A 72,089-nucleotide genomic window follows, 5' to 3' on the forward strand; every position below is an offset into this window, starting at 1 on the left:
CTCATCACCAAGATGCCCATGCATTCACTGTTTCCTTTAACCTAAAAAAACTCACCTAATTCCAAGTCTGCCTAACTGTTTAACCTCACCCCATTGTTTTAAGAGATTTCAGGAAGGAAAGAGAAAAATTCCCCCTGTCCCCATCTTCCCACCATTACCTTCATTCTTGCCTAAAAAATCCAATGATACAAGACTTCAGAGAAATAAAAAAAATTATCTCATCAAGAAAAGATTAGGAATCCTTAATCCATATTCCTTGCTGACATTCATAATGCAATCTGGGGCAAAACGTCTGATAAATCAGAGGTTACTCGATGTCCTAATAAATCACCTTCAAATGACAGACCCCGTCCAAGAGAGAAGAGGCAGCTCTGTATAGCAGCTATGTCGGGCATACTAAATGTTTCCTGTACCAAACCCTGCCTTACTTAGATCTCTAGTGTCTGACATTCAGTATCCTTATATTTAATGTATACCTACATTTTATGAGATCTCTCATGAGCAACATGTCAATGAGTTTTGGGGTTTTAAAAATCTAGTCTGACCATCCTTATCTTTAAATTGGAGTATTTTTAGCATGTTTACTTGAAATGTAATTACTCATATATTTGCGTTTAAACTACCATATTACTGTTTACTTTCTACTGCTTCCATCTGGTATGTGTTCTTTTCTTCTCTCTCTTTCCTCCCCCCACCCTCCTACCTTGGCTTCTTTAGATTTATAGAATGTGTTCTTTTTTAGGCTGTTTTTCTCTTATTTTCTTTGTACTAGTCCTACTTGGGGTGTGTATCTGTGACTTGAAGGTTTTTGTCACTTCTGGAAAATTCCACACCATTTATCTCTTTATATATAATCTGTCATATTCTCTTGCTCTCCATCTCACCCTTTCTTTTCTTGAAAATATTAAGCATGGCTATTTTAAAGTCTCGCAGGGTCTCATAACTCCATATCTGGATCTCCTGTGGGTCTGGTTCTTCAGTCTCTTCTCTGTTTTGGTCTGAAGTCACAAATTTGTGTTTTCCTCATATTATGTGGAAAAATGTAGAGAAAACTTGAAGCTCTGCAATACAGCATCTTCCTATTAAGGAGTTTTAAATTTGCTTCTGGATCTAGGTTAAGAGTGTTTGCAATTCCAGATCACCACATTTCAATCAAGGGCTGACAAGATCCAAAACCTATCTACTTCCAATCTACCCTTACTCCTAGGGAGTACACCTTTGAGGTTTGAACACAAAACCTGATGAATTTGGCAGAGCTCCTCCCTTGGTGAACCTTTAACTCTGGTGTTTGTTGCACTAGCCCTGTAAGACTATTAATGCCCTGCTTAAGCCTCTCAGCCTTTGAATTTTCTCCTGTAGAAATCTCTTCAAGAAAGCAGCCCCCAAAGCCAGGATTGCCTCTTTGGGTTTTGTTCTTCTCCCAGATCTTTGATCGCTAAGTTGTCACTGTCTTACTACCTTGTTAAGCCTTAGAACAGTTGTTTTCCATAATTGATCCAGCTTTTCCACTATTCCCAGTGGAAAGATTGGCCCAAATGACCTGATTCACCATTACCAGAAATGAACTCCAAAGTGCCTAGAATCTAACCAATGGAAAAATGTCTTTGGCTAAAGGCTTTGCTCCCACTTAAAACCTAAACACCAACAAAGAATATATTAAGCCTATCACGCATTTACATTTTCAAGGAAATATATTATGGGGTTGAAGGGTAGGGTTGGGGGTAGAGAACACAAGAGGAAATGTCGGGTTCTTTAAATTACAGTTTAGCTGGTGGGAATGATTTTTTCAGAGCCCCTTGATATACAGGTAACGGGGACAAACCAGTGTAACACACTAATTGACACACACATATTTTTCATGGTAGAACTTTGTAGATGCTGCTGTCTGGATGGTTCTTTGTTAAGAGTGCCTCACTGGAAAGAACAGTATAAGGACAATAATCCTTCTATCTGTGGCTGCCAATGGCAAGGTCAATCATCATTTGTACTGTTTCCCCTTAGCATGAAAAATCTGTTCAACCTTAGCCTGATAAGCAACTCTGATGCCTTTCCTCAGGGAAGCAGTGGCTGCTTATTGTAAAATGATTCTCTGGGTATTCCATAAAATTTATGCTCCCAGCTGAGGGTTGGGATGGCTATTTATTTAAATATTTATTCCTAAGAATTTTGTGTGTGTGTGTGTGTTTAAAGCACTAAGCTGGGTGATATAAAAGGTAAAAAAGATGAATCTTATTCCTACCTTTTCATAACATGATTCCAGTTACCATGGTTTTAAGAGTTTTATTGTATGCATTTTTTTATTGTAAGTCATTTCAAGTCCTTTTTGAAAGCAGTCAAAGCATAAATAATTAATAAGTCTATGAACAAATCTTTATCCCTGTTCTCAAGGAGTTTATGATCCAGAACTAACTCAGCTTACTGCAGAGTTAATCAGGATTGGGTTGCCCTTGAATGAGAGGTCATTGAGTTACTTCAGAGCACACAGGGATGTTTTTTTGAAGCAGACACTGAGTTCTCTTCCCAACAACCAATGCTCATCCTTCCTTTAAAAAACAAAAACAAAAACAAAAACAAAAACAAAAAACAAAAAAAAAACACACACACAAAAACAAAACACAACCCAATTCTGTTCATGTATTTACCTTCCTTACCCATTGTGAGGAGCCTCAGGGAAAGCTGACCAACCATCCCTCCCCCCACTACAGCTCTAGGAAAGTATGGATCCACCTAAAGTTAATTCTCTTCCCCTGGCCAGAAATTAGGGCAGTGATAGGCACATGGCCCAGTTCTGGCCATTGAGATGAGAGCAGGTCTCCAAGCAGTTCTTAGGACAAAGCCACAAAAAGAGACTTTCTCTCTCCTTTCTCTGAACATTTCCACATTTAACTATGGCACCTACACCTGCAACAGGCATCTTGCAACAAGGCTGAGGATGTAACCAACATAAAGAACAGGAGACTCTAGGGATGGAAAAGACATAGCACCTTGATGATACCATTGAGCCAGTGGGTTTAAAGTGTAACTACTCACTATAGCCAAGATTTTCAAGGAGAGAATATAAAAAGTAAAAGTCCTTTAAAAATGACAAAAAATAAAACTTGTAAAAATTAGATGGAGCAGTTTCTGTAATGTCCTTTAATATTCCAAGAAAAAAATAATAGGATGAGCGATATGATCTCTGATAACTATATCTATCAGGTTCAACTATAATACTCCCCAAAGATTTTAAAGGCAATTACTTCAAACAATCTCTTCATCACAATTAGTACGTTTCTATCCACTGTTCTTGACCAAATGGCTAAGATCTCAACTTTAGCACTATTGACATTTGGGCCTAATGTGGTGGGGGCAGGACTTGTCCTATGTTGGATGTATATCAGCATCGCTGGTACCTACCCACTAGATGCCAGGGGTATCCCTCATTCCTTGGTTGTGACAACTAAAAATGCCTCCAGATAGTGCCAAATATCCCCTAGAAGGGATGGGGCAAAATCACTTCCAGTTGAGAACAACGACCTAGATAAAGTGACTATTTTACCCACCTCAATCTAGTATGAAAGAAAATATGCACTTCTTTTAAAAATACACTTATTTGGGGGCACCTGGGTGGCTCAGCGGGTTAAAGCCTCTGCCTTCAGCTCAGGTCATGGTCTTGGGGTGCTGGGATCGAGCCCCGCATCAGGCTCTCTGCTCAGCGGGGAGCCTGCTTCCTCCTCTCTTTCTGCCTGACTCTCTGCCTACTTGTGATCTCTGTCTGTCAAATAAATAAATAAATAAATCTTAAAAAAAAAACAACTTATTTTGTTCTTAAAAAAATTAACATTTTGAATACTAGATGTTCAAAATGTAATGCAGAAAGTCATTTATATAGCCCAACCCCTAACAGTTGAGTAGTATAAGCCTCAATATTTTTTCCATTCATATGTTTTCATATAGAGATAATTTTATAAATATAAATGGAATTGAAATATAGGATATTACACAATACAAATCCTATAAAAATTACAATATAAATCCTACAAAAATAGGATTAAAATATATTTTCTATTTCAAATTTTTTATTTCTTACTTATAAATGTGTATAATGCATCTTTTCACACTTACATAGATTTATACATATTATATATGTATATTTCCAAGCCTTATCCTTTATAATAGCTCAGTGGTATTATATTGCATAAATGGCCCATAATTTATCTACAAAACTCCATAAAAAATAAACACTGGATTTATTTCAAATTATCTGCCATTATTAACAATGCAATGAGCATACTTATATGTAAACTTTGCATACCCATGCATTTCTTTAGGATAAATTACTTGAAGTGGAATTAATGGATCAAAGGTTATAAAACCTTTTTTTGAAAGTATAAGTGTACCTCCAAATGTAGAATAAAAAATACAAGGATATTGCACAGCATTCAACTATGCTAATTTATGTATGAGAACAATCAAACCTAGGGAGTTTGGGGGTAAACTACTTCAGGTCATCCTACAGTGGGGAAAGAGGGCAAAGCCAAGACTAGAACCTGGGCATCCTGACTTCTGACTCCCATTCTCATATATTAAATAGGAAGAAGCATGTGGAATCCCAATTTACAGTGCTATAAGTTTTAAAGATTTTAGAGAAAGCTGTTCTCCATTTGGCTGGCTTATAAAAAAATAAACAAGAGTTGAATTTTATAGGAAGCAGTGATTCTCAACAGGGAGTTAGCTTGTCACCCACCCCACTCCCAGGGGACATTTGGCAATGTTTAGAGATATATTTTGGTTATCATAACTGGGTAGGTACTATTAGTATGAAGTAGACAGAAGTCAGAGATGCTAATTTCCTATAATGCAAGAACAGTCACCATAAACAATTACAGGGCTCAAAACACCAATAGTGCTGAGAATGAGAAACCCTACACAGAGAAAAAAAATTTTAGATATACAGAAGTAAACAGTTTTCCAATGTTTGGTCCAGGAAAACAACTAAGGATCCTGCCATGTCTCTTCCTTACCTCATTCTACCCATATTAATGAATACAAAGAACTAGATGGCAGTTACCAGATTTGGGAGATAATCATTAACTACATTCTTCTCTCCACGAAGAATTTGGCTCCATTTGATAAGATACAGGAATGGAACAAATGATAATGAAAATGACAGCACTGGACTTTCAGAGAAGGTGGCAGAGTAGGAGGATCCTCAGCTCACCTTGTCCCATGGATATACCAAGATAATACCCACAAAGTGTAAATAACCCAGAAAAAAATTCAAAGACGGGCAGACTCCTTAGAGTTAAATGAAGAGGACAGGCCACATCGAAGAGGGCAGGAAGGGCAGAGACATGAAGCCAAACTGATCCACAGGATTGTCTGCAGGAGGGAGAGATACTGCAAGCACAGAGAGGGGAGAGGACAAGGCCCCATGTCGGGTACCCCAAGTATAGGGGACGCACTTGGGAAGATGAATCCCCATAACATTTGGCTTTGAAAACCAGAGGGACTTGAAAATTAATGTGGCTTAACACTTGGAACTTTAAAAATCAGTGGGTTTTGCTTTGAGTGAGCTAAGAGGGTGAGAGTAAGGGGAGTCCCCACCCTTAAAGAGATAGCACAATAAACAGCTCCACTGAGATAGAGCAGTTTGGAAAAATGCCTGGGGTATCCAAGAAAAAGATTTATTTACTAATCTCAGAGCATGTGCTGGAAGGGCAAGAACCTTGAGGGTACTTCTCCAAGAACAAAAGAGCTGGCAGTCTCCATTTCCATCCCCTGCTCCCTGAACTAGATATATAGATACTTGCAGGAACTAGTGCAGTGAGCACCTTGTCTAGCCTTCCAACAGTGTGTGCTATCCCCAGGCACTTCTGCAAAAACACTGCCTCCATCTTGGCCAGGACAGGAATTTTCCTGGTTGGCCGCAGGTCTCCCGCAGTGGACCAGCATCAACCTTGCTGTACCATGTGCCTTATCCCTGTGTTCTCTTACAGACGTGACCTGTTGTATGTGCCCTGGGCAAAAGCCTATCCACAGGGGGGCCACAAGGCTAGCGAGGTACAAGCAGCATTGACAGGGCCAGCACCCTTCCAAAGTGACTCCTGCACCAGAAAGAGGGGAAAATAACTACACATACCAGTCCAATTTGTCCCAGCTAGGGGCTGGGAGCAAATATCTGGTCTCACTGCTGGTCCCACCCACCAATCAAAGCTTCTCAGGGACAACACAGGGAAAGTGCCCTGCAGTTCACAGTGCAGTTCACATCTCCGGCAAACACCTGGCCTGGCTCACCTTAAGCTTAAGACAGCCCCAGACCAGTAATATTAACACCACAGGAAGCAAACCCTGTCCACAACAAAGAGAGCCATTGCAGAAGACTGGACTGAAGGCAAACACAGTTCAGCCACAACAAGAGGACACATACAATACACATAGGAGACACCCCCTGAAGCTCAGGCTCTGGTGAACAAAGGCATTGTATTGTAGAACACTACAGGACCTCTTTTTCATGGTCATTACTTTCAAGATCAGAAGACAGAGCTGACTTTGATAACACATACAGAGACACCAAGAGTTAGACAAAACAAGGAGATAGAGGAATGTGTCCCAAATGAAAGAACATGACAAAATCACAGCAAGAGAGCTAAGTGAAATGGAGATAAATAATATGCCTGATAGAGAACTGAAAGTAATGGACATAAAGATACTCTCTGGATTTGAGAAAAGAGTGGAGGATGTCAATGAGATCCTCAACAAAGAGATAGAAAACATAAAAAAAAAAAAAAGAACCAATCACAGAGGAAGAATAACTGAAATTAAAAATATACTAGGTGGAATAAATAGTAGACTAGAAGAAGTAGGAGAATGGATTAGCAAGCTGGAGGACAGAGAATGGAAAGCAGTCAAGCTGAACAGGAGACTAAAAAAATGAAAATAGACTAAAGGAACTCAGTGACTCCAAAATAACATTTGTATTCTAAGGACCTCAGAAGGAAAAGAAAGAGAAAAGGGGGCAGAAAATTTATTTGAAGGAATAGAAGAAAACCTCCCAAATCTGAGGAAGGAGACAAATCCAGAACCAGGAGGCAGAGAGCCCACAACAAAATCAACCCAAGGAGGTCAACACCAAGACAAACGGAATTAAAATGGCAAAATTAGTGATAAAGAGAGAATTTTAAACAGAAGCAAGAGAAAACAGTACATATAAGGGAAACACCATAAGGCTAAAGGCCAAAAGGGTGTGGTACAATATAGTCAAAGTGCTGAGGAACTTCTGGGTGGCTCAGACAGTTAAGTATCTGCCTTCAACTCAGATCATGATCCCAGAGTCCTGGGATCAAGCCCTGCATCAGGCTCTCTGATCAGTGGTTAGTCTGCTTCTCTCTGCCCTTCTGCCCCTCTCCTTCTGCCTCTCTACCTCAAATAAATAAAATCTTTAAAAAGTGCTGAAGGAAAAAAATGTGCAACCAGTACTCTATCCACCAAAGTTATCATTCAGAATAGAAGGAGAGAGAGAGAGAGTTTCCCAGACAAATGAAAGTTAAAGGAATTTATCACCACAAAATCTAGCCCTACAAGAAATGTTAAAGGGAACTGTGAGTGGAAAGGAAAGAGAGGAAAGTGGAAAGGAAAGACAGTAGGCAGGAGTAAGAAAAGTAGGAAGCCTAAAAGCAGTAAAATTAAGTGTATCTACAAAAATCAGTCAAGGGATTCACAAAATTTAAAAATGTAAAGTATGACACCATATACCTAAGATGTGGGGAGAAGAGGAATAAAAATTCAGTGCTTGTAGGATGGGTTCAAACTTAAGTGACCATCAATTCAAACCTAATGTTAACTACAAATCAAAAACCAGTAATAAATGAGGAAAAAATAAAGAGAAAGAAATCCAAGTATATCACTAAATGCCATCAAATCATGACAGAAAAGAACTGAGAAACTCCAAAAACAATGATAAAACAAATAACAAAATGGCAATAAGTACATAACTATCAATAATTGCTTTAAGGGGCTCCTGGGTGGCTCAGTGGGTTAAAGCCTCTACCTTCGGCTCGGGTCATGATCCCGGGGTCCTGGGCTCAAGCCCCTCATCAGACTCCCTGCTCAGCAGGGAGCCTGTTTCCTCCTCTCTCTCTGCCTGCCTCTCTGCCTACTTGTGATCTCTGTCTGTCAAATAAATAAATAAAATCTTTAAAAAAAATAATTGCTTTGAATATAAAAAATAATAATAATTGCTTTGAATATAAATGGACTAAATTCTCCCATCAAAAGACAGACAGAATATCCAAAAAGCTAGACCCCTCGATGTGCTGCCTACTAGAGACTCATTTCAGATCTAAAGACATGCAGACTGAAAGTGAAGGGATAGGAAAGCTTTATCATGCAAATGAAAGTGGAAAGGCTGGGGTAACAATACTTATGTCAGACAAAATAGAGCTTATTTTTTTTTAAGATTTTATTTATTTATTTGACAGAAAGAGATCACAAGTAGGCAGAGTAGCAGACAGAGAGAGAAGGGGAAGCAGATAGCCCAATGCGGGGCTTGATCCCAGGACCCTGAGATCATGATCTGAGCTGAAGACAGAGGCTTAACCCACTGAGCCACCCTGGTGCCCCACAAAATAGAGTTTAAAACAAAAGACTGTAACAAGAGATGAAGAGGACAATATATGATCACAAAGGGAACAACCTAACTAGAAGATATAAACATTGTAAATATTTATGTACCTAACATTGGAGCACCAAACACATAAAGCACCTAATAACAAAGTAATCAACAGTAATATATGATAATAGTAGGGGACTTTAACACTCCACTTACATCAATGGACCATCCAAACAGAAAATCAACAGGGAAATGATGGGTTTGAATGACACATTGGACCAGATGGATCTAACAGGTATATTCAGAATATTCCATCCTAAAACAGAATACACATTCTTTTCCAAGTACACATGGAATGTTCTCCAGAATAGATCACAAGTTAAGCCACAAAACAGGTCTCAACGAATTAAAAAAGATTGAAGCCCTACCATGCATCTTTTCCAACCATAATGCTATGAAACTAGAAATTAGCCACAAGAAAAAATCTGGAAAGAACCCAAATACATGAAGGTTAAATAACATGCTACTACATAATGAACGGGCCAACCAAGAAATCAAAGAGGAAATAAAAAAATACATAGAGATAATTGAAAATTACAACACAGCAATCCAAAATTGTTGGGATGGTACAGAAGCTGCTCTAAGAGGAAAGTTTATAGCAATAAAGGCCTACCTCAAGAAGAAAAATCTGAAATAGACAACCTAACCTTATACCTAAAGAAGACAGAAAAAGAACAAAACTCAAAAGCAACAGAAAGAAGAAATAAAGATTAGAGCAGAATAAATGAAATAGAAACTAAAAAAAAACAATATAACAGATCAAAGAAACTAGGAGCGGATTCTTTGGGGGAAAAAAATCAACAAAACCGATAAACCTTTAGTCAGACTCATTTAAAAAAAAGGTGGGGGGGGGGCCTGGGTGGCTCAGTGGGTTAAAGCCTCTGCCTTCGGCTCAGGTCATGATCCCAGGGTCCTGGGATCGAGCCCTGCATTGGGCTCTCTGCTCAGCAGGGAGCCTGCTTCCTCCTCTCTCTCTCTGCCTGCCTCTCTGCCTACTTGTGATCTCTGTCTGTCAAATAAATAAATAAAATCTTAAAAAAAAAAAAAGAGGGGACTCAGAAAATCAGAAATGAAGAAATAACAACCAACACCATGAAATACAAAGAATTATAGAGAATATCATGGAAAAGTATATGCCAACAAATTGGACAACCTAGAAGAACATCCCAAAACTGAACCAGAAATAGAAAATTTGAATAGACTTATTACCAGCAATGAAATTTATTCAGTAACCAAAAACCTCAAAAATCATGGGGCACATGGGTGGCTCAGATGCTGGTCTGCCTTCTGCTCAGGTCATGATCTCAGAGTCCTGGGATGGAGTCCCACATCGGACTCCTTATCATTGGGGAGTCTGCTTCTCCCTCTCCCTCTGCTCATGCTCTCTCTTGCTCTCTCAAATAAATAAATAAATCTTTGAAACAAAAACAAAAACAAACCAAAAAAACTCAAAAGTCAAACAAAAGCCCGGGACTAGAGGGCTTCACAGGTGAATTATACCAAATATTTAAAGAGTTAGTACCTATTCTTCTCAAACTATTGCAAAAAAAAAAAAAAAAAAATAGGAGAGGAAGGAAAGCTTCCAAATTCATTCTATGAGGGCAGCATTACCCTGATACCAAAACCAGATAAAGACATGAAAGAGAGAGAGAACGAACTACAGGCAAGAGCTCTGATGAATGTATATGCAAAAATCCTCAACAAAACATTAGCAAATCAATCATTCACCCTGATCAAGTAAGATCATTTATTTCTGAGAAGGGTGGCTCGATATTCTCAAATCAACCAACATAACACATATCATATCATCATATCAACAAGAAAAAGGATAAAAACATGACTTCAGTAGATGTAGAAAAAGCATTTTACAAAGTACAACATGATAAAAACTCTCAAGAAAGCAGGTTTAGAGGGTATATATCTCAACATAATAAAGGCCTTATATGAAAAACCCACAGCTAACATCATGCTCAGTGGTGAAAAACTGAGAGCTTTTCCCCTAAGGTCAGGAACAAAACAAGGATGTCCACTCACCACTTTTATTCATTACAGTGCTGGAAGTCCTCACCACAGCAATCAGACAACAAAAAGAAAAGGAATCTAGACCAGTAAAGCACTGTGTGTTGTATAAGACTGATGAATCACAGACCTGTACCCCTGAAACAATACGTTATAGGTTAAAAAAAAAAGAAAAGATATAAATTTACTAAGAAAAAATTAGGATAAACAATAAATCATTTCATAAGTTAAAAAACAAAACAAAATAAAACAAACCCGGGACGCCTGAGTGGCTCAGTTGGTTAAGCGTCTGCCTTCGGACCAGGTCATGACTCCATCTCCTTGCTCAACTGGGAGCCTGCCTCGCACCCTCTGCCTGCTGCTCCTCCTGCTTATGTGCTTGCTCTCTTGCTCTCTCTCTCTTTGGCAAATAAATAAATAAAATAAAATCTTAAAAAACAAACAAACAAACAAAAAATCCTTGCCTGCATGACAAAAAAAGTACAATTTAAATGACTGCCTTAAGTTAGTATTAATATTATGTATTAATACTGGTTCTTCAATTATAATCAATGTACCACATTAACGCAAATAGGGGAAACTTGGGGAGTAGAGGGAGACAGGCCATAGGTAACTCTAAACTTTCTGTTCAATTTTTCTGTTAATATAAAACTGCTTTAAAAATAAAGTCTATTAAAATCTTAAAAAAAAAAAAACAAGTAAAACTTTCCTATTTGCACATGGCCTGATACTATATATAGAAAACTCTAAAGGCTCCAACAAAAAACTACTAGAACTGACAAATAAATTCAGTAAGTTTGAAGGATTATAAAAATCAATGTACAGAAATCCATTACATTCCTGTACACTAATGATAGGGTAGAAGAGAAATTTAAAAAACAATCCCATTTATAATTACACCGAAAATAATAGAATACCTAAGGATAAACTTAACCAAGGAGGCAAAAGACCAGTACTCTGACAACTATAATACACTGATGAAAGAAATTAAAGATGACACAAACAAATGGGAAGATACTCCATGCTCATGGATTGGAAAAATATTGTTAAAATGTCCATACTACCCGAAGTAATCTGTAGATTTAATGCAATCTCTATTAGAATAGCATCAGCATTTTTCACAGAACTGGAACAAATAATCCTAAAATTTGTACTGAATCACAAAGACCCTGAATAGCCAAAGGAATCTTGGGGTGGTGGGGCGGGGGGGAACAAAACAGGAGTTATCACAATCTTAGATTTCAAGATATACTACAAAGCTATAGTAATCAAAACAGTGTAGAAGTGGCACAAAAACAGACACATAGATCAGTGGTCCAAATAGTCCAGGAATAAACCCACAATTACATGGTCTTTATTTGACAAAGGAGGCAAGAATATGCAATGGGAAAAAGACAATCTCTTCAACAAATGGTGTTGAGAAAACTAGACAGCTACAAGCAAAAGATAAAATTGGGCCACTTTCTTATACAATACACAAAAATAATTTCTAAATGGATTAAAGACCTAAATGTGAGACCTGAGACCATAAAAATCCTTGAAGAGAGCAAAGCAAGTAATTTCTTTGACATTGGCTGTAGCAATATTTTCTATATAGGTCTACTCAGGTAAGGCAAACAAAAGCAAAAATAAATTATTGGACCTACATCAAAATAAAAAGCTTCTGAACAGCAAAGGAAGAAACCAACAAAACTAAAAAAATAACCTACTGAATGGGAAAAGATAATTGCAGAGGACATATTTGATAAAGGGTTAGTATCCAAAATATATTAAGAACTTACACAACATCAAAAAAATCCAAATAAAAATGGGCAAAAGACATGAATAGACATTTCTACATAGACATACAGATAGTCAATAGGCACATGAAAAGATACTTAACATCACTTATCATCAGGGAAATGCCAATCAAAACTATGATGAGATATCTATCACTTCACACCTCTCTGAGTGGCTAAAATAACCACAAGAAAAAAGTGCTGGCAAGGATGTGGAGAAAAAAGAGCCTTTATGCATTGTTGATGGGAATGAAGACTTGTGTAGCCACTGTAAAAAGCAATATGAAGGTTCCTCAAGAAATTAAAAATAGAATTACCATATGAGTCAGTAATTTCTCTACTGGGTATTTATTCAAAAGAATTCAAAACACTAATTTGAAAAGATGCATGCACCCCTATGTTTACTACAGTATTTACAATAGCCACATTATGGGAGTAACCCAAGTGTCCATCAATAGATGACTGGATAAAGATATGATTGGTGTCTGTGATGGAATATTGCTCAGCTATAAAAAAGGATGAAATCTTGCTATTTGCAACAACATGGATAGATGTAAAGGGTATAAAGCTAAGTGAACTAAGTCAGAGAAAGACAAATCCCATGTGGTTTTCACTCTTGTGGAACTCAGAAACAGAACAAAGAAAAAAAAAGAGACAAATCATGAAACAGACTTTTACTTACAGAGAACTGATGGTTACTAGAGGTGGGTGGTGCGATTTGTGAAATAGGTGAAGGGGATTAAGAATACACTTATACTGGGCACTAAGTAATGCTCAGAATTGTTGAATCACTATATTGTATGCCTGAAACTAATATAACAGTATATGTTAACTATACTGGAATTAAAATTTTAAATAAATCAGTGATAGAAAAGGAAAAGATGAAAAAGAAAATGACAGCATCATTCCTGATAAGGCTAAAGAGTGGATTGACCTATGGCCAGAATTGACTTTCCTAATCTCTCTAAAGTATCCTTTGCCCCACCAAAGGAAGATTCACCTACCCCTTGTGGTACAGGGAAGTTACCCAGAAAGCTCATCAGAGGTGAGAGCAAAGAAGTACTGCTGAGAACAGGTCATTCTAATAGACACCTGGGCAAGGCTGAGCTCTCCATGTTCAATCCCTTCATTTTCTACACTCATGGATTTTCTGTCCCCCACATTTTCTCTGAGAAATATAATGAGGGCTTAGGAAAATCCATGTATGTTCCTCCCATTCTTTTCCACATTCCATGTTGGGCAATGGTAGTTCCTATCAATGAAAACTTGAGAAAGGGGACAGCCCTTTCTCTAGAACAGTGAAAATGGGTGGGGGGGGGGATCAAATTTAAAAGCATCAGTTTTTAAAAACCTTGGTGAGTCACATATCCATGAATACTAATATTCAGAAACTCCCCAAAATGAAGGGTCTCCATTGAAAAGATATCAGCCTCACTCGTGATTTCGGAGCACCTGCTCTGAGCCTTCACAGAGTTGATCCACCATCAAAGGAAACAATTGCTGGGCTCAGGCATGAGTTAAGCAACTCAAAGTACTTTTTTGAGTCCTATTGCAACTTCCCAGCCAAACAAAGTAAAGCCCTTTAGGAGGGCAGGTACAAAATCAATACTGAAGAGAACATTCAACATGTGCATAGAAAACTGCTGTCCAGGAAATGTTAAGGGACATTTGCATGGCCAACCATCCTTGATCTGAAGCACACAGGAAGTAAACAGATCCTACAGAACTGAGAGCACTCAGTCACACAAACTAGGTTTGGTATTTTCTCACATGAATCTCTCGCAGAGATAAAGAAAAGTGAAGTAACACTGACTTAAGCAGATTTAATAGATGCATTAAAATAACACCCTCTGCATTCTCAGTCTCTTTAACTGAAACTTTTAAAAAATAGATTTTACCAAGAAAATTAAGAGGATAATATAATGGACCATCTGTGCACATACCAACTAACTTGAAAAATAAAATATTATAGACACATAAGAAGCCTCCCTCATTTGCATTACCCTCTCTGCCTCCCCCCACCCAACAGCTAAATACTCTCCTGAATTTGCTGTTTATCGTTTTGATATATGACACTTTTCCCCCACATCCATAAATGTACAAAGTACTGTTGTAATAGTTTTTAAAAATATATATGGGGCGCCTGGGTGGCTCAGTGGGTTAAAGCCTCTGCCTTTGGCTCAGGTCATGATCCCAGGGTCTTGAGATCGAGCCCCGCATCGGGCTCTCTGCTCAGCAGGGAGCCTGCTTCCTCCTCTCTCTCTGCCTGCTTCTCTGCCTACTTGTGATCTCCGTCTGTCAAATAAATAAAATCTTTAAAAAAATAAAATAAAAATATATAAATAGCACCCTACTGTGAATATCATTTTTGCAAGTTTTTTTTATTTTTTCTCAAAGTATTTCCCAGATTTAGTAAGCAATGAGTAGTGATTTAAGACTTTTAAGCAGAGGAATGACAAAATTTTTCCTCTTGTTTTGATTTAAACCATCAGTCTTGGGAACAATCGGGTAGATGACTAATAATCAGTCTAAGGCCTCACACCAAGGTTATCAGGTTTACTAATAATGAGCTACAACTGATATTCTTTGAACAATGGGGGGGAGAAAACCTATTCCTTCTTCTGTACATTTTGCATAACATTTCTCCTTTCATAAATACCACCCCACCCTCCCACACTCCTCCATCCTTTCTAACTTCCACCATCCCTCTAAGACAAAGAGAAATATGTAGATACCAAAATATCTTACAGTAGGAAGGAAGTTGATGAGGATGTGATTCTTCATGCTTGATCCTAGAAAAATGGGAGTCATCTTTGAAGAGTTATGATGGAATGGATACGAAGGAGGCCAAGTCCCCAAGTCATTCAAAAGCAGTCCCAGTTGGTTACAGTCACGGTTCATAGAGCCTGTCCGCCTACATTGTAAGCCCAGTGAAGGCAGGGGTATGTTTCTATCTCTCTGTATCCAGTGTTCGACATATGCCTTATACAAAGCTAGTTCACAGTGAATATTTCTTGATGAATTTGAAAATGGTGATAATGACTCACACCAAAAAAAAAAAAAAAAGGCAATATTAACTCAATTTAACTCAATTACAGGGTTTAAATGATCAAGATTATGGACTTGTTGCATTTCTATGTAAGTTCTCTTATTCTTAATATTTTCATCACAAACATCCCATTTAGTGTTTTCTCAATCTCATTAGGAAAAAGGGAAAACTTACCATCTTCGAATACTAATTATCCTGACATTTTGATATCCGAGGCTAAATGTATCATCAATGAGCTTTAACCTTATCAGTTCAAGCCCTGCACCACTGTGCTGACAAGAGGGCCAGCCAGTGCCCAGAGGGTATGCTGTCATGGCTTCAAATCTAGATCTTCTTCAAGGAACCATCAAACCTTGCTTCATGTAGGCCAGTGAAGGAAAAATAAAATGTACGTATCTGAAAGCCAATACGTTAACTCCCAGGAAGAAATATATCTACGCAGGAGAACAGACTATGAGAGCTACCAAGCTTGGGCATCCTCTTCCTCACAAAGTGTTGGAGATGTGCTGATGGCATTTGTTTTCCAGGTCACCTGTGTGTGTGTGCCTCTTTGCAGATTTGCAAAGGTTGTATCAATCTCAGTCAGCAGGAGTATCCTGTTTGACCTTAAACTAAGCTTACCATTCTCAAAGATCTATTTTACATTCTGTGGGCTTCTAAGTAGAAGTAGAATCCCTGCTTTCAATCCCCTTTGAGTCCTAGTTTTTCCTTCTATTAGTCTTTATTCTTAGAAACATAGCTGATTAGACCTGGATCCCAAAAGCAAAACTTAAAGATACTGAGCACTGTGCATATAAGTGTTGAGCTTAGGACCATAAAACCCAAAGAGGCTCTTTCTATATCTAAATAGTTTGAACTAGATCTACTGGATTCAATCTGTATTTATAGGCATCTAAAGATTAACTAAAATATTACTATCTCATGAGACACAACTCTTCAAAGACTTACATTGTTGTCAGCAAAGCTCTCAATTCTGAAAATCATGTATTAACTCAGGCTGAATTGAAGATACAGACAAGGAAATAGATGAATATTACACATGCTGAAAGACAATAAAAGGACAACGACAATGCTTTATGACATTGTTATTAATACTTTTGTGTGGTTTTTAAAAAATTGATTTTTTTTAAAGATTTAATTTATTTATTTGACAGAGAGAGAGAGAGAGAGGTCACAAGTAGGCAGAGAGGCAGGCAGAGAGAGAGAGGGAAGCAGGCTCTCCACTGAGCAGAGAGCCCGACACAGGGCTCGATCCCAGGACCCTGAGATCATGACCCGAGCCGAAGGCAGCGGCTTAACCTGCTGAGCCACCCAGGCGCCCCAAAAAATTGATTTTTAGGACAAATCTCACAGTAATATTTAAATTGGCTTTGTATGGCCAAAATAGTCAAGCTACCAGAGAATACCTTGTCAGGATATTAAAACATTTGAATCAAACAATGAATGAAGAACACCTGAACAAACTATCAATTATTTTAAAACCACTGATATGATCAAAATTTATATCAAAATCAAAAACACTGAATCTGTCATATGAAGGTCAAGTATGCTCCAGCTTAAACTGACCGTACACATCTAACCCAGCATAAGGTTCCCCATAATGCCTAGTAATTAAATATGTATGGATTTTACTGACTCTCAAAACCCATAAAAGAGAACTGGAATCCAGCCAGATTGTTAGAAAGCCCATCATATGTTGACTTTAAAGCCACTTAAAGAATTTGAAAAATCCCGAAGAAATTCTTAGAAAAGGAGTTAAAGCAATTACAAGTTTGGGCCGATGTTAAAAGCCAATCTTTCAATAATTCCCTTGTGAATTTAATAAAACCTGAGATGATACAAAGCAAAATTCTTTGGGACAAGATCCAAAGGATTAAGATAAGGTGTCCATTTTCCATCTAGTAAAATGATAGGTTTGTGTTCTAAACAAAAAACAAAAAACATCATGTTGGGGCACCTGGGTGGCTCAGTTGGTTAAGGGTCTGCCTTCAGCTCAGGTCATGATCCTGGAGTCCTGGGATCATCCCACTAAAGCAGGAAGGCTTCTTCTCCTTTTCCCTCTGCCCTGTCTCCCTTGTGCTCTTTGGTTCTATCTGTCAAATAAATAAAATCTTTTAAAAATGCAACATATTCTCATTTGAAGATCTCCCCCCTTTCTAACATCAAAGCCAGAATATAAGCTTGTGCATTTACTTCAGAGGTCGGGAGTCCAGTAGCCATCCTCACGTTGAATGCTGAAACCAAGCCATTAGAAGAATCGGAGGCAGAGAAGGTCAAAATAGCTCCAAACATTGACCCTGCATTGGCCAGTGAGTATGAAAGAAGGGCTAAAGCAGCTAAATGGATGTCCATCTCCTCAAACCAGAAGAAAAAAAATCCTACACATTATGACAAATAGAACAAACTCTTAGTAATCTTTTGAATAATCTTTACCCAATTTGTCTCCAATTATTAGCCAGCAATGGAGTTCATCTCATCCAACATTCAAGCAGCTACACAAAAGAACAGCAAAGCATTTCTAAAGCAGTGTGGGATAGGATCCAAAACACAGCTCCAGGGCTATCCTGGATTTTCTGCCACTTACAAGTCTTTTGACTACAAACAAGTTCATCAGCCTGAGTCTGTTTCTTCTTGCAGGGCTATGGCCAAGATCTCAAGAAAAGATGAGCTATTGTCATTTCATGGGATACTATAAGATAGCCTAGGGCAGTAGAAGGAGCACAGAATGTTCAGGGTCTCTATCTCACGTTGGCCAATAAGTACTACATTACTTAGGAACAATACTGAACATGCCCAGGTTTTATTTTCCTCATCTGTAAAATGGGGACAAGGACATCTATCTTGCTTTTCAAGAGACTTCTTTGAAATGAGTTTTGCAAAGGCAGGGACTGGAACATAGTAAGTACTCAGTAAGAGAGTAGTCATTGTTGCTGTTGTTTAAGTATTATCATCCTTATGCTGGTTGATTGCTGGGGGGAGGCTATGGGATGGACTGAATAATAAGGCAAAGGAGGAAAGGAGATGAGAAGTGGAGCTACTTTGAGAGAAAGAAAGGGAAGTTGTAGCATTGGTGGAAGAGGAATAGGTAAGAAAAATAGGAGTAAAAGCTTTAGAAAGTCAACCTAAGAAGTCCCTTCTAGGAGAAAGCCAATAACCAAGTGAAAATAGGTTGAGGGAAGGAGAAGCAGAGATCAAGGGGATGGCTGTGCTGGAGTTGTTCTAGCAAAACCATCAGGCAAATGCCTAAGAATAAAGTGTTCCCCTGGTTAGCAGGACTGCTGGTAAGCACTACAATAAATAGGATTGGCAGGGATTTCTTGAGAAAAGCATGTCATCACTACAGCCACTGGGAAGCTCCAGGAAAGGTATGATTGATGTTGGTCTACAGGCATCTGAGAACTACTTTGATTACACCGAGAAAAGAGAACAAATATACACAAATTCACTCTCCTGCTGCCTCCTAGTTTAAGGGAAAGGAAAGAGGGTTACAGGGAAAAGAGCATGTCAATTTCAGTTGATTTGTACATAGTACTGAATAGCAGAAGTACTATGGAGCAGGGACACAAAGTTTCCATCAGCCTTCAGGACTTTAAGTACCAAAACATTAGGTTCTCCTTAGTCCACAGACACTATACATGTTTCAGGGGAAATTTTTTAGAAGGAATTCATTGGTATGCAAAACAAGCTTGCCAAACCACAACTAACCAACCAGTTTACTTAAAGAAATCAAAGTTTCTTAGTAAATACCACACCAGGATCCTACTTTCCAGCACACAGTGGAAGGTTTCCCTATTTCTGTACCTTGGACTGAAGGTGCCTCTCACAATCTCTATCTTATCATCGAGAATGTAGACTCCAGGGCAGTTGGGTGGCTCAGAGAGTTAACCTCTGCTTTTGGCTCAGGTCATGATTCCAGGGTCCTGGGATCCAGGGCCTCCTCAAGCTCAGCACTAAGCAGGGAGTCTGCTTTTTCCTCTCCCTTTCTTTCTGCCTTTCCCGTTGCTTCTTCTCTCTCTCTCTCTCTCTCTCAAATAAATAAAATCTTTAGAAAAGAAATGTAGATTTGTCACCTCTTCTCCTCCCTTACCAAAGGCATCCTGATTTTAGCTTACAGAACTTTTTATCAGCCAGGAAGCTGAAGCATACTCACAATAAAATGGCCATAAATCTAATAACCTCAGCTTCTGAGGAATCAGAACACCTGATATTAACAGGGCCTCCTGCCTCTCCTAACCTCTCCACCAAGGGAAGAGGGGTTTCTTGAAATTGTGAAAATTCTACCAGGTTATACTAATACAGGGTATGCATTCCTAGCAAAGACACTTCAGCCCCAAACAAGACGAGCAGAACCAACCCTAACATGGGGAGACAACACTCAGAGACCCAGCTTGAATGGGACAGAAACACTGAGTGGGAGAAAATCCATTGCTAGGATGTGAGGGGCTTCCATCAAGCAAAGGGTAGAAGAGGTAGCATTTATTCTTACCCATCAGCTTTCCAACAGTCTTCATCAATACACATTCCTCAAATGCCTACACAGAACAGGGTTCGGTAAGCAAACAAGGCTTACTTATTTTCAATTAGGTCTCAAAGTATTAAAATTAAAGAACAAATCCTTTTTAATCTTCATGAAAGGAAAATGCTCACAAAAATAAAAGTGAACTCAAAAAAGTCCTATTACTCTGGTCTCTGAGCTGCTTAGTTACTAACTTTAAATAACTTATCACTGGCCCTTTTGCAGAACTGAGTAGCCACAAATCTTTTATTGAATTATCATTCTTTGATAACACAATTCTTCAGGCAGATTTACTTACACCCCCCAAACTATTTAGCATCAAAAACTAAAAGCAACAAATGTTTACAATCCTGTATAATTTAGTATTTGACCTGGGAAGACAGGGGGATTCGAGTGTTATTCGTCTAATACTACAGCTGCCCTGTGTCCATACTGCTCTAAACGTACCCAACTTGTCTGTTACCTTTCTGATAAACCAGCAGCAAGACCTCAAGCACTATGAGTGAGGAATAGGGGGGAATAGGTGCCAAACAGTTTAGGATTGGTTTCTCTCCTCCTCACCCCTTCCCCTTTCTTCATCCACAAGCCAAGAAGGGAAACAAATAAGGAGAGGGAAGGAATAGAATGACAACAGGATTAATCCTGGGGAAAGTAAGGAGAGGTTCACAAGTGGTAGAGTCCTACTTAAACACCTGAATACCTACTTAAACACCTGAACACCATTCCCAGGTGTCACTGAAATCAGCCAGTACAATTACTGTATGATCACCTGGAGACACAAGGGAGACATTCTCACATATGGACCAGAAACCTGCCTCCACTGCATCTTTTTTTTTTTTTTAAGCTACTTTTTTTTTTTCAAGATTTTATTTATTTATTTGACAGACAGAGATCGCAAGTAGGCAGAGAGGCAGGCAGAGAGAGAGAGAGAGGAGGAAGCAGGCTCCCTGCGGAGCAGATAGCCCAATGCGGGACTCGATCCCAGGACCCTGGGATCATGACCTGAGCCGAAGGCAGAGGCTTTAACCCACAGAGCCACCCAGGCGCCCCTCCACTGCATCTTAAAAGCATATCTAGTCTTCATTGTGAAAATATGACTCACAATGTATGATACCGGGTGACATAACCTACGACAGACCATCCAGGAATGATGTTTAGGTGGTGTCAGTGAAGCAGCTACTAAGTAAATATTCCTGATGTCTGATTCTTTGCAAGATACATTAAAACACAAACTGTTTCATTATAAAACAAAACATGGCACACCAACAAAACGGTTTCTCTACTAATATGGTCATAACCTTATTTTAGATGAAAGGGTGGTGAACACCAACTGCAACTGGGCTTCGCAAGTTAAAAAGATTCAGAGACTCTTTCCTGCTTTGTCAAAGATTAATTGATCAATTGATTAATTGATATAATCATGGGTTTATTTCTATACTGTTCTACTGATATGTGTTTATATACACTGCTTGATTACTACAACTTTGTAATGTAATTTGAAGTCTGGAATTGTGATACCTCCAGCTTTGCTTTGCCTTTCCAAAATTTCTTTGGCTATTTGGGGTCTTCTGTGGTTCCATACAAAAAAGATTGTTTTTTCTAGATCTGTGAAAAATGCTGTTGGCACTCTGGATTGCATTAAATCTGTAGATTACTTTGGGCAGTATGGACATTTTGACAATATTTGTTCTTTCAATCCACGAACATGGAATATCATTCCATTTGTATGTGTCATCTTCAATTTCTTTCATCAATGTTTTATAGATTTCACAGACGAGGTCTTTCATGTCCTTGGTTATTATTTTTGGTATAATAGTACATGGGATTGTTTTCTTAATTTCTCTACTACTTCATTATAAGTTACGGGAATGCAACTGATTTCTACACACTGATTTTGTATCCTGTGACTTTATTGAATTTGTTTATCAGTACCAGGTGATATACAGAATTATTAAATCACTCTATTATGAAACTGAAACCAATGTAACACTCTATGTTAACTTTTCTAAAATTTAAAACTAAAAAACAAACAAACAAACAAAATGGTTCAGAGAGACAGTTTGCTTTACTTTCTATAACTCACCTGAGGGCTCTTCACCAACTTTTGAAGCCTGATCCTCAAAGGGAAGATAATTATTGGTTTTTTACATGGGTGGTGATCAATAAAATAGTTACCTTAGTTTGTTCACTTAAAGCTATGCGTTCTCAACTTGCTACTTTCTACCACTTTTGGTGTTTAGGTCTCCAAGTGTGTAGCATGAGCCCCATGAACAGCATGATGATATCCAAATGTAGGACTTGTGCATTTAGGGTCAAACAGACAGTGTAGGAGTCTATAATAAATACTGGTTCCTAAAATTTAAAATAAAGTCATCCCTGGAGAATGAAACTACTAAGATTCAACACATGACTCAAAAGTGGTTTGCAAACATACTGCTGATGAAGAATTGGGAAACACTCCAGATCAGTGTAGCTTGCCAGCAATTAATGAAAGTTATAAAGGAATCCTTTGTCCCAAAACCTATCTGAGGAAAGACTGTGTTAAAGAAGTTGAGTAGTATGCACAGAGGTTTCCCAAGTATCTGCTGGTAGATACTTCCTAGTTAAGAGTAATGCCTTATTTCTTATAGAACAGGCATGGTTCATAATTCATCATGCTGTTCTAAAATCTGGATAGCATATTTTTCAGGACAATTTTCTTGCTTTTGCTCTGACTCCATGATTTGAAAACAACTTTATGATCATTAATTTGTTGTGCCAAATAACACATCAAGAAGATATTCTGGATACTAAACACATTATTAGTCTAGTCATGAGAAAGGCATTTACCCCAGTGTAAGTCAATAAATCAACCTCTTAGCTTATCATGTATTTCTTGGGGGTTTAGTGTCTGTGTCAGTATCTAAAAAGCCTCAGGATCACTGAAAGAATTGAATCCAGAAAGCTGTCTCTTGCCTTTAATCCACAGCATCCCTACCAAGAAATATCTACTGAACCTTACTTGATCTTTGCCTACTTCACTCAGAAGTATCTTTTTTAAAGCAGAAAAGACAAAATGTTCTAAGTACTCTTCAGTCTTACTCCAACAGCGTTGTGTGCTTTCAACAGATCAAATGTATCTCCCCACTGTCATGCTTACGTTTTGTGTTTCTGGTAAATAGTAGTTCCGAAGGAAGATGTTAGAACAACAAAGATTTATTTTATTGTGAAGCCTCGATAAGTGTACTTTGAACATGTAAATTCGATAACTTCTCATTCTAGCACCCAAAGGAAATATATCTGATCTGCCTCATTGCGATCAAATGCCCTACAGCACACCAAAAACCTATTTAGGAAGAACAAGACACTCCAGATACTTGTGGCACAAGGCGGAAGATCCTCGCCATGTGCACATGTGAGATCTCAGGCCCTTGAAAATGGGAAATTACATAGTTTCTTTGTGAAAAAAAGTCATTATTTCCTTCACTGGGATGCTCTACAGTAGAGAAAAGGGAATCCTTGTGCTCTGATGGTGGGAATGGAAATTGGTGCAGCCATTGTGGAAAACAGTATAGACGTTCTTCAAAAAATTAAAAATAGAATTATATGGTCCAGTAATTCCAACATTGGGTATATATCCAGAAAAACAAAAACAGTAATCTGAAAAGATATATGCACCCCTATGTTCATTACTGTTATTTACAAATAGCCAAGATATGTGCGTGCACATATACACTCTCTCTCAAACACACACATGCACCCCACAGAATACAATTCAGCCATAAAAAAGAGGGAAATCTTGACATTTGTGACTGGATGGACCTTGAGAGTATTGTGCTAAGTGAAATAAATCCAAGAAAGATAAACACCTTAAGATTTCACTTACCTAAAGAAAAGGGGAGCTGTGAAGTGCAAAATAGGTGAAGGGGATTAAGAAGTTACAAACTCCTAGTTATAAAATAAGTCAGGAGAGTAATGTACAGTATGCAGAATACAGTCAATAATATTGTATTAACGTGACAGATAACTAGACTCATTGCGATCATTTCACAATGTACATAAACACCAAATCACTATGTTCCACACCTAAAAATAAAATACTGTATGTCATTTATACCTAGTTTTTAAAAAGTATAACCACAGGGGCCTGTGTGGCCTACTCAGTTAAGCATCTGCCTTTGGCTCAGGTCATGATCTCAGGGTCCTGGGATTAAGGACAATATCGGGCTCCCTGCTCAGTGGGGAGCCTCCTTCTCCCTCTCCCTCTGACCCTCCTCCCTACTTGTGCTTGCTTGTGTGCTCTCTCTCAAATAAATAAATAAAATCTTTAAAAGTATATATGTAATCAATACTAGCCACCTTTTTCCATTTTCCTTGGAGACCTAAGTCCTTCATAAAATACTCCATTCACCACCATGTATTTAAAATATGTATCTGGGGGCGCCTGGGTGGCTCAGTGGGTTAAAGCCTCTGCCTTCGGCTCAGGTCATGATCTCAAGGTCCTGGGATCGAGCCCCACATCGGGCTCTCTGCTCAGCAGGGAGCCTGCTTCCTACTCTCTCTCTCTGCCTGCCTCTCTGCCTACTTGTGATTTCTCTCTGTCGAATAAATAAATAAAATCTTTAAAAAATATTTAAAAAAAAAAAATAAATAAATAAAATAAAATATGTATCTGAACAAGTATCTAAATGGGTTAAAGCTGCTTTATTTGTCAATGTAGATGAGGCTTAAAATTTGGCTCGGGCTTAGACCTGGAAGTAATTTAGAAAGTACACTTGAAAAGACAGTTTTACACTCTGGAAAACAGCATCAAGTTTCCTCAAGAAGTTGAAAATAGAGCTACCCTATGACCCAGCAATTGCACTACTGGGAATTTATCCTAAAGATACAAATGTAGTGATCCAAAGGGGCACGTGTACCCAAATGTTTATAGCAGCAATGTCCACAATAGCCAAACTATGGAAAGAACCTAGATGTCCATCAACAGATGAATGGATAAAGAAGATGTGGTATATATATACAATGGAATACTATGCAGCCATCAAAAGAAATGAAATCTTGCCATTTGCAATGACACAGATGGAACTAGAGGGTATTATGCTTAGTGAAATAAGTCAATCGGAGAAAGACAACTATCATATGATCTCCCTGATATGAGGAAGTGGAGATGCAACATGGGGGTTTGGGGGGTAGGAAAAGAATAAATGAAACAAGATGGAATTGGGAGGGAGACAAACCATAAGAGACTCTTAATCTCACAAAACAAACTGAGGGTTGCTGGGGGGAGGGGGGTCGGGAGAGGGTGGTGGGGTTATGGACATTGGGGAGGGTATGTGCTATGGTGAGGGCTGTGAAATCTGTAAACCTGGTGATTCACAGACCTGTACCCCTGGGGCTAATAATACATTATATGTTTATTTTTAAAAAATTAAATAATAAAAAAAATTTTTTTAAAAGATGGTTTTACTTAAAAAAGAAAATACATATTGTAGCTAGAACTTAACCTGGTGTCACACAGTGCCTGGGAGCTTTTGACATGTTCACAATTCTCCCAACTATTCTGCAAGATAATTACTATCCAGCTTTTACTAATGGAGAAACTGAGGCTTAGAAAGGTTAACTGAATTTCCCAAGGTCACACAGCCAGACAGTAAGAGAGATCTACCTGATGTCTGAAGGTGTTTTCCTTGAAATACACTGAGCACCTCTCTGAACATCTTTGCTCAGTTCTGGATCAATGAACACCTTTAAACAACAGGCTCTCTTTGCCTCAGTTTTTTCCTCTATACAATAAAGGCAAAACACTAAGTAATTGTGAGTTTCCTTCCTGCTTTAAACCTTAGGACACCATGTGAATGCACTGCTAAAGACCACATGGCGTGATATATCCTGTAACATCAGCTCCCTAGGACCACAGAAGCATTTGAAGTTCTCAAACACAAAATTGTGTTTATAATCTATAATTAAACATTATGCTAGCAATTACTTCCAATAGGCAATTACAAATATTGAACCTGGAGGGCAAAAAATCACCCCTGTTGTTCCTGGAAGTTTGAGAGTAGTCAGCAGAAAAGAGCAGACATTCCTCAATGAATCTAATTGTAGTTCCACCTTGGCTGAGTCATCTTTGAAGGCTGGACCGGCAGACAACTGCCGCAGCCACAGTTCTAATTGCATCTTTACAGGCTTTGGACTACCATTTCCTTTCACTGATGCCTCTTCCTTATGTCATGAATATCTGAGGGCTGAAACATGACACCTGACACTTTCTGCAAAATTCCAGGTTCACATAATCTAGCCCATTGCAAGATCCTTCGTATTTTGAGTTTTAAATTAGGCAACATAGCTTTGCTGTAATTGTGAACTATTGCTGTCAATATGGCAAAGTATTTAAAGTCAGACTCAGCTTCAAGGCCTGTTCTGCCATGAACAGCCTGTGTGACAGAGTTAGAGAAAGAGCTGACTGACTCTCTCTGAACCTCAATTTCTCGCTGGTAAGTGAGAATAGATTCACCTTAAAAAGTGGTCTTGAGAAATAACATCAAAGTATATTGATCTTGGCTAGGCCATGGTCATATCATACTTGGATTCCTGGAACAGCCTCCTCAGTGGCCCCTCTGCCTCTACTCCAGCCCCTACAGATTTCCTCAACACCTTGATGAAAGGGATACTGATAGAAATGTAAGGGAAAGGACTTGCTATCTTAGTCACAAAGGACTTGCTATCTCTTTCACATACAAGAAAAAGCCAAACATTCTTGTAGGTCTTATTAGGTCCTCCATGACCTGAACTCTCTCCCCATTCCTTTACCCCCTACACTTCTTTGACCTTACTTCTGGTTACCCTCCCCTCCCCTTTACCCTGTAACAGTCACACTGGCTTCCCTGTACGTTCCTGAGCGCCCTAGACATACTCCTGAATTAGGACCTTTGAACTTGCTGCTTCCTCTGCCTCGAATTCTCCATTCCTGGATATATGCATGGCTCATTCTCACACTCCTTTGGGTTTTCAAGGAGCATCTCCTTAGTGTGGACTTCCTTAGCATTTTTTTCAAAATTATAATTTCTCTGCTTCCAGGACTTCTTTTCTCCACCATGTATTTTTTTAAGCTTAGTATTTATTATCACATAACAGACTATACATTTTACTTGTCTTCTTTATTAGCTGTTTGCCCTCTAGAATCTAAGATACAAAGACAGAGATCTCTGGTTTTCCACTGTTATATCCCCAGTTTTTAGAATATTCCATGTCATATTAGCACTCAATACTTTTTTTCTTTCAATAAAGAAAAGGAAGGAAGGGCAGCATTGTCCATAGTAGCAAAAAGCTGGAAAAAATATTCATGACCAGGTGAGTGGATAAATACATTGTGGTATATACACAAGAAAATATTTAGTAATGAAAAATTAATGCAACTATGTGGAAAATATACACGACTCTTCGAAATACAAATTGAGTGAATAAAGCAAGTTGCAGAAGACTACACACAGCATAATACCAAAGCCTGATGAAGGAAAACTGAATGGCATATTGTTAAGCATATATTCATATGTAATAAAAAAACAAAAAAACTTTTGTTTTAAAGGGATGAATTTCTGGTTCCCAGAAAACCCCTGAACACTATTCTTTCTCAGCTCTCATATATGTAAGTCTGGCTTACCACACAAAATGATGGTATATATTATTTAAAGGTGCATATACAGAGTGAAGGCATAAAAATAATCAAAAATGTGAAGTGCAATTGCTTCAGATTAATGGTTCTCTCAAGAAAGAAGACTGAAATGGAATGTAAAGGATTATCTTTAGCTATATCTGTAATATCTGTAATCTCTATTTTCTTCCTTCCTCCCCGCTCCATTTTCCTTTCTCTTCGAGAGATCTGAAGCAAGTATGCAAATTGTTAGAACCTATTTTTTTTTTTTTAAGATTTTGTTTATTTATTTGACAGAGATCACAAGTAGGCAGAGAGGCAGGCAGAGAGAGAGGAAGGGAAGCAGGCTCCCTACTGAGCAGAGAGCCCGATGCGGGGCTCGATCCCAGAACCCTAGGACCACGACCTGAGCCGAAGGCAGAGGCTTTAACCCACTTAGCCACCCAGGTGCCACAGAACCTATTTAATTTGATGGGATTTTATATGACTGTTATATCATTTTCCATATATTTTTCAATAGGTTTCAAGTGTTGAGAATTTTAAAGTAAAATTTGTGAGAAATTTTGTGTTAATATGAACACAAAACAAATGGACAATTTTCTAAGGAACATGTAACTTATCAAAATAAAATAGAAATAAAACAAGAATAAACCTAAAACTGTTTAAGAAATGAAACAGTAATTTAAAGTCTACCTACTTGGGGAGGAAGAAAAAAGAAAAAAAGCCCCAGGTGATTTTACAGACAAGTTCTACCAAATATTCAAGGAATAAGTAATACGAGTATTATGCAACGGATTCCTGAAATATGGAGGAAAGAAAAGGAAATTTTCCCTCTTTTTAAGAGACAGGTAAAGCCTGGACTGCAGTATCAGACATGGATTATAAGAGACTCTAAAGGTGTGAGATTTGGAAAAGAAGAAAAAACTTTCCTTCACTGAAATTATAATTGTGGATTTAAAAAATCTAAAAGATTTATATTCAAACTAGTAAAACTAATGAGAAAAATAGGGAATTTCCTACATAACTCTAAATATATACTATGCAATTGTGTTTTATATAGAAATTTTAAAAGTAAAAATATATTTGTAAAAAAAATACTATTTACAGCAGCATTAAAACCAACACATTTTTCAAGAATAAATTTAAAGAGGGGTGCCTGGGTGGCTTGATTTAGGCTCAGGTCATAATCTCGGGGTCATGGCATCAAGCCCTGTGTCAGGCTCCACACTTTGCAGGGAGTCTGCTTGGGATTCTCTCTCTCTCATTCTCTTCCTCTCCCTCAGCCCCTCCCACACCACTTGCTCTCTCTTTCTCTCTCTCAAATAAATAAATGTTTAACAACAAAGAAGTTTAAAGAAAAAATAGAGAGGTACCATCCCTTCATGAAAATTATTTTAAAAGTCATTAAAATCATTTAAGGAGATAAAGTCAATAAAAAGGAGAGACAGAAAACACTCACTCATGGGAGGAAACAATGGTGTGAAAGTATTAAGTTTTCTCAAACTATAACTTCCACAAAATTAAAAATACCAACAGGATTTAGAAAAATCTGACAAACATGTAATCTTAAAACTCAAAGGGAAAAGGGCCAAGAATAGCCATGAAAAATGTAATGAAGGAGAAGATGAATAAGAACAAAGCTATCTACCCAGACACCAGCGCATAGTGGTTAAGCATACAAACTCTCCAACTAGATTTGATGGATTTGAATCCTTGTTCTCCCACTCACTGCTCATGTGAGCTTGGCTGAGGTCTTTCACAAAACTCCCTTTTAGGTCAAAGGGCTCCATATATAAAGCCCTATAAATTTTGCCTGACTTGCAGTAAATGATTTGTGTTAGGTGTTATTAGGAATATGAGAGACTAGCAAAGATATAATAGACAATTCACTGAAGTAGAAACCTGAATGTCCAGTAAATATAAAAAATATTCTTAACCTCACTAGCAACTAGAGAAATGCAAGGTAAAGAAAAAAAGTCACAGGCAAAAATTAAAGGGTCTGACAATACCAAGTATTGAGGAAGATGTGGGGAACAAAAACAATTCTAAAAATTACATAATCTCCCTTCACTTCCCTCCAAATCAGGCAGTATTTGTTAAAACAGAATAGCTCATGGGCTACAGCCTGACAATTCCACTCATGGGTCAGTGCTCTCCGGAAACTCTAAGTCTTGCACAGGTAAACTACCAAGAGCAATTGTTACAATTTTGTTTGTTAGAGCAAGTATTGGCGACCCTATGGCCATGCCTAGGTGGGAAAATGACTGAATAACTTGTGGGATGTTCACACAATACAGCATGAAGTATATAAATAAACTAGAATTCTATTTAGCCATGGGAACAAACGTAATAGAGTGGAAAAAAAAAAAGTTGCAGACAATATGTACAGCTTACCATTGACAGAATTTTAACTACATTCAAAATAATGCTAATATTTTTATATGTGAAAACATGTTTAGTCAAAGTATAAAAACATGCATTGGGGTTGAATAAGCACTAAGTTCAAAACAGATTACTTTTGAAAGGACAAAAAGATAAAACAAAAGTTAAATGAAGCATCAATATCTCTAATGTATAACTTTGCAAATAGGCAAACTAAATAAAGCAAAATTTAACCATTTCATAAGGCTTAGGTTGTGGGTGTGTTGATATTTATATTATTGCCTATGTTTTCTATGTGCTCCAAATACTTTATCATTTTTTTAAAAATCTGAGTATTATTCAGTATATTGCCGAATGCCACATTTAGAATGATCACATCCCTGCAAAATAAAATAAAATAAAACAGAGAGGAGGAGCATGGATAGATGCATGTAGGTCAATGTATTAGTGAAAGCCTGGAAGAGGCATATTGACCATTGACAGTGGTTACTTCTGGACTAATAAGAATGAGGAGGAAGAAAGGAGAGGGACTTCCAGGTCTTGCTCTCTATGCTTCTGTGTCATTTCTATCTTATTTGAGAATATATTAATTAGGTCATAACAGAAGTCATAAGAGAAAACATAACAGGATCAAGCCCAGAGGAAAGGCAAAGGCAAAATTCAAAGAATGTAGAGGTCAGACACCAGTTATGTAGAACCCTCCTTGAGAGAAATAGAACCCTCCTTGAGAGAAAGGTGTCTCCTCTTCAGTATCAGTGAGTTCCTTTAAGGGCACTGAAGAATGCTAAAATATATGAGGCATGGGGTTGGGGCGGGGGGTTGGGAGGTGATGATTACCAGTATTATCCTGAAGCTACACTTCTCTTAGCAGGAGGAGACTCAGTCTTACAATGATTTTACAAAGATTATTACCATCCTACTTACTCATGCAGGACAGTTTCCCAAGCCAAGGAGTATTCACGAAATGCAACCATATTGAGTCCTATAAATTAATGGCAAGATAGCGCTGGGGTGGAGAGTGGTTGAGAAGCTGTTCTTCTGATCTCCAAGGACAAGGGAACACATTCTCATTAATCACAGTGAAATCAGAGCTCAGCAATAAAAGCAGCTGGCTTTAGAATGAGCTGTTTTCCAGGAGCCATTTATTTATTTGATGTTATGTCACTGATAAACTGTGCCAACCATGACTTGCCGTGATTAAGCCAAGTTTATTCAGATGCACACCACTGCCTCCTGAAACAGCTAAGGCCAGAGCCTTCAATCTTTGTCAGGGACTACAAACTATTTGGGAAACTCAACAACAGGTCTCTGGTAGTAGCAAACAGTGCCTTAAAAGTAAATTGTGCTCATCAAGGTATATAAAAAGCAAAAGGAAGGAAGTCTGGGGTGGTGGGAAGGAGTGAGAGACTGCAGAACCATGTCAGGGAATCTTATCAAAGTCAGGAGGATTGTTTGTTGTTTTCTGAAATTCAAATATTTAGAGCAATACATAGTAACAAGAATATTAACTGCCATTTTTTCTGGATCAATCATATGGCCAGCAGGATGCTATTTATTTCTTACTTCGTTTAATGATAACCTCATGGAGGCTGCTGTGTCATCAGGTCAAGCCCTCTGAGTCCACAGCAGTGCTGGGCTACCAGAAGGCTGGTGATAGAGGGAATTGTAGAAGATTAGTTCTGTCACTTACATGCTGAATATCTTTAGGCAAATCACTTAACTTCCTGATCCCAGATTCCTCTTCTTAAAATTGGATATGTTAATCGATACAATTGTTATAAGGTTAAAATGAATATAGGAAGTTTTTGAAAAATTTTAACTATTAGTTGCTATAAAACCTGGATGAACAGTAATGAGGTATGATATTCCTCTAACATCTAACACACACACACACACACACACATGCACGCACGTGCGCACGCACACACACACACACACCCCATCCTCCATTTCAGGCACCATGTCATCCTCCCTTTCTCTCCAGAAAGGCATATTCTCAGCCTCTATCTTCAAAGCAACATCGTTCCTTAAAGTTCAAATATCTGGAGACAACAGAGGATTCACTTTGGTGCTATTTAGTTTAGTACTTCTACACCATCTGCTAACATCTGGAGTTTTGCTGGGCACACTTATAAGATAGCCATAGCTCATGGGGGAAGGAAGTGGAGACCAGCTGATGGGATAGCCCTGAGAGGACTTCAATAATCCCAAATAGGGGCACCTGGGTGGCTCAGTGGGTTAAAGCCTCTGCCTTTGGCTCAGGTCATGATCCCAGGGTCCTGGGATCAAGCCCCATGTCAAGCTCTGTGCTTAGTGGGGAGCCTGCTTCCCTACCCCCCCACCCCACCGCCTGCCTCTCTGCCTGCTTGTGATCTCTGTCTCTCAAATAAATAAATAAACTCTTAAAAAAAATAATCCCAAATGTGTTGCTGGGGAGTCTAGCCAAAGCCCACATTCCAAAGTGACCTAAACCAAATCCTCAGAAGAAGACAAAGAAACAGAACAAAACATGAGGACGATGAGTAAGCTTGAGTAAGGCTTGAGTAAGCGCCCAGAATAGAGCAATACACACTTGTACCATTTCTCTCTATCACATTGCCCATCTTACAACATGCTTCTAACACCCACTCCCTTTCCCACCTTAGAAACACCAAATGCATCTGTTCGCATAGCTGACCAGCTTCCTCTGGTCCATCCTCAGTGACCCAATGTAGTTTCCATCTAAAGGTGGCAAACCATTTATGACCAAAAAAAATTACAGTGTAGATCTATTGTTTTTAATTACTTAAAAGAATACCTTCCTCTCAGGGCACCTGGGTGGTTCAGCTCTTTGAGTGCCCAGCTCTTGGGTTCAGCTCAGGTCATGATCTCATGAGTTATGGGATTAAGCTCTGTGTTTGGCCTGTGCTTAGTAGGGAGTCTGTATGATGATTCTTTACCTCTACCTGTCATCCCCCCAACTCTCTCTCAAGTAAATAAATCTTAAAAAAAAATTATCCTTGTTAAAACCATAGACAAGCCTTAAATTCTCTTTGACCACTACCCCAATCATTTTTTATGCATTATGTATAGGCATACACAAACACACAAAATTGTTATACTTGTCACATTGTCCCTAGTCTCTGACGTGTTTTTCTGCATCAATATGTTTAGAACGTCTATCTTTGTTAGCTGGGATGTCCTGTTTATACAGACTGTCTTCTGTGGAACTTGAGATTGAATGTAACTTATTTATTGCTTCTCAGAAAAAGTAAGGACAGCTTCCATTTCCAATTGAGAAGAGAGAGGTACAGAAAGAAACAGTTGGGGGGCTGGTTTCAGGGACATCAGGTGTCCTGATCTTCAGTTCCTCAACTGAATGATTAATCCATACTTCATCCCTTATTTATAAGGGCCAGTGTCAGGAATCGCAAATCAGCATAAAACAGACAGTAATTGCTCTCAGGGCTTTAAAACACAAACACATTTTTCAGCTGGAAGAGCAAGATTTCAGATTTCAAATCCTTTATTTTACAGATAAGAAATCAGAGACTTAGAAATATTATTAATTTATCCAAGGTTACACAGCTCAAGTCTCCTGGCTTTGCCCCAGGATTGGGTTTTCTTTTTCCTATTTCCACAGATCTGTCTCAAGGACTTCAGCAGTGATCAATAAAGTAGTCCATATTTTTAAAACAAACCTTTGTAGCTCACCAACTATTAAAAAAAAAAAAGGTGCTGTATTTGAATCCTTCTTTGAGCAGGGACACTGCACTAAGAATTAACTGGTAATTAATCAATGAACAGGGATGGTGACAGATTGCTTCAGTCATTTCCAAAGACTTAAAAAGTCAACATCTGCTCAGGTGGGACAACCACAGGACCCCCACCAGCCACAAATACTACCTGTGCTGAGAATTAAATTTAACTGGTATGTTTGAGGTATTTACCTAGTACAAAGCCTGGTGCATAGATACTTCCTACTGGTTAAGCATTCTTATTTAAAGATGGCCTCTTTGCTGAAACCTCTCTCATTGCTCTGAAATGAAAGAAACTGAGGACAACTGTGTCCTCTTTGCCAATACCCTAACCCAAGTCAACACCCCAACCCTTGTTTTAATCAAAGAAGGGCTGATGATTATGTGGAATACACAGCCATCTGGGTCAATTCCAGGAGAAAAAATGAATCCTATTTTATTTCATTAGGAAAAGTGTCTTCCCATTGTGGAAGTCAACACTTTTCCTACTTGGCATCTCTGCTCAGTCGTGAGTGGAAATGGTTTCTAATCTTCCTTCCAGCCCCTCTCCAAGTCTTCAGGCAACTGCCATGTGCCAGCTGGCAATGGGCTCTTGAGTTAAGAGACTCCTTCTCAGGTTTTTCACATTTGCTGTATTAACAAGTTTATCCATTTGATTTTTTCCAAGGCTTTCTCTCTAAATGAAAAGTAAACATGCCATTGTCCTTGGATAAGAGCCTCTTTGACCTTCTCTCTTAGCAGCTTATGAGAAGCAGATGCTATGTGGTTATAATTTGGGCCCAGGGAAACCCATTAGTGTTCTATTCATATATGTGTAAACCAGATGTTGGCCAAGGAATCCTAGCCCCTTGAAATGTAGACAATCAGTTTCAATTCTGGTTCCATGCCCATGCACATTCAAAACATCTGCCCTCCCTCCCGATCTTCCTTCTGATTTCCTGGGCAGTCTCATTCTCCTTGTCACCTCTGTTCAAGGCAATTCCTCATGTGCTTCCTTTCTTTTCTCAGCACCAAATTTCCCCAAGTGTCAAACTGAGCCTTGTAAGCAATTTCTACTCAATCAAGCACATCCCCAAAGCACATATGATTATAATTCAATGAACCCAAGATTTATCACAACTTTTATGCATCCCAGTTCTTGAGAAGTCTTTTGGTCACCTCACCTTGGGAAATTTTTGCTAGCTGCTTTTATGAGAACAGCTTCTTGACCCCATTTTTGGGGTTTTCTTGCCCAGCCTATTTTGTCTTACCCTCTTATTCATGGAACTCCAAATTCCTCTCCTTCAGTTATACCAAGCCATTCAACTCTCCCAAGATAACACAACTGTTTCAGCTTACCTTTATTCACCAAACCCAAACCCAACAAACTCTTCAGCAGAACTATATAAGCTCCACCCCCTTAGAGGGCAGTCTTCATAGCTAACCAAAGCCTTCCTCCCCACTGCCCATTTTGTTACATGGGAATCAAGTTCCTGGTTGGGAATGGGACCAGAGGACTACATTGGCCATATTGAGGTTTTTGTGGATTGCACCCCTGGAGTTGTTCAGTGCTCAGATATATGGCTATTTACAGCCATCTTGAATGGACCCAAGGAACAAATCGATTGAAGCTGTAGAAATTGACACCTAGGGGAAGAATATTCAAGACACAGGACTGAAATGAGTAAACAGCTAAAATTATTGGCAGAGAAAGGAATGTAAAAGAGTGAAGAAACAGGCAAGGAAGAAGCAAAAGTGGCTAAAAGGAAAAGAGGGAGCAAGTTTTATGACAAATATGGAGAAAAAGGAAAATTGTGACAAGAACACTGAGGGGGCAGTGGGAAAATGGAGGTGGCAGAGAAGAGGCCATTCTCCCCACATTTTCTCCTGGCTTCACCACACTTTTGATGTTACCCAGCCTGTAGGCCACTGGCAGTGTAACCTAATGAAACAGAACGCAAGGTTTGAGCTCTGGTTCAAATTCTGATGAGCGTCTGTAGGTAGGTCATTTGCTCTCTCTGGTCTAATCTCTAAAAGACAGCAATTAACCTCAACATAAAGGTCCCTCCTAGTTATGAGATACACGGTCTCCATGAGGTAGGACAGTGAAGTCTTTAATCTCCTACCCTACCTACCCTACCCTCCTACCCTACTGCACCTAGTCGCCACCCATCTCCTCTTCTTAATCTGGACATATTGGAGCCAGATGCCCAGGAAAGGAAGCTCATGCTGGATGAAATATCCATCTACTATCTAGCTTGCTATTAGCTACCTAACAGCGTCCTCCCATCCCCCAAGGAGGCATCACAATGTTCAAATGCATCTTTTTAACCATGATTCCAGCCACTTTAAGTATCATGTAAAATCAGGTGATATTAAAATCAACTGGTTTTATGATTTAGTAACTCATATCACCGTTTGACCTAAAAGGGCTAACTGCAGATCTGCCTATTCAACATTCATCAAGTTCCAGAATTGCAGATCTCTGCATAATCAAAGTCAGGTGGACTGAGGAATAAGGAGCACCCTGACCAAGAAAGAGGAGAGATGGTAACTGATGGACTGGGCTAGAAGATTCTTGAGGGAAAGTGCAATAGCTGTCATAGTCCTCATCAAAATTCCCATCCTCTCAAAGCCCCAACTCTAAAGGCTTTGGCAGTTTGGGGGAAGGGGAGAGGGGGTAGATACAGAACTAGTGAATCTAATTTACCAGATGCTGTCATTGGCTACAGTATATTCCTTCTAAGGCAATACTAATTATGCTGTATATGGGAATCATTAAGTAGATCATTCAGGTCATGTAATGGACTAAAGAAAAATAGTTCTGGTCAAAGGTATCTCTTCTCTGTTTCTGAAATTATATAATGCAGACTAGATATTTCTCCACCTGTATGTCAAGCTACATTTTTAAATTTAAAAAAAATTGTCATGTGCTGATACTACAAAGGGAAAAAAATTAGGGGATAAAGCCTGGGAGATAAAGGCTAAGAAACTGATCAGGAGTACTAAGGATGTGGAACCATTATATTTGGAGCAGGCTTTACTATAGAGAGCAAGCCTGGCTGTAGCAAATGATGTGCCTGAGAATTAGGTCAGAGACTGGATGGCACTTAACAGTTCTCTAAGTTTTAGGGGAAGTACTGAGAGAAGGTTTCCATGGTCAAATATATTTGGGAAATGCTAAATTCTAAATCTCTGTCTTTGATATCCATAATACATACTAAAGACCCTGAGGTTTCTATCAGTAAAAATTACCTAATTGAATAAAGCTCAGCCTTGCCCAAATTTATGGGGCCGAAGAACATTTTTTCTATAAGGCCTCTTAGCATATTGCAGATCTGATATTCCAGGAACACACTTGGGGAAGGACTGACCCAACATCATTCTGATGTTCATAATTAACCTCTCCACACTAGGGAGTGACAGAGCCCAAGAGCAATATAGCATTAAAAAGGGGCACCTGGGTGGCTCAGTGGGTTAAAGCCTCTGCCTTCAGCTCAGGTCATGATCCCAGGGTCCTGGGATCAAGCCCCGCATTGGGCTCTCTGCTCAGCAGGGAGCCTGCTTCCTCCTCTCTCTGCCTGCCTCTCTGCCTTCTTGTGATCTCTGTCTGTCAAATAAATAAATAAAATCTTTAAAAAAATATAACATTAAAAATAAAATTACCCCGACTGGTGTTCACAAATGAAAAGCAAGCAGTGGGAGAAGGGAGTTATAATTTTGTCAGGTGTTTTCTTGCTAAAATAAGATGCAAATTGGCCAAAATCATTGAGATGTTTATTACCATAGGATGGAAGTCTTTATTGCTCTAGACATGTAAAGGACCACACGATAATGAGCTACCTTTGTATGACCTATTACTTGACCTCCTTCCCAGTCATTTTTCCTTCTTAATTCTTCAATAATACGGTTTTGTCATTAAGGTAAAAGTGGTCTCTTCTAAGTGTCACAAACCAAAGACTTTTATGGCAAAGTCTAACTAGCACCAGTACATGGAACACCAGGACACATGCAGTTCAATACTGCCTGTAAGAACTAAGATTCTTGGACAAGGCCAAGCCACCAACTAGCTGCTGTGCAACCTTGCCCAGACCACTTAACATTTGGCCATGACTGCCTTACTTCTGAAATGAGAGTATAGGACTTGATTCAGCTTAGAAGCCCCAGTCAGCTCCAACAGAACAGGAAACAAGATGAAAGTGTGGTTAAATATTCTGGCTTTCGAGTCAGACCGATCTTAACTTTAATCCCAGTTCCACCACTTACATAGTATCTGCTTGGACCACTATGGAACTGCTCTTTACTTGTGGATAATAGTAATCCCCAAGTGTCTATTAATATTCAGTTGACCTAATACATGTGGATTAAATAAAATTATATTAAAAATATTTATAGCCTGACACATGAAAAGGGATCTATAAATATTCCTATTATGATTATCCCTCATTTCCTGTGCCATTGAATGCTGGGAATCTAGATAATGGGTAGAGCCAAAAAAAAAAAAAAAGGGCCAGTTTGGGCCAAGTTAGGTCCAGACACACATAGCATAATAGCTTGATCATTCCAGCCTACACCACGGGTTAGGACACTCTACTGTCAGATCACTGAGAACTTGAAATAAATTAAAATACTACCTAGTGTCAGTGCTCTGTTTATAACTTATTATTGGCTGCTGGTTGCATTGAGAATAAAATACCAAATGCCAGTAGATCCTGGTATTATCTGGCCCAGATTCTCCCTCCTCCTCACTCACTGCTCCAGCCATGCTGTTCTGACTTCAGGATTATGCTCCTGCTATTGCCTCTGCCTGGATAGCACTTTCCCTCGTTCTATGATAGCCTATTTACACTCATCATTCAGACCCCAACTGAAATACCACCTCCTCAGAGAGGTCTTCCCTAATCATACCAACTAAAGTGGTTTCCATCCCCTAACCACACCACCCAAAGTGGCTTCCAGTTTTCTTCACTTCCCTTGCCAAATCTCATACTCTTTTATCCTAGCACCCTATAATCAATTCATTTGTTGATTTATTTGAGTCAGGCTAAAATATCCCAGAGCCTTATCTTAATCATTTATGAAAGCAGAGAGGAAAATTAAATCTAAAATTATTTTAGTCTTTATCTTTAGACTCCAGTGTACTCTATCCCCAACTATGGCCTCTGTCTATTAAAAGCCTAAAAAAGAGAGAATCTTACTGGTGCAGCCAACGGTAGACATTCATCCTTAGCCCAATCAACTGTAGTGATGAGATGGAGCCATGTCATACAAACACGACCCACCACTGTGAGCATGGGCTGGACATATACCCCCAAAACATGTCTGAGGAGTGTTCCAAGGTCCATGAAGCACAGTAAGAGAATCAAGCTCTGAGCAAAAACTAGAAAACTTCTGCTCATTCAAGACCAACTCAGCCTCTCCTCCTCCTCTTTCATAAGATATCCCTTACCCACAAGAAATCTCTTCCTAAGCAGCAATGACCACTTCCTTCTCTTGGAGAGTGCCCACATTAAAGCATGGATCTCACCGCACTGTGATTCTTCATGAATAAGTCCATCTCCTCTCGTGGGCTACAAGTACCTCACACAGCGCTAGTGCGTACTAGATGGTCAATAATTCTTTAATAAATGAATAGGTTAATACGTGAACCAACTGATTAATTGGAAATTAACTGGTAATGATGACATTTTAAATGGAAGGAGAGCAAAGAATCGTATTGTGCAAAGTCAGATCAAATGTTAGTAGTTTTGAGATAGGGCCATGATGTAGTAAGAGATAATCTGTGTACCCCAGGGACTAGCACACAGGAAACCTTCAGTGATTGGCAATTGTTTGTTACAATGATGATGATTGAAGCACTTATTGATGAGGTACTTAAAACATTTTCCACTTCTAATAAAAAGATAAAAATTTTCTGATCATTTTCATCTTCTCTTCTCTCTACATACTTTTTAAGGTCAGTTTTTTGAAAGACCATTTTATCCTGGTTCTATGGATGGATAATTAAAGTTCCAATAACTGCATTTCAGAGAATGCCTTAAGCTAAACTGAAATTAAAATAAAAAAATAATTCCACTTTTGTCCCAAACATCTTGAAGCTCTTTTTGTCTTTAGCAAGGAAGGGCAATCCAGTTTTTATCATTTACTTTGCTTGAATACAGCTGCTTCCTTTCACTGAAGCAGATGGAATTTATCTCATTTGCAAAGTTTTGCTTCAGAATTTGGCTTTTCCCCCTTTTTCCAGGCCTGGTGTAAATAAGAACATGGGCTAAGGGAATGAAAACATAAACCAAGAAGAGCCATTTAAGGAGTTCTAAAGTATGTTTTTATTATAAGCATTGTTGAAACTACAGTCCATCACCAATTTCCCAGGAATGTTTAGGTGTTGAATGGGAGACCAATTACAGACAGTCTGCAGAGAGCAGTTGGTGTCAAAATGGACAGAGCTTCAGAGAAATAGACAGTTCTGTAAAAACATGTATGTTTCTCAGAATAACAACTTAAATAATTTGGGTAATATCCAATATGCTTGGAAAAGGCTAAATGTACTGCTTAGCGGCAAATGGATACTGTTAGACTGGACCTCAGTCACCGACATTGCAAATTAGGAATGTTTCATGAGAATACTGGGAGATGTTTGATAAAAAGGGTAGTTGTTTTCCACATACTAACAATAATGATGGTGATTCCATAATTATTAATACTATCAATGATATTTGATAGCTTAACAGTTATTGGCAGTTGGGTTTGAATCTCAACTCTGTCACTTACTATGTGACCTGTAAGTTATTTAATCTTTGTGCCTCAGTTTTTTCATCTGTAGTATGTATAATATTTATCCCATAGAACTGAGGATTAAATCAAGAGTCCATGGTAGGGAATGAATGATCTATAAATTTTAACTCAATTGTTATTTAGATCTTCTTATGTGTCTTGGGTTGGTTTGACACTGACGTCTCTGTTTTTAATCATTGTTCTAGCTTGCCTCCTGGATGATGGATGGTAGGTGGGGTGGGTGAGGACAGACAGATGGGTGAAAGATGGAGCTAAGGAAAGAACAAATAGACTGAAGACTTGTAAGAGTTCACTTTGTAGTTATATCAAATTCAGAGAGAGATTTATAAACCATGATCTCTTTAGAGAGGAGGGAATCTTGGAACAAATCTCATTGTGTACTCCCCATTTCTTTCAGAATATTTTCAAGCAGGAAAATTCTGACTGAAATTTAAATTTATTTAACAAAGTTTTGTTGAATTATAAGCGAATAAACCAAGGATAAACCTTGGGTAGTGAAAAAGAGAAATCTGCAGAAGATAAAGGTCAAGAGGCAGCATATGGGGGCAAAGTGGCAGAGGCGGGGATGAGGGGAGGTGGAAAGATGAGGCTACAGAGTGGAGGGCACCTCAGTGAGCTCTATTCTGTAAGGAGGACAGAGCCTGGATGAACCCCTGTTTACAATCAAGTTCTCTGGGAAGCCAACTCTGAGACAGAGTCTAAAGTGCAAGATTTTTTAAAATTTTATTTATTTGAGAGAGAAAGAGCAAGAGAGAGTACACATGAGCAGAGAGAGAGAGGGAGAAGCAGACTCCCCCAGGGAGCAGGAAGTCTGATTCCGGGCTCGATCCCAGGAACCTAGGATCACAACCTGAACTGAAGGCAGCCACTTAACCAACTGAGCCACCCAGGTGTCCCTCACGTGCAAGAAATTTATTAGAACGTGCCCTCTGGATCAATTCTGGTGGAAGCTGAGCCGTGAAGCGAAGCCCACCACCTCAGCTAACGCCATAGGGTGCTCTGGAGCTAAATGGCCCATTAAGTTGGCCTATGAGCAGATGACTTGGCCTTTGTACTCCTGGCTGGGGTCACCAGATGTGAGAAGTGGCACATGGGAGAGGTGGTTTTCTGCCGCTGAGCCCATCTCTGAAGGTTCACAGAGCTGAATGTTATCTGCTGATGGCACTCCAAACCACCAGGGCAACAATCCTTTTTAGAAGGGTGATTTGCGTAACAGTACTAGCTGTCCCTTGCAGCCCCAGATAAGGGTTTTCCTACCTGCAGTCAAACCACCACCTGCATCAGCATCACCCCAAAGGGGCAGATTCCTGGGCCCCAATGCCTAACCTAATGAATCAGAGCCTCCAGGGCCGGGCCTGAGTACACATTTTCTAAGATCCGTGGGTGATTTGGGTCCATGGTGAAGATTAAGAACAGCTATCCAATGAGAAAAAAAAAAAAAGAAACTTGCTGCCAAACCAAGTAGGAACTTGAAAAAGAGAATTTCCAAATTTGGCTAATTCCAACAACATTCAATGTAATTTACAAAGTAAATCCTTGCCTAAAATAAATTTTCCCCTCAGCATCTCCTCTAGGCAGATTTTCCTCTGTGAGCTGGACCCATTATCTGTAGCTGGCCATCCATCCCATATGTCTGCCCACAGACACCTACAGGGACACAGGGCTTCCAATAGATCAGCACGAGCCTGGCAGGCCTGGTGAGGCAAAGGCTGATTCATCGTGCCAACAAGGTCCACAGGCTCATTTATGCCTGTCTTCAGTAGAAACCTGTTGCTTCTGAGGAGCCCATATGTTAAAAGTATAGCCAGGTTAAATCACTGCTTGGTATAAGGAAGCTTTGAGAGGTCACTGAATAAGCTCCCAGGTTCCACAACCCTTCAAGCACCAGAATATTTACCCTTACCTTCCAGCCTTCCTTCTGATAAGGTCTGAGGTCAGCAATGACACATTATCCTAAAACCCTTTAAACCTAAACCAGAAATTGAATGAGCCAGGGAAAATTAGACCTATGGAAAACAGCAATGTTTTCTTTCTGACAAAGTAAATATTTGTCACACCCATTATGAGACTTAGAGCTCACATGCTTTGACTGTCAGAATTCACCTAAGAAATAAAAACTGCAGGAAAAGCACAAAGATGTTCATCACGAGATCACCTGTAACAGTGACAAAAATAGAAACAGCTAAATAGGCTACAAAATGAGTATACAATATTACATTATGTAGTCATTAAAATGTTTATGGAGAGTTTTGGATAATATTAAATGAAAGCACTTCCCTTTGCTAAGTGAGAAGTGCAGGATACATTGTTGTTTACGCAAAAAAGAATTCAAGTGTTAAAAATGCTTAGAAAAGAAGACCAATTCACCAAAATGTTAATAGCTATGTGTCTGGAAATGTGTGATTGCTTCTTTGAGAATTTAAACTTTAATTAAGTTTATAATTTTTAAAGAAATACGTAAAATGTTAATAAATGTTTGGGCTTCTAAGTCTCATTCTTTACATTATCTACATTAAAATGCAGCTTCCTAAATAGGAAGACAATATTTGCTTTAAGGAGCTAGCCTGTTCATATAGAAAGATTATAGACGTGATAATCTGTTAATAGGTATAGCCAATCCACAGACTTGGATGTTCTTTCATCTGTGTTTTCTGCAGAGTTTTATTTGTTATAATCCCCAAAGAAACTAGCCCTTCCCTGGTGATACAATCACAGCCACAAGCACGTGCCTCTGGAAAGCAGCTTACCGCCCGCTGCCCCTAGACTTTTGAGAGCTACAGATTGCTTTGTTTTATGATCTGGCTGTCTCTCCAGGATCCTCAGGTATTATTTCTGGCCATTCTGTAAGGATTAATCGTCTCTGCTTATTCTTTCATGGAGAGAAGTAACAATAGACTTGATTGCGAATTCATTTACATAAAAATTATGAACAAAATTAAAAGGATAAAAGTTTTAAAAGCAGATAAGCTAGGGGAATGTGCAACAAATAGAAAAGGATAGTGTCCTTTTATTAAACGACTAACCAAAATGAGTTTTTTTGTACAGAAAGATCTGCTGTATAGAACCTGTTTCCTGCCTTTTCACCCTTTGTTCTAGTTCTTGAGGCTAGGAAGAGATAAAAAGAGCACTATACTAAAAGATTTGTACAGATCAAGAAGAAAAATAGTTCACATAAAATAGCTACTAGAAATGTATTAAGTAAACAAGTTAACACTCAAAAATGAGAAGTGATTTTTGATATATTCAATGTACACCGAAACAGACATTCTCATATGCTAATGATGGGAGTAGACAGTGATACAGCCCTTCTTGAGGGCTGCAAGGCAATATGGATCAACAGCTTTTAAAATATTTACACGCTTATAGTCTTTCCTAAGAATCTAGTCTAAGAACACAAATAGAAAGTGTTCTGGTTGTTTATTGCTGTGTAATAAATCTTTTAAAACTTAACTGCTAAAACAACAGCAACCCATATTTAGCTCAAAAATGTGTGATTCTGCAGGGAAGGCTCATCTCTGCGTGGTGCAGCATAAGCTGAGGCAGCAGGGGCAGGAAGAGTGACTTCCAAGGCTGGTAAATTGGGTCCAGCTGGGAGCTGGGATGGGCTGCATTCTGAGGTTCTCGATTATCCCCACCTGAGGTGGGCTTCTACATATGGATCACTCCACATGCTGCTTGGGCTTCCTCACAGCATGGAGTACAGGGGCCAAGATTAAGAGTCCCATGAGACAGGAAGTGGATTCTGAAGGTTTCATAAGGCTTAGGCCCTGAAACTGGCTTAGGTCCCTTCTACCCAAGATTTAAAGGGAGGGACCTAGAACCTACCTCTAGATAGAATTATCAAAAAATCTAAGGGCCATGTTTTTAAACGGCCATAGAAACATTACTACAAATGTATGTTATAAGCCACTTATTGAAGTATTATACATGTCAGTAAAAATACAAAAACTGAATATTCAGTACTAAGGGAGCAGTTATGGTACATCTAAGAAATGGAATATTAGATGATTAAAAATTATGTTTATAAAGAGTTTCAAATATCAAGGAAAATGTTATATAAAAAATTATGGACAAAACTAACATACAATTGTGTAAAGAGGACAGTAGTCTTATATGTCTACAAATCACTAGTTTTTATTTTTTGCTTTATTGTTTTCTAGTAGTTCCGTAACGTCCCATAACAAGTCTCATTATAAAAGACGAATATTTGATTTAATGCACTGGGGAGAATCCCACAGCCTAAAATACCAGTTTTAACACGGTTCATCAGCCAGTCCTGAGCCCTGAATTAGAACAGCTTAAAATCTGCCCTTATCCCCCACCTGTAATGGGTACCCTTGCACCGTAACTGCTCTTAGCCTTAAACTTGCTTGGAGTTCTGCCTTCCACACTACCTGTGTAACTTACTACCTGACTTTACTGACCCCAGTGTCACAAATACACACCAACTTGGCCATGGTTGGTTGGAATGACATGCTAAGTAATAACTGTGCGCTGCTGCTCCTCCATGGCCATGCCATCCAAATGCAGGACTGACCCTTGGTATACCAGAAGGAACTGGGCCTATCTATCTAAAAACATTTCCTTTTCTCTTTCCATACCTTAGCTCACTCCACTGCCACCACCGGAAACATTCTCACTGTATCAATCTTCACCCGTTGGTAGGAGTCTGAGCAATATTCAAGTAAAATGGTATTATCCAGGAGATTACACCTTTTCTCTTTTTCCTCTAAATATTTATAGCTCATTTCCACCATAATTATGGCATTTAGTTCCGTCATCTACATGACATTCCTCTCCTTGATAATTCAAATTAGATGTGGCTTCCCTGACATCCCTCAAAACCTAACCCCCACACATGGCAATCCTATGCCCTTTCTGTCTGCTCCTATACTGACCCTTCTCTTTGTCTGTATTTGTAGAATTACCTGTTTATTGCTCATCTTCCCTAAGCAAATTATTAGCTCCCTAAGGACCGGAACTGTATTCACCATATTTGTGATAGACATTAGCTTCCCCCCAAAGCCATCTGTAAAACCTTCTCCTTTGCCACATCTCACAATGCAGACTGGAAAGTCTAATGCTTGTGTTGCCAGTTTTCCTTTTATCTAGGAGTTATGGCCCATGAGACATGCAAGCCTGCCATGAGGACTTCTACTAATATTCTCCAGTGACCTAGACATTTTCCTTTCCTTGTTATTCCTACCTAAAGTGTCCTCTTAATAGCTGGAGGACAGTAGTCATCTTACAACCACAGGGAAAAGACAAAAACTTTCAGGGACAGTGTAACTAACCTGAATTAAGCCTCTAACACGATAGTTGCTCTCCGCAGCTATCCTGTTACCTGAGAATAGTAAAGTCCCATCTGTTTAAATCAGCAAAGTATGGCCCTGGGCCAAATGGGCCCATGTCTTGTTTTTATAAATAAAGGTTTATTGGAATATAGTCATTCCCCTTCACTTACATATTGTCTCTGGCTGCTCTTACAATGGGCTGAGTAGTTGCAATAAAGACCATATGGAAAAGCCTAAAATATTTACTCACTGACCCTTTAAAGAAAATGTTAACTGACCCCTGGTTTAAGCACCTGTTGGTCAGGTTTCCTGTAGACCAGTCAAATGACCTTGATTAATATCCCCAGTACCTAACACAGAGCCTATCCTCAGAAAATGCTGAGTGATTGTCTGATGAATGGATGAGTCAATGATCTAAGACCAGTAATGATTTCTCCATTTAAAACAAAAACAAAAAAAAAACCAAAAAACAAAACAAAACAAAAAAAAAACCTCCCCTGGTACCTAGCAGTGACTTAAATGAATACTTAAGTGTATATAGATTTTTGTCTAAATATGGATATTTTTGTCTAAATAACTTCAAAACAAAGAAAAATTAAATACTAAGCTGTGTAGACTTAGGTTTAGGAGTTCTGAGAATGCTAGGCTGTATGTGCGGCATCGTGCACTAGAATTTTCATGGTGCAGCTGGAAATCTTAGCTATTCTCTTTCCTTGATGGAATTATATTCAAATAAGTTCACATAGCATTTGATCAATAAAGATGAACTTCTAGAAGTATGTTAATTCAGAATGATTCAGAAGAACATCTCCTAGAACTTCTGGTCCTTAGGATTTGACAAGGACTTAACATTGTTTAACCAGGTAGGATTTAAAGAGGAGCTGGTAAAGTGGGAATTATAGATGGAAGGTAGAAGGGACAGGCACAAGTATAAAGCACAAAGGTAATAAAAACCCTGACACAAATAATGTAGAGCGGAGTTTCATTTCCCCATTTATATTGGAATATGAATATTATTGTTTTCCTTCTAAAAAGCAAACACTGATTCGGAATATTTTTTAAAAGCATATATATTTTTAAAGATTTTATTTATTTATTTGACAGACAGAGATCACAAATAGGCAGAGAGGCAGGCAGAGAGAGTCGGGGAGGCAGGCTCCCCGCTGAGCAGAGAGCCCGATGCAGGGCTCAATCCCAGGACCCTGGGATCATGACCTGAGCCGAAGCCAGAGGCTTTAACCCACTGAGCCACCTAGGCACCCCACTAATTCAGAATATTGATGGGAACGCTCACCCGATAAAATTATTCATGGTCTCACATATCTAGAGGTCTATTTTTCTGCAATGATCAATGATTTTAAACCACAAACTATACTTTTATCTGAGGCTGAGTTGTGTGTAGAACAGTATTTTTAGAGTGTATGCCTTTAATCTGAAAACTCAGGCAAATTCATCAATAATCCAAAACCCTTTTGCATTTCGAAGTCATTGCTATCATAAACACCATGTGTTTAAACAAAGATTCTACTTTGATACACTTCTATTTCAAGAACAATGGAAGCCCAATATGAAAGACACTATTTAAGGGCACCTGGGTGGCTCAACTGGTTGAGCATCTGACTCCTGATTTTGGTTAAGGTCATGATCTCAGGGTCCTGAGATCAAGCCATACATTGGGCTCCATGCTCAGCAAGGAGTCTGCTTGAGATGCTCTCTCTCCCTCTGCCCCTTCCCCCACTCGGGGATGTGCACCCACTCTCTAAAATAAATACAGGGGTGCCTGGGTGGCTCAGTAGGTTAAGCCTCTGCCTTCGGCTCAGGTCATGATCTCAGGGTCCTGGGATGGAGCCCCACATCATGCTCCTGTTCAGCAGGGAGCCTGCTTCCCCCTCTCTCTCTGCCTGCCTCTCTGCCTACTTGTGATCTCTGTCAAATAAATAAATAAAATCTTTAAAAAATAAAATAAAATAAATACATAAAATCTTTAGACACTCTTAAACCACTGTGCCATCCTTGCCAACTATTATCTGCAAAACTGCCAGAAATCTGAAATAAAAATCTAATGCTCAATGAAGAACAAACAAAAAGCGCATTTCTAGGAATGTAAACATGGTTTTGCTGGGAGTGGGAAAAGAAAAATGGAAGTGAAGGAAACCTTATCTTGAACTGAGCCAAACTGAAATCATAATAAAGACCATAACGGATCTACCAAAAGCTGAGATGAGTGAGTGAGTCAGGGGATCAAGGTTGGGAAAACAGAGTTTATCAAGAGATAAAAATGGAAGAATGAAGAGCAGGCATATAAAACCAACTTGCTGTTTCTACAGTCTAGAGCTTGAATCTCTTAAACCCCACCCTAGCTTGGTCAGCTGAAGCCCTGACAGGAGGACAAAAATAAGACTCAATGAATCTGTTTCTCTTATACTTGAAATCCTTAACTCACCAGGAGACCCAGTAACAAAATTTCTGCCTCTCTCCTAACAACTTTATTCTCTTTCTTTGAAAGGCTTCCATTCAAACCACACACAAAGCACTGGCTATTAAAGGGCTTTTAAAAGTGTATTGACCCCTGATGATTCAGAAGAAAACCTCAAAAGATTTCTGATCCAAAGGATTTGATAAGAAGTCAATTTCATCTAAAGACTCTGACACCTTGGGGTGTTCAAGAACTCTTTGCCATATAGATTCTGTTTTTGCCTTTTCACCCTTTGTTCTAGCTCCTGAGGCTAGTAAGAGAGATAAAAAGAACACTGTTCCAAAATCAAGACCTGAATTCTGGCCAAGGATGTGCCACAGATTAGCCTATGGCTTCAGTCAAGTCACTTAACCTTTCTGTGTCTTAATTATGTCTTCTGTAAAATAATAGTTTAGAGCTCTGAAGTCCTTTCCAGCAATATGAGCCCTGATAGCAACCAAAGATCATGTAGTGATTATTATTCTGTACTGTTACTGCTCTAACATCACTTCTGAGCTCCTGTGGAAACAATTTTAAAGAGTGCATTTGGGAAGGTGGCAGAACATAATAAGGCATTTGTATTTGGAGTCAGATACCTAAGCTGACAAAGCTAAAAGAGCTGCTCTACATAAATAATCCATGTGACCTTGAGCTGGTTACTCAACCTAGTTGAGACTCATTTGAATATAAAGGTATCGTGAGAATTACATAAAGCAACACATATAAAATATTTGGCAAGTTGCCTAATAAATGTCAGGTACTTAATTAATGTTAGTTCCATACCCTCTCTACCCCTCACTGATTAAAGACGAAGAAGAGAAGCAAGAGTTGAAAATTACTAAGGACTTGACCAAGAGTAACTAGGAGTATAGTGAATAAGTAGAAATAGAAATTTAGTAGAATAAGATGGTTTGAAGGCACAGAGAGTTCAGTTTTAGGAATATCAATTTGAGAGAAAAGCTAAACAACCTAGAGAAAATGTCTAGTAGATAGATAAGAACACAGAATGTAAGGCTTATAAGAGGAAAGATTTGAGAGTGTAATTCATCAGTAACAATTCTCTAGAGCAAAGATTTTCAAATATTGACTGCAAGCCATCTGAAGAAATACATTTGATATTTCTAACTAGTATTTGTTAAAGTATATGTATGTGGGCACACATGTGTATACAGACATAGGACAGTAAACTTACCATTAAGAAGTTTGTTTCCTGGTGCCTGGGTGTCTCAGTCAGTTGATGTCTGCCTTCGGTTTAGGTCATGATCACAAGGTCCTGGGATCGAGCCCCATGTCTTCATCTGGCTCCCTGCTCAGTGGGGAGTCTGCTTTTCCTTCTCTCTCTGCCCCTCCCCCTTCTCATGACCTCTCTCTCTTAAATTTAAAAAAAAAAAAGTTTGTTTTCTTGTTACATGAGATACAGCTATACTTTTTTCTATTGTATTCTAGTCTCTTCTACTTTTTCTGTTGCATTAAGGAAAAAAAATCTTGGTGACAACCCTAAATTGATTGCAATTCCCAATAAGGAGCTGAAATATAGTTTGAAAAACACTGTTTTGGAGGAAAGAGTTATCATTTATAAACTATTATCTAAACCACATAAGTTATGAACTCAGTAATGACCTCCTAGCTTTCTCCACAGAATGAGAACAATCCCTGCTTTCCTGTGACATTGTAAACTATACCATATGTTTGATAATTTGCTGGGTTCTTTAATGTTACACCCTTGAATAACTCACATAAATGGAAGCCCTTAACAGTTTTAAACTGGGTTCATCTGTACTTGAACCTTGGATCTCACCAACTCTAGTGAGACTTAACATTCTCTCATTTTATTCACAAAAAAACTGAGGTCCCCAAGTCACACAGCTGTGAGTCCAGATTTCCTGAATCTAGAGATCTTGCCCTTCACAAATACAACTTGCCTTACTATTTTGTTCAAAGCGCCATTACAGATGAAGTATTCTTACTCAAATCAATTCTGACTACTGCTCAATAGGCAATCATTTTTAAATTCCAACCAAAACATAGTACAACCTAGACTTACATCTCCCTCTAACAAGGTCTCCAAAGTTAAGGTTCTAGGCACCTACCCTCCCCAATGTCCATAACCCAACCATCCTTTCCCTCCCCCTTCCCCCCTCCCCAGAAACCCTCAGTTTGTTTTGTGAGATTAAGAGTCTCTTATGGTTTGTCCCCATCCTGATCCCATCTTGTTTCATTTTTTCCTTCCCTACCCTCCAAGCCCCCAGAATTGCCTCTCAAATTCTTCATATCAGGAAGATCATATGATACTTATCTTTCTCTGATTGAATTATTTTGCTCAGCATAATATCCCCTAGTTCCATCCACATTGTTGCAAATGGCAAGATTTCATTTCTTTTGATGGCTGCATAGTATTCCACTGTATATATATATATACCACGTCTTCTTTATCCATTCATCTGTTGATGGACATCTAGGTTCTTTCCATACTAATAACCAATTCTGCATATGATTTTCTTCTTGAAATTCTCCTCCTTCAAGGTCCACAGTAAATGCATCTCTTTTTTTTTAATTTTTTTTTTAAGATTTTATTTATTTATTTGACAGACAGAAATCACAAGTAGGCAGAGAGGCAGGCAGAGAGAGAGAGGGAAAAGCAGGCTTCCCGCCGAGCAGAGAGCCCGATGCGGGGCTCGATCCCAGGACCCTGGGATCATGACCTGAGCCGAAGGCAGAGGCTATAACCCACTGAGCCACCCAGGCACCCTAAATGCATCTTTTTTACAAAGATTTCCCCAGCCATAATTAATGACTCCTTCTAATGTCACATGACATGCTCTATGCATCTCTGTTTTACCTGTATCATTCTGTTTTCATTATTTAAAATTTTTTATTTTAAAAGTATTTAAATTTTTTTTTATTAAATTTTTTATTTATTTTCAGAGTAACAGTATTCATTGTTTTTTCACCACACCCAGTGCTCCATGCAATCTGTGCCCTCCCTAATACCCACCACCTGGTTCCCCCACCCTCCCACCCCGCCCCTTCAAAACCCTCAGGTTGTTTTTCAGAGTCCATAGTCTCTCATGGTTCACCTCCCCTTCCAATTTCCCTCAACTCCCTTCTCCTCTCCATCTACCCTTGTCCTCTATATTATTTGTTATGCTCCACCAATAAGTGAAACCATATGATACTTGACTTTCTCTGTTTGACTTATTTCACTCAGCATAATCTCTTCCAGTCCTGTCCATGTTGCTACAAAAGTTGGGTATTCGTCCTTTCTGATGGAAGCATAATACTCCATAGTGTATATGGACCACATCTTCCTTATCCATTCATCCGTTGAAGGGCATCTTGGTTCTTTCCACAGTTTGGCGACCGTGGCCATTGCTGCTATAAACATTGGGGTACAGATGGCCCTTCTTTTCACTACATCTGTATCTTTGGGGTAAATACCCAGCAGTGCAATTGCAGGGTCATAGGGAAGATCTATTTTTAATTTCCTGAGGAATCTCCACACTGTTCTCCAAAGTGGCTGCACCAACTTGCATATACTGTCCATGTTGCTACAAAAGTTGGGTATTCGTCCTTTCTGATGGAGGCATAATACTCCATAGTGTATATGGACCAGTTTGCATTCCCACCAACAGTGTAAGAGGGTTCCCCTTTCTCCACATCCTCTCCAACACACGTTGTTTCCTGTCTTGCTAATTTTGTCCATTCTAACTGGTGTAAGGTGGTATCTCAATGTGGTTTTAATTTGAATCTCCCTGATGGCTAGTGATGATGAACATTTTTTCATGTGTCTGGTAGCCATTTGTATGTCTTCATTGGAGAAGTGTCTGTTCATATCTTCTGCCCATTTTTTAATATGATTATCTGTTTTGTGTGTGTTGAGTTTGAGGAGTTCTTTATAGATCCTGGATATCAACCTTTTATCTGTACTGTCATTTGCAAATATCTTCTCCCATTCCGTGGGTTGCCTCTTTGTTTTGATGACTGTTTCTTTTGCTGTGCAGAAGCTTTTTATCTTGATGAAGTCCCAGAAGTTCATCTTTGTCCTTGTTTCCTTCGCCTTTGGAGACATATCTTGAAAGAAGTTGCTGTGGCTGATATCAAAGAGGTTACTGCCTATGTTCTCCTCGAGGATTCTGATGGATTCCTGTCTCACGTTGAGGTCTTTTATCCATTTCGAGTTTATCTTTGTGTACGGTGTAAGAGAATGGTCAAGTTTCATTCTTCTACATATAGCTGTCCAGTTTTCCCAGCACCATTTATTGAAGAGACTGTCTTTTTTCCACTGGATATTTTTTCCTGCTTTGTCAAAGATTATTTGACCATAGAGTTGAGGGTCCATATCTGGGCTCTCTACTCTGTTCCACTGGTCCATGTGTCTGTTTTTATGCCAGTACCATGCTGTCTTGGTGATCACAGCTTTGTAGTAAAGCTTGAAATCAGGTAACGTGATGCCACCAGTTTTATTTTTGTTTTTCAACATTTCCTTAGCAATTCGGGGTCTCTTCTGATTCCATACAAATTTTAGTATTATTTGCTCCAGCTCTTTGAAAAATACTGGTGGAATTTTGATTGGAATGGCATTAAAAGTATAGGTTGCTCTGGGCAGTATAGACATTTTAACGATGTTTATTCTTCCCATCCAAGAGCATGGAATGGTCTTCCATCTTTTTGTGTCTTCTTCAATTTCTTTTAGGAGTGTTCTGTAGTTCCTCGAGTACAGATCTTTAACCTCTTTGGTTAGGTTTATTCCGAGGTATCTTATGGTTTTTGGTGCTATAGTAAAGGGAATCAATTCTCTAATTTGCCTTTCTGTATTTTCATTGTTAGTGTATAAGAAAGCCACTGATTTCTGGACATTGGCTTTGTATCCTGCTACATTACTGAATTGCTGTATGAGTTCTAGTAGTTTGGGGGTGGAGTCTTTCGGGTTTTCCATATAAAGAATCATGTCATCTGCGAAGAGAGAGAGTTTGACTTCTTCCTTGCCAATTTGGATACCTTTTATTTCTCTTTGTTGTCTGATTGCTGTTGCTAGGACTTCTAATACTATGTTGAACAAGAGTGGTGAGAGTGGGCATCCTTGTCGTGTTCCTGATCTCAATGGGAAGGCTGCAAGCTTTTTCCCATTGAGGATGATATTTGCTGTGGGTTTTTCATAGATAGATTTGATGAAGTTCAGGAATGTTCCCTCTATCCCTATACTTTGAAGCGTTTTAATCAGGAACGGATGCTGGATTTTGTCAAAAGCTTTTTCTGCATCAATGGAGAGGATCATGTGGTTCTTCTCTCTTCTCTTATTGATTTGTTCTATCACATTGATTGATTTGCGAATGTTGAACCATCCTTGTAACCCAGGGATGAATCCCACCTGGTCATGGTGGATAATCTTTTTAATGTGCTGTTGGATCCTGTTTGCTAGGATCTTGTTGAGAATCTTGGCATCCATATTCATCAGTGATATCGGTCTGAAATTCTCCTTTTTGGTAGGGTCTTTGCCTGGTTTGGGGATCAGGGTAATGCTGGCTTCATAAAAAGAGTCTGGAAGTTTTCCTTCTGCTTCAATTTTTTGAAACAGCTTCAGGAGAATAGGTATTATTTCTTCTTTGAAAGTTTGATAGAATTCCCCAGGGAATCCGTCAGGTCCTGGGCTCTTGTTTTTTGGGAGGTTTTTGATCACTGCCTCAATCTCGTTACTAGATATCGGTCTATTCAGGTTGTCAATTTCTTCCTGGTTCAATTTTGGGAGTTTATAGTTTTCCAGGAATGCATCCATTTCATCTAGGTTGCTTAGCTTATTGGCATATAACTGTTGATAATAGCTTCTGATGATTGTTTCTACTTCCTTGGTGTTAGTTGTGATCTCTCCCTTTTCATTCATAATTTTATTAATTTGGGCTTTCTCTCTTTTCTTTTGGATTAGTGTGGCCAATGGTTTATCGATCTTATTGATTCTTTCAAAAAACCAGCTTCTAGTTTCGTTGATACGTTCTACTGTATCTCTGGTTTCTACCTCGTTGATCTCTGCTCTAATCTTGATTATTTCCCTTCTTACGTGTGGAGTTGGTTTGATTTGTTGTTGATTCTCCAGTTCTTTAAGGTGTAGAGACAGCTGGTGTATTCTGGATTTTTCAATTTTTTTGAGGGAGGCTTGGATGGCTATGAATTTCCCCCTTAGGACCGCCTTTGCTGTATCCCATAGGTTTTGGAGTGAAGTGTCTTCGTTCTCATTGGTTTCCATAAATTGTTTAAGTTCTTCTTTGATCTCCTGGTTGATCCAAGCATTCTTAAGCAAGGTGGTCTTTAGCTTCCAGGTATTTGAGTTCCTTCTGAACTTTTCCTTGTGATTGAGCTCCAGTTTCAAAGCATTGTGATCTGAGAATATGCAGGGAATCATCTCAGTCTTTTGGTATCGGTTGAGCCCTGATTTGTGACCCAGTATGTGGTCTATTCTGGAGAAGGTTCCATGTGCACTTGAGAAGAATGAGTATTCTGTTGTTTTAGGGTGGAATGTTCTGTATATATCTATGAGGTCCATCTGGTCCAATGTATCATTCAATGCTCTTATTTCTTTATTGATTTTCTGCTTCGATGATCTGTCTATTTCTGAGAGAGGCGTGTTAAGATCTCCTACTATTAATGTATTCATATCAATATGACTCTTTATCTTGATTAATAGTTTTTTTATGTAATTGGCTGCTCCCATATTGGGGGCATAGATATTTACAATTGTTAGATCATCTTGGTGGATAGTCCCTTTAAGAATGATGTAGTGTCCTTCTGTATCCCTGACTACCGTCTTTAGTTTAAAATCTAATTTATCTGATATGAGAATCGCTACCCCGGCCTTCTTTTGAGGCCCATTGGCGTGAAAGATGCTTCTCCATCCCTTCACTTTCAGTCTGGGTGTATCTTTAGGTTCAAAATGGGTCTCTTGTAGACAACATATGGATGGGTCCTGTCGTTTTATCCAATCTGCAACCCTGTGTCGTTTTATGGGTGCATTTAGGCCATTCACATTGAGAGAGATTATTGAGAGATACGTTTTTATTGACATTGTGTTATCTGTGAAGTCTTTCTTTCTGTCGATTGTCTCTATATTTCTGTTCAATGCTATTCTTAGGATTTTTCCTCTTTTATAGAACCCCCCTTAATATTTCCTGCAGTGTCGGCTTGGTGGTTGCATAGTCTTTCAAGCCTTGCCGGTCTTGGAAACTCTTTATCTCTCCATCCATTTTGAATGTCAGTCTTGCTGGATAAAGTATTCTTGGCTGCATGTTCTTCTCATTGAGTGCCCTGAATATATCTTGCCAGCCCTTTCTGGCTTGCCAGGTCTCTGTGGACAGGTCTGACGTTATTCTGATGGGCTTTCCTCTGTATGTAAGGAGCTTCTTTGTCCTAGCGGCTTTCAAGAGATTGTATCTACAATTATGATTCCTCAATTTTACTATGAGGTGCCTGGATGTTTTTTTTGAATTTATAATCTTGGGGGGGGGGGACCTTTCTACTTCTAGTACATGAACACTTGTTCCATTCGCAAGATTGGGAAAATTTTCATGAAAAACTTGTTCCACTATATCTTCTAGACTTCTTTCTTTCTCCTCCCCTTCAGGGATTCCAATAATTCTGACGTTGGAATGTTTCATGGCATCATTTATTTCCCTGATTCTGTTTTCGTGGCTTCTAAGCTGTTTGTTCCAGGCTTCCTCCTGATCCTTTCTCTCTATTTGTTTGTCCTCCAGATCACTAATTCTATCTTCTGTCTCAGTTACCCTAGCTTTTAGAGAATTTAGATTAGATTGGAACTCATTGAGAGCATTGTGAACCTCATCCCTGGTGGCCTTCAGCTCTGCCCTAACATTATGAACCTCCTCTCTGGTCGCTTTCAATTCTGCCCTAATCAATTCTGTTTGGTCATCCATGGCTTTCTCCAACCTAGCTATTGCCTGGATAATTGTTAGCCTGAATTCTCTTTCTGACATATTGTCTATGTTGATAGCCGTTAGCTCTGTTGCAGAAGGCCCATCCTCTGTATTTTTCTTCTGTTGGGGATTCCTCCTCCTAGTCATTTTGGTGAGAGATGACTGGACAGATGTAGCTGGATGTATTGACCGTGGTGCAGTCAAGGTGCACCCTGGAACGCTTCTGAGCACTCAGGATTCCCCACCCAAATGAGAGAAAAAAGAAAAGAAAAAGAAAAAAGAGGGAGAGAGAGAGACAGGAAAAAAAGGGAAGATAAAAGAGAAGGTTCAGCCCAAATGGGCCCCAGGGTAAGATTTATGACGTATACAAACAAAAACAGACAAACAAAAAGACTGATAAAAGTATATGACGAGAGAAAATATATATATATATAAGCAAAAAAAAGGAGGAGCCTCGTCAAGAAGAACCCCAAGTATAAGATTTATATACTATCCGGACAAACATAAATACACAGAGACACTGGCAGAAGAAAAAGATGGGAGCATGGTTATAGATTCTCGGTGTGGGCGAGGAAGGTTATTTTGATTCTTCCTGGATGTATCTTGATATCTTTGTTAAAGGACTCAACTTTCCTAAGAAAAAGGGGGATTAAAAATTGGTTCACCTATAGGGGTAGCATTGCTTGGAGAAAGGGGGTTACCTTGAAGTTTAACTCTATATGAATATTAGAAAATAAAAATAAAAAAGGAATAAACTGGACTAAACTAAATTAAAAATTTTTTTAAAAATTAAGAAAATGGAAAAGCAAAAGAAAAACACATGTGTATGTATCAAAAAATTCAGGTTAGAAGTTTATCATGGAATTTGATGTACTGGACATCTCACTGTGATGGTAAATAGGTTAAAAAATTATCTATATAAAAAAAGAAAAAAAATGAACCAGAATAGTGGGAAAGAATTAAAAATAAAAGTTGTATCTATGAAGTAGTGGTGGTTGTTCTCTTGTAGTCTTTTTTTTTTTTCTCTTTCCTGATTTGTTTTCTGGGGGAGGGGGCTGCCACGTGGGTTTTCAGTCAATGATGTTCCCTGAGTTAAGTCCTCCCGACCCCCTCAAGGGGGTGGGCTCTGAGAAAAACAGTTTTTTCCGGTTTTTGTTCTCTGGAGGTTTTTATATTTGTTCACTTCTTTTCTCTCGCCTTGACAGCTTTTGATGGTTTTTGGAGGTTTAGAGGAAAGAAAACTGCACCCCAACCTCCCTCTCAGAGAGAAGCCTCAGTCTGCTCCCCTGCAGGTGCTGCAGCCGCTGGGCCGCAGGCAGAGCAGGTTCTGAGTCACGGTCCGTGGGGACGCAGGATCTCCTGCTTTTACGTAAAACCAAGGCAGCTGTGGCTATCTGGGCAGCTCCAGACCGCCAGAGAGGTTCCAAGCAGCAATCGCACACTGAGATTTTCCCGCTGGCTGGGGCTAAGAGCGCCGGGCTTGCGCGCACCTCTCCCAGGGGAGGGTTTGGGGCGCGGCGCCTCCAGCTCTATCAGCTCTATCGCCGCGTGGGTCCGAGAACACCAGGCTGGGCGTTCCTGCACCTCTCTCATGGGAGGGTGAGGCACGCGCCCATCTTCAGTAAGGTGCGCGTTCTGCCGTCTGGTGTGGCTCCCAGCCCCTCACGGGAGCCGGACTCCACCCGTTCTCGGGCGCACTGGCGGCTCCGGGACAAAGACCAGGTTTCTCCGCCGCACTCTCTGGCTCAGCGCCAGGGGAGGCTGCCCTGGGTCTGGGGACTTAAGCCCCTATCCCTAGCCTCCCCGATTCCCACAATTTCCCCGCGCAATCGTTTGCTCTTTTGAGTGCTTTCAACAAGACTCCAAGTTAATGCTGGTCCCCAGATGCAGGGCACTCTCGTATTGGGGTATTATATTCCAATCGGTCGCCTCTGGTGGCTCCCTCCCCCTTTTGTTTATCTCCCGATATCAGTCCGACGTTCCCACTCCACTTTACCTGCCCACTGGCGTCTTCTGGCCCCCGTAGAGATCCAGACGTGTATAATTCTGATCTCAGGCTGATTTCATGGGTGATCGGAGTTCTTTGGTAGGTAATCAGCTCACTTTAGGGTACAGGTTGAAAAGGCGCCTCCTCCTACTTCCCCGCCATCTTGTCTCCCCAAAAGTATTTAAATTTTATAATAAAATTACTTATAGGTTACATATTACTTATTCTGTTTTAAGTTTTTATTAATTGGCAACCAGATTCCTTCAAAAGTCTAGATTTAATTCACAATTTTTAGTCTCAGGATATAATACTTTATACATAGGAAATCTACAGCAGTGAGATTCAATCATCCATATGTCAGAAATCAATGTGGTTTCACAATATTCTCTGGTATTATCATGAACAGTTCTTATACTGATATTACCTCTCAGAGAAAGAAAAAACCATGGGTAGGGAGAAAACTTCTATAGCGGGCAAAGAAAGCAAGAAAGGCAGAGTCAACCACGGGGAATTTCAGTAATTAAACAGCTTATACGGTGAATAGGGACGTTGAAAAAAATTTAACACAGAAATCAATGTAAAGATATAAAACTATGAGATAAGAATTGGAAAGAATGGTCTAGCACTAAAAACCTAGTATACAGCAAATAGACACAGTGATTTACCCGGTTCTCCCTAGCACAACAAAGGGGCTGACCTCGCCTTCCACATAAGGAAGTTAAAGTTTGGAGAAGCTAAGCACTTTTGCAAAATTTGCACTGGTTTAAGTGCTTGAATTAGGATTTAAATTTGGGTCTGATACAAATCCCTTCCTTCCCCTTGCACAACTGCCTGTCTAAATTTTCTTTCCTAATTCAACTGAAAGGAACTATAAACACAGATATGGTATTCGAATTTCCCACCTCTCAGCTCTAATTTCTGCCTTTGTCTTTCTATTTCCCCAGGTAACATATGCCTCAACTTGTAATAATGGGACTGACCTTATTTGCTTTCCCATAGACCTTTGATCATAATCCACTGGACACTGGAGATGTTTCTATCAAGGAACTACCATACCTGCTAAGATTTAATCGTAGGTGTCTCAAGACAAGTTTCCTTAGGCCTTAATATGGAAACAGCAAGAGTAAGGGCCCTGAAAAGGATAGGTATCCTTGTTTACAGGTAACTCAAGCCACTCAAGTTAATTAGTTCATTAATTAACGAATGTATCCTGGTAAAGCATTCCAATAGCAGTTCACAGAGCACCTCATTTTCACAACGATACGAAAGTCCTGTATGGAGGTACCATAGTCAATGCAATGCCCCATGATGGATGGCCATTTAGATTTTCCCAGTATTTCCAGTTACAAATGATAAGGTTTGTGCATTTGTATTTTCATACCATTGTTGCTGTATCTCCAGGGCAGATCTCTAGAAGTGAGGTTGCTGGGTCAAAAGGAAAGCACTTAATGTTGTTTTGTTAGGCATTGCCTAGTAACACTGATGAAGGGTTGCACAGTTTGCATCACAAGTGGCAGGTATAAGAATAATGGTCTCCCCACAGTCTCACCAGCAGAACACATTGTAAAGACTGATTTTCACTAATCTAATAGGTGAAAAATGGCATCACAGTGGGATTTAGTACTTTGCCTTTAAAAATGTAGAATTTTGCTGTGTTCAAGGGCCATTTCCATATGTTAATTTGTGATGTATTGGATCAGGTCTCCTTTCCCACTTTCCTACTGGGTTTTTGGTCTTTTGTTCCTCACTGTTTAAGGTTTCTTCTTTACATATAAGGAATAGTTGGCCTTTGTAGTATATGTCCCAAATACCATCTCCTAGTTTTTCAGTTCTGGTGTATTGACTGCAAAAATATTTTATGTAGTCAAAGTTATCAGTCTTCTTTTACTGCCTGTAGATTTTGAGGCTTTTCCCATAGTAGGATTAAAGACAAATTCACTCATATTTTCTTACAGTATGGAACGGTTTTACTGTTAACATTTAGATCTTGGATGCTCGTTGAGCTAATTTTGTGTGTAGTGTGAAATATGGAATCTAATTTTTTCTTTTTCCAAGTGGCTATACCAGGTTTTCCAAGCTTCCTTTATTAAAAAGTCCATCTCTGCCTTTTAGCATATGCCAAATTTCCATGTGAACTTTGGTCTTTTGAGTTTTTCTATTCCACTGATTTATATGCTCCAGTACTCAATCATAAAAGGCTGTATAGCAAGTTCTAATGTCTGATGGGATTTATCTACCCTCAATTTCTTTTTCAGTGTTTTCCTGGATATCCTTCTACATTTGTTTTTCTGGGATATTTTCAGTGTCAATGTGTAAAATTCCATAAGACAGTTTACGTATATTTTATCAGTACTATGCAAAGTTCAGAAAAGAAGAGACAATGGATAATGACGCATTTGAGTTACTTGTATCTTTGGTTTCTTGAGTTTGTCAAATGTGATACATGCAAATAGAGATAATTTTAATACTTGATCCATTCTTATACTTTGATTTCTCTCCTCAAATACATTGGCTAATGCCCCTAAACAAAATGTTGAGATTTAGTGACTATGGTAGCATCCACGCTACCCATTGTTGATCTCAGTAGAAATTCCTCTAGTATTTTCCCATTAGTAAAATACTGCTTTGAAACTAATAGATCTATTAAGAAACTACTCCTCAGAGGAGTAAAGATGGCAGAGGAGTAGTGGGTCCCTAAGTTTGTCATGTCCCTAGAATACAACTAGATAGTTATTAAATCATTCTGAACACCCGAGAAATCAACTGGAGGTCTGAGCAAACAAATACTGCAAGTCTACAAGTAGAAAAGTGATGACCTTTTGGAAGGTAGGAGGTGTGGAGACTTGAATCCCCTGTGATATAGCTGAGTATATAGTGGTGGGGAGGGAGACTGCTTAAGGAGGTTACCGCAGAGCAGCAGAGTGCAAAATTGGAACTTTTAGAAGTCTGCTACAGTGGGGCATGCCTAGCTTAAAGGTGTTCAGGTGGTGAAGGGAGAGGAGGGATCCCAGGTGTGACATCATGATCTAAGGATCCCCTGGGTCAGGAGAAAGGGTGGCACCTAAGTGGTGCACTGTCCCCAAGCATAGCAGCATGGAAGCTGACAGAACAGCAAGTCTAGGTGCTGGCTTTCTGCTCTGAGTTGGCATAAACTGCAAACTGCAAGTTGGGGCATGTTACCTGGGGAAATATTAAGACAAAGGCAGAAATAAGGGGTGAGAGGTGGAAATTCAAACACATTACTCCTGTATCTGTGTTTGTACTTCTCATCAATTGAAATAGGAAAGAAAACCTATTTTAGACAGCAGTTGTGTAAGAGGAAAGAGGAAGGGATTTGTATCAGACCCAAATTTAAAACCAGAAAGACTCCACGAAAAACAAACTGCTAGAATTGATATAGGAATTCAGCAAAGTCACAGGATATAAAATCAATGCACAGAAGTCTGTTGCATTTCTATACACTAACAGTGAAGCAACAGAAAGAGAAATCAAGGAATCAATGCTGTTTACAATTGCACCAAAAACCGTAAGATACTTATGAATAAACCTAACCAAAGAGGTAAAAGATCTGTATTCTGAAAACTATAGAACACTCATGAAAGAAACTGAGGAAGACACAATGAAATGGAAAAACATTCCAACATTCCATGCTCATGGATTTGAAGAATAAATATTTTAAAAATGTGTATGCTAACCAAAGCGGTCTACACATTCAAGGTAATTCCTGTCAAAATACCACCAGGGGCACCTGGGCAGCTCAGTGGGTTAAGCCTCTGCCTTTTGCTCAGGTCATGATCCCAGTGTCCTGGGATCTGCCACATCGGGCTCTCTGCTCAGTGGGGAGCCTGCTTCCCCTCTCTCTCTGCCTGCCTCTCTGCCTACTTGTGATCTCTGTCAAATAAATAAATAAAATCTTAAAAAAAAAAAATACCAGCATTTTTCACAGAGCTAAAACAAACAATTCTAAAATTTGTATGGAACCAGGAAAGACCCTAAATAGCCAAAGGAATGTTGAAAAAGAAAACCAAAGCTGGAGGCATCACAATTCTGGACTGTAATCTTTTTTTTTTTTTAAAGATTTTATTTATTTATTTGACAGATCACAAGTAGGCAGAGAGGCAGGCAGAGAGAGAAGGGAGGAAGCAGGCTCCCCAGTGAGCAGAGAGCCCGATGCGGGGCTCAATCCCAGGACTCTGGGATCATGACCTGAGCCGAAGGCAGCGGCTTTAACCCACTGAGCCACCCAGGCACCCCACAGAGCTGTAATCTTTAAGGCAGTGTAGTACTGCCACAAAAACAGACACACAGATCAATGGGACAGAATAGAGAACTCAGAAATGGACCCTCAACTTTACGGTCTACTAATTTTTGACAAAGCAGGAAAGAATAGCCAATGGAAAAAAGACAATCTCTTCAACAAACGGTGTTGGGAAAATCAGATAGCCACATGCCGAAGAATGAAAGTGGACCATTTTCTTATACCCTACACAAAAACAGTCTCAAAACGGATGAATGACCTAAATGTGAGACAGGAATCCATCAAAATCTTAGAGGAGAACACAGGCAGTACCTCTTTGAGCTTGGCCACAGCAACTTCTTGCCAAACATATCTCCAGAGACAAGGGAAACAAGAGCAAAAATGGAGTATTCGAACTTCATCAAGATAAAAACTTCTGCACAGGAAAGGAAACAATAGACAAAACTAAAAGGCAACCTGCAGAATGAGAGAAGATACAAAGGACATATCAAAGAGCTACTTTCCAAATCTATAAAGAACTTATCACACTCAACACCAAAAAAACCCCAAGATATCCAGTCAAGAAATGGGCAGAAAACATGAACAGACCTTTCTCCAAAGACAACATACAAATGGCCAAAAGACACCCGAAAAAACCCTCAACAGCACAGGGCATTAAGGAAATACAAATCAAAACCACAATGAGATACCAGCTCACACAGATCAGAATGGCTAAAATTAACAACTCAGGAAACAACAGATGTGGGGCGAGGCTGCAAAGAAAGGGGAACCCTTCTAAACTGTTGGGAATGCAAGCTGGTGCAGCCACTCTGGATAACAGTGTGGAGGTTCCTCAAAATGTTAAAAATAGAGCTACCCTATGACCCAGCAATTGCACTACTAGGTATTTATCCAAAGGATACAAAAATAGTGGTCCGCAGGGGCACCTACACGCCAATGTTTATAGCAGCAATGTCCACAACAGCCAAACTATGGAAAGAGCCCAGATGTCCTCTGACAGATGAATGGATAAAGAAGATGTGGTGTATGTGTGTACACACACACACACACACATACACACACACCATGGAATATTACTGAATCATCAAAAAGAAAGAAACCCCACCATGGGTTTCCACCAATTCTTTCCACCAATGCCATGGGTGGAACTAGAGGGTATTATGCTAAGCAAAATAAGTCAGAGAAAGATAAATACCATATGATTTTACTCATATGTGAAATTTAAGAAAAAAAGCAGATAAATATAGGGAAAGAAAAAGGAAAATAAGATAAAAACAGAGGAATGCACACTATAAGAGACTCTTAACCACAGGGAACAAACTGACAGTTGCTGAAGGGGAAGTGGAGGGATGGGGTAACTGGGTGATGGGCATTAAGGAGGGCACTTGATGGAATGTTATATGCAACTGATGAATCACTAAATTCTACCCCTGAAACTAATAATACACTGTATATTAACTAAATTGAATTTAAATTTAAAAAAAATACAGTGCATAATACATAAAACATACTCAGGAAAGTACCCCTCAATTCATTTCATAAACTGAATTCCACCAATGGCTTTATCAGCATCTATGGAGAGAATCACATGACTTTTTTCTTTAGAGCTATTAATATCATGTATGATATTAATGAATTTCCTAATAGTAAGCCAAACACAGAATAAATCCCACACTTGATCTAGTGTATCATATTACTGTAGTATTGAATTATATTTACTATTTTTGCATCAATATTCATAAATACAGGTCTTTGATTTCCTTTTTTATAACATGTTTATCAGGATTAAGTTCAATATTCAATTTTGCTTCATAAAAGTGAGGAAGTTCTCCCTCATTCTCAAAGCCCTGAACAATTTGTAGAGCATTAAGACTACTTGGTCTTCAAAGATTTACTAGAATTTCTCTGTGAAACCATCTGAGCCTGGTCTTTTTATTGTGGGACAGTTCTTTACTGTCTCTATTTCAACTATGAAAATAGAACTTTCTAACACTAGTTAGGCTGATTTTGGTAATCACTATTCTCCTTGAAATTATCCATTTCACCTAGATTTTAATACTTATGTGAAGGTCTATAATCTATTGATAATTAAGATTGTAAGATTTCTTCTGTTTCAGTAATTATTTCTGCCTTGTCAATTCTTTTTTTTTTTTTTTGTATATAAATGCTTCCTCCCTTTGTTCTTGATTAAGTTAGCTAGTTTTGATTTTTTTAAAAAAACTGGATTTTGGATCTATTATTTTGTTATTCTTTACTTCATTAACTTCTGCTTTTATCCTTATGACTTATGTTTTATTTACTTTGTTGTCTCTTTAGTTTCTTGAGGTAAGTGTATTCACAGTTTCATTTTTGCTGGTAAAATAATTTAGTGGTATATATTTCTTTGACAACTGCTAAAAATGTATCCCAGAGATCCTGATCTATATAGATCTCTCCTTATCTTAATTTTTTGTTCTGTAATTTCATTTTGTAAGTCCCCTTTCACTCAAGAGTTATTTAAGGGGCACCTGGGTGGCTCAGTGGCTTAAAGCCTCTTAAAGCTCAGGTCATGATCTCAGGGTCCTGGGATCAAGCCCTGCATCAGGCCTTCTGCTCAGCAGAGAGCCTGCCTCCCTCTCTCTCTCTGCCTGCCTCTCTGCCTACTTGTGATCTGTCAAATAAATAAATAAAATCTTTTTTTAAAAAAAAGAGTTACTTAATAAAAAGGTTTTTAGATTTCAAGATAGACTTTCTATTGTTCAGTAATTTCTAGTTTTATTGCTTTGATCATAAGATAGAAATATGAAAAATGTTACTCTATGAAACTAAGTGGTGTGCTAGAACAGACTTGTATGGCTTATGAAAGCCAATTGTGTAGCTCTCTTCCCAGCTTCTTGATCAGTGACATTACATGGGTAGTTTCAAATTGACCATAGGAGGATTTACATCAGAAAAAGCAACAAATACTATAAATCAGAGCTTTCCCCCCCTAAAAAAGCTCTTATTATTTATCATCCTACCAGTGAACTTACTTTGTATGTGTCAATGTACAAATTGTGTGACTATTACATGAACTTGAGAAGACATATTTTCTATCAAGGGTATAGAGTTTGATACTTATTCATAAGATCTTTTCCACTGATCATGTTTAGGTCTTCCTCTCATTTTTTTGTCCACCTTCTCTTTTCTATATTAAGAGCGCTGTATGAACATGTCCTCTTATTACAGTGATTCTGTTTCCTTGCATCTCCTGTATTTTTTAGAAAGATGATTTCTATGTCATTTGATGTAAAAATATTCATAAGGCTATATCTACATTGTGAATTGTGACTTTCCCATCAGAAAGTGCCTCTAATTTTCTGGAGTTTTTGGTTGGTTGGATTTTGCCTTTGACAGCTTGGTTTGCCAGTTTTTGTTACCATACTTTAACTTCCACCCATTGTTTCTACAACAATCAACAAGCTTATTCTCATGTTCACAGCAGCATTATTCACAATAGCTAAAAAAGGTAGAAATTATCCAGTTTCTAAAGGATGAATGGATAAGCAAAGTGTGGTATATACACAGACTAAAATTTTATTCAGCCTTCAAAAGGAGGGAAATTCTGACATATGCTACAATTTGAACCTTGAGGACATTGTGTTCAGCGAAATAACTACTCACAAAAAGACAAATACTGTATGATTCCACTTTTAGGAGGTGCCTAGAGTAGTCAAAGTCATAGAGACAAAGTAGAATGGTGGTTATCAGGGGCTGTAAGGGGAGGTATGATTTAATGGATATGGAGTTTCAGTTTTGCAAGATTAAGAAGCTCTAGAAATGGGAGGTGGAAAATGGCTGCACAACACAAAATAGTGCATGTACTTAATACCACTGATCTGTACATTGTAAAGCAGTTTAGATTTTATGTTATGTGTATTCTACAATAAAAGGGGAGAAATACCTTTTCACAATTCTATCTTGTCTGATACCAGGCTTGCTAACTTCCTTACTTCTTCATTTGCCTGTATGCCTTTGTTCACCGTTTTTAGCCTTTCAAAATGACTTTGTTTCAGGTATACCTCTTGTATACAGCACATACACGGTATGTGTTTTATGAGCTAAATTGAATGTTTTTCTCTTAGTACCTGAGTTAAACCTATTCTCATTTATTGATATGACTTATGTTTGTTCTTATCTGTGGCAAAATATTTTTATGTATTTTGTTACAATAGCTAGGTTTCTTTTTCTATAGTATATGTACTTTTTGCCCTTTAACTTTTTTTGGTATTTAGAAGTGTTTATATTTTTGTTCCGATGATTATCATTTTAATTGTTAGTGCCTCTAATTTCTTGGCATTTTTTGGTTGGATTTTGCCTATAAAGATCTGGTTTACTGTTTTTTGTTACCCTATTTTAACTCCCACCTACTGCATATACAACAAGCAAAAAGCTTACTCTATTTTTCTTCCCTCCTGCTTTTCAGCTGCATTGTCTACTTTGTCACAACACACAACATTTGTACTTTAGACTTCCAACCTCTTCCCCACCAAGTCATTATATCTACATTGACATACTGAAATACTCACCTTAGTTTTAGGATTTTCAGCAAAATCCTTTTGCTGAAATTTTCCCAGTTACCCCTTGGTTAGCTGAAGCTTATCCTCTATAACTGGCAAAAATCAACCAAACCTCTTTAATTCATTTTTCTATTCTACAACTTTACTGTTATTTTCCATAAACTAAATTAGTGGCAGAATATCAACTCTTTCCCGTCCACCTTCCACAGAAAGAATTTTTTTTTAAGATTTTATTTATTTAATTAATTAATTTATTTATTTTTAAAGACTTTTTTTATTTATTTGACAGAGATCACAGGTAGGCAGAGAGGCAGGCAGAGAGAGAGAGATTGGGGAGGAAGCAGGCTCGCTGCCGAGCAGAGAGCCTGACACGGGGCTTGATCCCAGGACCCTGGGACCATGACCTGAGCTGAAGGCAGAGGCTTTAACCCACTGAGCCACCCAGGTGCCCCTAGAGATTTATTTTAGAGAGAGAGAAAGAGAGAAAGCATCACTGGGAGGAGCAGAGAGAGAGAGAATCCCAAGCAGACTCTGCGCTGAGCACAGAGCCCCACTGAGGGCTCTATCTCACGACCCAGAGATCAGGACCTGCGCCAAAACTCAGAGTTGGATGCTTAAATGACTGTGCCACCCAGGCACCCTGCAGAAAGTTTTAAGTCCATGGTAATTGGTCTTTCACATTGAGTAACCCATTTGGGTTAATGTCTTTCAATGTCATTAAAAGCATATATGTAAATCCTCTTCTGTTCAATCTGAAGCTACCAACATAATGTCACTGATCAAGAAGTTGGGAAGAGAGTTACTGGCTTATGAAAGCCAACTGTGTAGAAGTCCACTCTAGCACACTGTTCAGTTTCATGGAGTATCTTTTGTAGTATTTCCATTTTACGATCAAAGCAACAAAACTAGATATTATTAGCCAACAGAAAGTCTATCTTGAAATCTAAAAAGGTTTTATTAAACAACTCTTGAGTGAAAGGAAATACAAAATGAAATAACAGAATTAAAAATTAAGATAAGGAGAAATCTCTATAGATCAAGATCTCTGGGATACACTTCTAGCAGTTGTCAAAGAAATGCATACTACATGTAAAAAAAAAAAAAAAGGACCTTTTCAAAGACCTTATAATAGCATACCCACTGAAGTATTTTGGTACAATCAGCATTTAATCCAATCTTTGTTAAAACCTATAACCTTAATAATGATACTCAATTCTGGCATCATCCCCAGTCAATTGTAGTTCTATTTATTCATTTGTTATCTTAACATTTAGTTGAATTATCTAACCAAAGCATCCTAAGAAACAGAATGGATTAATTACATAAAGAGAGCAGAACAATTATAAAGCAAGAGCAGTTAGCATTTAGCTGGGTTGGAGAGTTAATTTGCATATGCCTATCTCAGGTTCAGGTTCTGGTGGCCTTTGCTGTTTTATTTTGTCCTTCTTTGATTTCTGCATGTTTCTAAGTTTTCTTCAATGAGATGCTATAGGGCGCTTTCCTTACTTAGGTGTCACTCTTAAACATGTATTCATTTCCATTCAGAGATATGCCCAGGAGCCTTGGAAACATAGGTGGGGTGTAATTATAGGACACTTTGGGAAGACAACAGGGAAGAAATGCATGAGGGAGTCTGTCTGGAATGAGACCTCTGTTCCCGTAGAAGGCACAAGTTCTTAGATTAAAATCCTATGGGCCTTCAATCACATGTACATTAGCTCATCAGGAAAACCTCTAGCATTTAACTGTAAATGAAAAGTTCATAATTTTACAAGACCTTTTTGCAGTTCCAGGTCCATTTCTTTAGCCTGAAAGGAAACTTTTATAAGGAGCAATTTCTCTGACCTTATTTTCTCAATATCCTTTCATATCCTTTTCCTTCTTACCATCATCTTGCACAGAAACTATAAATATATATTCCTTGAACCTACTTGCTTAGGTACTTGGCAGCCTGACTCAGTTCCCAAGGAAGAAGTGGTTTGGATTCATGTGTTTAAATCACTTGCTTTAAAAATACATTTCTCAAAAATACACCTCTTGAGTCTAAATGAAGGCTAGAGACATATAATGCAGTTTGTAAAGCTAAAATTCTCTTTGGAAACAAAAAAGGAAAAAAATCTTGCCACTATAGTATGTTGTTCTGCAGTGTAAGAGACTGAATAAGTCTCAAGGACAGAACGTACCAGAACATGATGTTCTGTACACAGACAACAAATCACAGGTGTATAATCAGAGCAGGTTTGCTGTTAATCCCATTTGATGTACCCCCCACACACACAAAAAAGGAAAGAAAATGAAAATTTAAAGGCAGAGACATTTCCTTACCTTTATGTCCCAAGAATTTCAAGGACAGGTGCATGTGAATTTAAGTCTTGATGAGGTGGTTAGGGTACAAAGGAAACATAAATGACTCATTCTCAGTGACTCACTCTCTCAATTTTTTAAAAACACCGTGTAATTTCAAAGGTTCAAATTATGTGACTGATTCTTCCATGACATGTGTTAAATCCCTCACAGCAATTAAAAATTTCCTGGGAGGAAGGGTATGATAGTTATCTGCCAGTATCTTTTTATATTGATACATATTTTTCTAAAATATCTCAAATCCCTTTATTATTATTCTCAAAAGTTTTCTAATAGTGTAATTTTTAGCCTTCTCCAGTCTAGATGAAGATAGGACAACAAGTGCACTTAGAATAAAAATGATGTATCACCAGGAGAAGAAGGATAATATAGTGGAAAAGTCTGAATTTAGGACAGAATGGGCAGGCATACGATGCACAGGACAGAGGTTTTTACCCCAAACAGGCAGGCTGAAAAGATGCCAAGAGGCCTGAGGCCAATTGGACATTATACCTAGATAAATCTATCATGACATGGTTCTTATCCTCAACCTTTTAGTCCTTGGTACTGGAGACTCAGATGAACAGGTTATTACTGATAGGTACAAAATTAAATTCAAATGAGACTTGTAAATGAACCAGAGGCCAGTTTGGGTGTGGTAGCCATGGAGACTCAGGAGAACCTGCCCCAATGAGTGTGGTTAGATCCTGGAGATCTGCTTCAGTGTTTGAGCAGAGGCTATGCTTTACCTGGCAGCCCCTGCTAATTACTGTGCACAGCACTGAGAGGGATACTGCTCCACTCAGACTTCTCCTTTCCATGGGCCTGGCCATTTCTGCCCGACACAGATCTTCCTTCTCTAGGGAATCACTAGAGCTCCCCTCAGTTTGGCAAACATTTTCTGAGAATTGCAGCACAGTCTAAGGCTCTTCCTATCCAGTCTCCTTTTTTCCTCCTCTGCTTTCAGAAGTGTGAGACTTAAATTACAGACTGGTCTCTCTCTGCCTTCTCCTCTTCCATCTCCCCTTTGTCTCTTATGGTCATCACCCCTGATAAATAGATCTCTTTTTCAGCATCTTCTGGTATTAACTAAGCTCAATAAATGCATGATGCAGAGGGCTTCTGATTTTGAAATGAGAGCAAAATAAAGTAACTTGAAAATTTCCCCACACAAACACCTACAAATACTATTGAAACCTAAGAAATCTTCCTTAGGATACATTGCTAGGCTTACAGGGAAGGAGAACACCCAAATTTCAAGTGAGAACAGTTACAGATTCCATCTGTAAATCCCCACTATGATCTAAAATACAAAAAGAAGGACACCTGGGTGGCTCAGTTGGCTGAGCATCTGACTCTTGGTTTCCACTCAGGTCATGGGATTGAGCCTCATGTTGCAGAATCTGCTTGTCCCTTTTCTGGCTCCCTCTCTGCCCCTCCCCCCCCACTCTCTCTAAAATAAATATATCTCTTAAAAAAATAAAATAAAATACACAAAGGGACAATCCATTTTGAACTAGAGATAGTGTATTCCAAAAGAATCTACAAGAAAATATAAATAAGTGTTAAAATTATTACATATACCAACAGAAGAATCAAAGTTCTAAGATGACACTATCAAAAGCTACACAATTCAGGAAAGCTTCACCTAATGTTACAGAATCTCAAAGAAAATATAAAATGTTATAAAAGGAATAAATAATCCAAAGCCTAAGAATGAGATATTATGGGGGAAAAAAAAGAAAAATTAAACCACCACCATGTCTCAGAATAAAATATAGGCACTGAAATTGAATAGTAGACAGATTAAACAGTTTCAGAGACTTAAACTGGAAAACAGATCTTTGGAAATCCAGAATGAAACAGAAAATATAAAAAATTAAGAGGAACAGAAGAGAAAGAGCCATGCTATTTACATCCAGAAGTAAATGGAGAGGCAATTTCAAGAAAGCAATGGCTGATATGACCTACAATGAAAAAGACAAGAATCCTAAGATTCAAGAAGCATAACAAGTTCCAAGAAAATAAAAACCACTGAAATTATAGAAAATAAACACAAAAGGAAAATCTTGAGTAACCAAGGAAAAAAGGAACAAATAGACTAACAGATTTCTGTTCAACAGAAACTAGAAAAAAATCTGGATGGAATGAATTTAAAAATGAGTTTGGTTTAGGCCAGAGAGGACAAATCAATTTAGTAGGCCCCCTTCCATTACCTAGTTACATGTCCATAGAAGGATTTTAAAGTTCATTCAGTCCTAACGGGGGGAAAAATCCCTTAATTATTGCCGTCTGTCAGTGTCAGAAGAAAGGCATGTAAAACTCCAGAGTGAGGGTGAGTGAGATCCATCTAAGATGTAGGCCATGGTGAGACTCAGTGAAATTACTACCCTACAGCAGAAAACACTTTCTTCTATAGCCAAAATCTCACAGTAATGGGCCTTAAGTTTATCTAAGGAGGTTTCAAGAATCAAGCATATATAAATAACATGTCTCTAGAAAGATTTGCATTCCTTAAGTGGAATGGCACTAGTGAGGACACTGCTGAAATGCCTTCAGCAACAGCCTCTGAGCCCAGCACTTGGCACCCAGATATGGCCTCTTCAGCTTACCAGAAGTGGATCCCTGTGGCATGGAGACTGAAGATGAAACTCAAGAGAGCTAATACCAACTAGCTCTAATTAACTGCACTTTCCTCAACAATGGCTTGGCATTTATGAGCACAGATGTCAGCATAATCATAACTGGATTTGTAAAGGC

Source organism: Martes martes (genome assembly GCF_963455335.1).
Source record: "Martes martes genome assembly, chromosome: 9".
NCBI lineage: Eukaryota > Metazoa > Chordata > Mammalia > Carnivora > Mustelidae > Martes > Martes martes.